Source organism: Hyla sarda, chromosome 5 (assembly GCF_029499605.1).
Source record: "Hyla sarda isolate aHylSar1 chromosome 5, aHylSar1.hap1, whole genome shotgun sequence".
Taxonomy (NCBI): domain Eukaryota; kingdom Metazoa; phylum Chordata; class Amphibia; order Anura; family Hylidae; genus Hyla; species Hyla sarda.
In genome coordinates, this window is record NC_079193.1 from 335,199,278 (window position 1) to 335,271,366 (window position 72,089).

At 44.0% G+C, this 72,089-nt stretch overlaps 1 protein-coding gene across 4 annotated transcripts; it reads right to left on the bottom strand.

The window, feature by feature from the left end:
• Window positions 1-5,367: 5,367 nt before the first annotated feature.
• TP53INP1 (tumor protein p53 inducible nuclear protein 1) lies at window positions 5,368-33,264 on the bottom strand. Of its 4 annotated transcripts, none has more exons than XM_056522476.1 (5): window positions 33,092-33,264; window positions 27,368-27,489; window positions 18,578-18,840; window positions 10,830-11,175; window positions 5,368-6,557 (listed from the first exon to the last, which is right to left on the bottom strand). In XM_056522476.1, the coding sequence occupies exons 3-5, from the start codon at window positions 18,687-18,689 to the stop codon at window positions 6,302-6,304; spliced, it is 714 nt and encodes a 237-aa protein (XP_056378451.1). In that variant the 5' UTR covers window positions 18,690-18,840; window positions 27,368-27,489; window positions 33,092-33,264; the 3' UTR covers window positions 5,368-6,301. The 4 variants fall into 4 exon arrangements, with proteins under 4 accessions (XP_056378451.1, XP_056378453.1, XP_056378449.1 ...); XM_056522478.1 differs by lacking the exon at window positions 33,092-33,264 and adding an exon at window positions 32,693-33,043; XM_056522474.1 differs by lacking the exon at window positions 27,368-27,489.
• Between the last annotated feature and the right edge of the window lie 38,825 nt (window positions 33,265-72,089).

Below are 72,089 nucleotides of genomic sequence, written 5' to 3' on the forward strand. Positions count from 1 at the left end.
AGGATTAAAATTTTTTTATAGAAGTAATTTACAAATATCTTTAACTTTCTGACACCAGTTGATTTAAAAGAAAAAAGGTTTTCACCGGAGTACCCCTTTAACAAGTCTAAAAGGGCCTTATTACTTTAATTGGCCAAACTGGGAGGCATCACAGCGCCAAAAATCTGCCAAAGCACAAGCAAAACCTAGTTTATTGGGTTATATTGACCTGCCTGAAAACCAATGGTTTTTGGCCACACATCTTCCCATGTAATAGGGGATGTGCGACCAAAGGCCGATTGCTGCATGAACGATCTAGCGCCCAATGCTTGAGCCATCTGATAGGCTGTGTGAATGCGCGCCGAACTGAGATGGGCACTTGTTAACAAGGTGAAATACTGCCCTAAAACTAGGGGTTCATGCACACCAGTGCTTGTATTTTAACTTCAACATATGACACACACAACTGGAATTAGTGCTCCTAAAGCCTTGTTCACAAGGCGGAATTTTGTGGAAAAATTCAGCAGAGTACAATTGTTTTCAACGGGATTCTACTGCCCTGTGCACATGGAGGAATATCTGCTGCGGAAACTACAGCCGTGGAAATCCTGATTCCGGCCTTTGCAGAAAGAATCAACATGTCTATGGAGATGGCGCGTTTCCCAGCAGTCCTTGTGCCGGCATGCTCTGCTGACGCCCACTGGTTGTGGAATATCTGCAGGAAATTTTTTTGGCAGCCATCTGCAAAAAATCCACCATGTGAACATGGCAAAAGCAGACTATTTTGACTGGGTGGCAAGCAATGCAGCTGAGATACATTAACACCGAAGGCCGAAGACTGGGATCACACATACACCACAGTTGCACTACCGTTGTGCGCCACAGTGGCCTGATGTGCGCAAGGATAGTAAATGAGAATGTGAAATGTTACATTTTATATAGGCAACTATAGAACAGTTTACATAACCCACTGGCTAGTGTGCCTAAAAGGTGGCTATACACCTAGCTGTGGGCCAAATACTCGTTTGGCTGACCGTTATCCCTCACATGTCCCCCCCACCCCAAAAAAATAAAAATAAAAATATTTTAATATACACACACACACGCACACACACACGCACACACACACACACACACACACACACACACACACACACACACACACATGTGCACTTATGCTTAAAGGGGTACTCTGGTGGTAAACATTTTCTCCTGCTCTGGACAGTTCCTGATACGGGCATCAGGTGTCAGCAGAGAGCACTGTGGACAAGACAAAAAAGAAAAGCATTTCCTCCGTGGCATACAGCTGCTAAAAAGTACTGGAAGGGTAAAGATTTTTTTTTTAATAGAATAGAAGTCATTTACAAATCTTTATCACAAATCACCTTAGGGTATTTACCGATGCTGGCGTCACTGACAGGTGTGGTCTGAGGACGAAGCTCGCATGCGCGGGTGAAACAGCTGTCACACCCGAGACGTTTTGCAGCGTCCTGCACATACTCCCTAAACTACACTGCAATGGGTTAAAGTTACCTGCAATAAGACGTGGTGAGTGCATCTTTATTCTTTCTGGACATACTCATTTACAAGGCAGGGAGGGTTCACACTACGTTTTGTAACTACGGTTCCCGTATACGGCTGGGAGGAGGGGGGGGGGCTTAATCGCGGCACCCGCACTTAGCCGTATAGGGGAACCATATTTAATGCATGTCTATGAGCCGACCGGAGTGATCCGCAGCCTCTGGCTGCTTTTTCGGCCGTATGCGGTTTCCGACAGCAGGCAAAAACGTGGTCAACCGCGTTTTTGCCTACGGTCGGTAAACCGCATATGGCCGAAAAAGCAGCCGACCGGAGGCTGCGGTTCACTCCGGTCAGCTCATAGACATGCATTAAATACGGTTCCCCTATACGGCTGAGTGCGGGCGCCACAATTAAGCCCCGCCCCCCCTCCTCCCAGCTGTATACGGGAACCGTAGTTACAAAACGTAGTGTGATCCTAGCCTAACTTTCTGGCACCAGTTCATTTATAAAAAAAAATTTCACCAGAGTACCCCTTTAAACAGGAGAGTAGTATAAAGCCGATGCCAGACACCTCTGGTGGTGGACCAACTCTCTTGAAAGCAAAAAAAGGATAGGCCACGTTGAAATCAGTTCAGAACCCAACCCCCCCCATATCGGTCATCAGGGGAAAGTTGGGATGATCATTGGATGGCCACCTTGAAAGGAAACCTGTACCATTCCAACCTGCAGCCATGTTATAGAACAAGAGTAGCTGAACAGACTGATATAAAGTTTTGTGAGAAAAGTTTCAGAATAACTTGTCATTTATTCAAATAAATATCTGCTCATTCTGGGTTCACACTTCGGAATCTCCGGGCGGAATTTCCACTGGTGATCCCGTGGGCGGCGCTAGGAACGCACAGACTGCATTGCCGTCCCTACAGATGACATTGCATTTCTGAGCAGAACCGCCAAAAGATCTTATCAGAAATACATTGACTTCTATGGGGACGGCCCACAGGATCTCCAGCAGAAATTCTGCAGTGTGAACCAAGCCATAAGCCAGTCTTTCCCAACCAGGGTGCCTCCAGCTGTTGCAAAACTACAACTCCCAACATGCCCGGACAGCCGAAGGCTGTCCGGGCATGCTGGGAGTTGTAGTTTTGCAACAGCTGGAGGCACCCTGGTTGGGAAACACTGCCTTAAGCAGTCAAGTGGGCAGTCCTATTCAGTGAAGCTATCACTGGGTAGCTCCGCCTACTTGACTACTTCGCCCAGAATGAGATTTATATAAATAAAAGACAAGTTAACCTGGAACTTTTCCCACAAAACTATATTAATCTGCTCAGCACCTCCAACTCTATAACATGACACCCACAGATTGGACTTCATTTTTAACTTGACGGGTTCCCTTTAATATTTATAAAAACACACACACTCCAGACAGTGCCCTTATGTACAATTACCAACAAAGCAACACATATAAAATATAATGTTTAAATATTATGACGTTTTTAAACACAAAGATTGGGAAAGTAAAAGTATTACAAACATAGTGGGGGAGATTTATCAAGACCTGTCCAGAGGATAAGTTACTGTGTTGCCCATAGCAACCAATCAGATCGCTACTTTCACTTTCCAGAGGCCCTTTCAAAAATGAAAGAAGTGATCTGATTGGTTGCTATGGGCAACTCAGCAACTTTTCCTCTGGACAGGTTTTGATAAATCTCCCCCACTTGTAATTGTGTCGCGGCCAAAGACAACAGTAAAGGTTTAGTTCTGTATTTATGAAACACTGCAGATCGGAAGGCAGGTCAAGTAACAGAATGTGGGAGCAGGACAGTATATGTATATTATATATATATATATATATTCTCTATCTGTATGTGGCTCGTTCATCACTGTAGATCGAGAGGAAGAATAACACAATGTATTAACCATTTTATAACCAGTTGAGTTTCTCTTTGACAGGGAGAGAACATAGATTACCCCAAGTGAGATAAAACATTGTTGCAGTGTTTCCCAACTAGGGGGCCCTCCAGGTTTTGCATAACTACAACTCCCAGCATGCCCGGACACAGCCTTTGTTTGTCCAGGCATGCTAGGAGTTGGGGTATTGCATTAGCTGGAGGCACAAATTTATTTAGGATACAACTGGCAAGCTAAGAGCTGGCATGAATGCCACACAACATCTATTGGCAACTATAGTCGGACCATTACAAGGCTTGCACTGGATCGTACAAGGAATTAAAGGAGTAGCTCCCACCATGTATATAAATTTTTTTTTCCTGTCCCTACCTATTGCTAATATATCCCTAACCCCCCCGCCCTCCCTGCCTTAAAATTTTTTATTTTTTTTGCAACCTTCTAAACAGCTACTCTTATGCTGGTCACTCTTGCTGAGCAGGAAGCAGACATGACTTCCTCAGCAGGCGCCACGTCACTGATGCCTGCTGGGCACCGACTTCCGCCCTCATCTCATCTATGCTGTGCACCAGGGTCTCCTCCTCCCTGTTTAGCAGTTCATGTGCTACCCAGGGAGGAGTAGTATAGGAGCATCGCCAACCTGCCATGCAAGATATCCCTGCCAGGGGCTGGGACGGGCTGCGTGCGAGGCCAGAGAAACAATGCGCGCAGCCCCGGCATTCACAGCGCTCGCTCCCACCTGTCTGATTGACAGGCAGGGAGCGAGCGCAGGCTGACAATTCAGACCGATTGCCCGGCCGGGATCGGTCCGAATTCAGCTGTGACGTCACAGCAGGTTGCAGACGGCCACTAGGAGGGAGACCCCCTAGTGGCCGGATTTCAAATAGTAAATACAATATTTTAAACACAAAAAAAATTATTGATGTGTATTAGAGATATGTTGTAGTACATAAGTACTACAACATTTTGAAAAAATAAAAATAAAAAAAGTTCATGACCGTGCCCATATAAATGCATTGCGATGACAATGCTACGATTGCTAAAAGCTGCACTCCAAAAGAAGTCAGTGTGGATCCCATAAAACATTGACAGTGATATCTATTGAAGTGTGATTCCCTTATGGACTGGGTACTGTACTGTCCACAAGTAGCCATGGAGAATAGGTTGTGCACACAGTGTGCTTAACTAATCAATCTCCTTCCACTTCTGGCAACTGACACTGTGTGTACTGTACAGGACCCTGAAGAAGCTCCTGTCCTCTACATAGACAGTGATTTACAGCCCCAGCAGATCTTTCTTACTTTTATATGTCACTTTCACACTGCCATTGCTCCCCATCGAGAAGGGTGGTCAAAGTAATTATTATTATTTTTATTTTTTTTCTGACTTAGACGACCGTTCTGGGGAGCAACGGAAAACAACGGGTCCCGTCAGCTCCCATTTACTATTATGGGGGCCGCTCCGGACCAGTTATAAATAGCGAGCGAAAAAGATGGCACATGCTGTAATTTTTCTCCCGCAATTCTGCAGCGGCCGTCACACTGCCGGGCACCAACAGCAATGTGAAAGGGGCTTAGTTATCTACTTATTTTTCTTTCTTTCTTTTTCCTATTTTTTGGATGACATTTTGGGGGCTTCAGAACCAATTACCAGGTTTCCATAGAGTTATGGTCTCAACATACAATGGACTCAACATACAAATGGTCGTCCTGAAACCAATTAATATTGTAACTTGAGGGATCACTATGCCAGTGTTTTCCAACCAGGGTGCAAAACTACTACTCCCAGCATGCCCGGACAGCCAACGGCTGTCCGGGAATGCTGGGAGTTGTAGTTTTGCAACAGCTGGAGGCACACTGGTTGGAAAACACCGATTTATGCAATGGATGGTGTATTGGTAAGACAATCACCTTTAGCTAGAATTTACTAAGTACTATACAATAGTTTCTTTCATTTACTCACATAGCTCGTGTTTTCAACAGTGTCATTGTTGTAAGTGTTACATGTAGTCATCACAAAACTGGTGCCCTTTGAACAGGAGCATGAAAAAACAAAAAATAAAAATAGCCCAACCAACAATCTATTTCAGAATACCATATACACACGTTGACTACATATGGATTCCTTTACAATGCCCAACAAGTAAAAAGTCTAGTCATTTAAAAGAAGGAAAAAAATGCCATGGTAGTTTGAAGATGACCTAACATCAAATAACAGTCTGGTCGTCAGCGGAAGATTGAATAAAAAAAAATTAAAATTAAATAAAAATAAAAGATTTGCTGGTATTTAGAACAATGGTTACATCTCAATAGTGGGAGGTGTAACACAGAATAAATCAGTTTTTTTTTTGCATATTTTTGGTTTCCAGCCAAGAGAACGATAGTAGCCCAAAAACATCTCTTCATGGACTAGGCTGTATAAACCGTGTAGTTGTGTAATGGACTTGTGAGTTGGACTCGCTCAAGTTTCGGTGGCAGTTTTGGCAGTAGGTCATTGGGCCCAGAGTACAGCTCAGAGAATAGGCGCTTACGAGCCGCATTGCACAGCGGAGAACATATTAAAAAGGTTTAAAGTGTTTAGTTGGGCCTAACCGTGCCAATGTGATGGTGCCGACTGCCACAGCACACCATGAGATACCATAAACCGTACTCAACCTGATGAGGTTTTTAGTAGTTGTAACTGTATCCTTCACAATGACTATCCGTAGTAATGACATCTTATTAATGCGAAATGTGCGACATTTCAGAAAGACGGAGAAATAGAACTATCTACACAAGAAGATGCACAGAGATCTGCATGTACTCACAAGAGCTCTGTACTCCCACACTACATAACATGGACTCCAAAAGGAGTGGAATCATTAGTGGGGAAAGGAAGGAAACGGTGAGACCTTTTCTTAATAATTGTAATGGCGCTGGCAAGGCTGGTGGACAATGACCCTGTTGTGCTTGACCTGGCGTGAATGGCATCCTCGAATGCGATTTTGGCGTTTAAGGCTCTTTCGGTTAAGAAGAGTTTTTTCCATTTGCTGCTTTGACAGTTTAGAGAATTGAATTGTCTTCTTTATCGGGTCCAGACGGGTTGTGCGGGCAGCAAGAGTAGCAACGTAACAGTGTACATGGGGAGTAACGCTTGTATGACCCGGATCCAACCTGAAAAACATAGAAAAATTAATAAATGATGGTAATATCCATTCAAAATAAACTACACAAAGTTGCCTCTTAAAGGGGTACTCCGCTGCTCAGCGTTTGGAGCAAACTGTTCGGAACGCTGGAGCCGGGAGCTCGTGATGGCATAGCCCCGCCACCTCATGATGTCATGCCCTGCCCCCTAAATGCAAGTCTATGGGAGGGGGCGTGATGTTTGTCACGCCCCCTCCCATAGACTTGCATTGAGGGGGGGGGGGTGACGTTGTGAGGGGGCGGGGCTATGATGTCACAAGCTCCCAGCGCCAGCTCCAGCGTTCGGAACAGTTTTCCAAACGCTGAGCAGCGGAGTACCCCTTTAAGGTTTATCCTCTGCAGAGAATTGTTTTCTGTAGGAGAGTCAGGACCATGATCTGAGCATGCCCACTGGAGCAGCATGTGACCTCTCCACCAAGATCTTTTGCAGCTTTGCTCACTTCCCTGCCTGATGTCTGTTTAGTACTATCCTGATGACATGGCTATGGGGCAACCTGAAGCAAATCACTGGCCTCCGTAGTAGACAGCGCGAGACCACTGAGGCCAGTGACTGGCTGCAATGTGGTCAGAACAGAGAGAACCAGAGAGGCGGCACTTTAAAGGAGTAGTCAAGTGGTGACCTAGTGGTGAAAAACTTATCCCCTATCCTAAGGATAGGGAATAAGTTTGAGATCGCGGGGGGTCCGACCGCTGGGGCCCCCTGCAATCTCCTCTACGGAGCCCCGACAGCCCGTGGGAAGGGGGCGTTTCGACCTCGCCGACATGCCCCCTCAATACAACTCTATGGCAGAGCCGAAGCGCTGCCTTCGTCAATCTCCGGCTCTGCCATAGAGATGTATTGAAGGGGGCGTGTCGGCCGCACTTCGTGCGGGGGTCGACACCCGCTATCTGGCCGGAGAGCCTGGCCCCCGTACAGAGAGATCGCAGGGGGCCCCAGCGGTCGGACCCCCCGCGATCTCAAACTTATCCCCTATCCTTAGGATAGGGGATAAGTTTTTCACCACTGGACTACCCCTTTAAGTTTATTTTAAATAACTTTAAAGGGATTCTCCAATAAATCTTTTGCAAACAGCTATAAAAAATAAATAGACTCACCTTACTAATGCCCTGCTGCTCCTGTGTAGATTTTACTGGTCCCCACCATTCCCTTTTTTGATACAGTCCCAGAAAAGTTGTGTCCCCCTCAACATGCAGGGGTATTGACACGTCACTTCTACAGCATGCGATTGGCTGCAGCGGTCACGTGCCAACAGACCATGTCATCACTGCTGAATGGTTAACAGAAACCAGCCCCTGCTGAAAGCAAGGACGTATTGGCTCAGGTGTGTCACAGGATACCATTATCAGCTATTTTAAATAGATTTCTTAGGACTGGAAAATCCCTTTAAACTCTCTGAACTGAGTAATTAATGTCTTATTAGTATTGAAGCAACACACGTTGAGCAAACCAGTTTTTGTTCACTAAGCGGCAGTGTCAGACTAAGGTGCCAAGGGCCTAATAAAGGAATGGATTATGGGAGCTCACCCCAGAGTTACTGTACATGAAAATATATTTTCAGTTTCATGTACAGAGCTGGGCGGTATGAGCAAAAACGTGTATCACAGTATTTTTGTAAGTGATGGCGGTTCCACGGTATTTAACGGTATTCCCCCCGCCCCCCCCCCCCCATGTGTCCTGGGCGCTGCTTCTCTTCCAACACCCCCTCCTCAATGAATTATCAGCTGCGCTGTCCCCACATCATGTCACCTGCAAGCACTCCTCTGCTCATCCTCCTGAGTTGCGGGCCGCCAGCGCTAGAAATCTGTACTGTACTATAACATTTCCCAGGCTGCAAAAAAAAAAAAAAAAAAAAACAAACTTTAACTAACCTGCCTACGTTCCCCTGTTGCTCTGGTACCGTCTTCACTGTACTGCGCTGCAGTCCTCTTGCTTTTTCCTTGGGACGGGAAAATCATCGCTGCGGCCGGTGATAGGCTGAGCGCACTGTCATGTATGAAGCCGGCCTGCTCCTGCGCCTGCTACATGACAGTGGGCTCAGCCTATCAGCAGCCGAGGTGGGACATTGCTGCGGCTGGTGATAGGCTGACGGCTCTGTGACGTTCCCATCCCAAGGACCGCAGCGGAGGACCGTAAGGCCGGTAACGGGGGAAAGTCGGAAGGTGAGTTAAAGTTTATTTTGTTTATTTTTGTAGCCCGGGCAACGTTATTTGTAGTACAGTACAGATTTCTAGCACCGGCGGCCTGTTACTCATAGGAGGATGAGCAGAGGAGCGCTTGCGGGTGACATGATGTGGAGACCGATGTGGGGACAGCACAGCTGATAATTCATTGGGGGGGCGGAAGTAAAGCAGAACAGCGCTCGCGGGTCATGTTACATAGTTAGTATGGTTGAAAAAAGACATACGTCCATCAAGTCCAACCAGGGAATTGAAGGGAAGGGTGTAAGGGGATAAGGGAAAGGGATGTAGTTTTATAATTCTGCAAAAGCATTAATGTTATTTTGTTCCAGGAATGTATCTAACCCTGTTTTAAAGCTGTTAATTGTTCCTGCTGTGACCAGTTCCTGAGGTAGACTGTTCCATAAATTCACAGTCCTCACGGTAAAGAAGGCGTGTCGCCCCTTGAGACTAAACTTTTTTCTTCTCCAGATGGAGGGAGTGCCCCCTCGTCCTTTGGGGGGTTTAACCTGGAACAGTTTTTCTCCATATTTTTTGTATGGGCCATTTATATACTTATATACGTTTATCATATCCCCCCTTAAACGTCTCTTCTCAAGACTAAACAATTGTAACTCCTTTAATCGCTCCTCATAGCTAAGATGTTCCATGCCCCATATTAGTTTAGTCGCGCGTTTCTGCACCCTTTCCAACTCCGCAGTGTCCCTTTCATGAACAGGCGACCAAAACTGTACAGCATATTCCAGGTGAGGCCGTACCAATGCTTTATAAAGGGGGAGTATTATGTCCCTGTCCCTTGAGTCCATGCCTCTTTTTATACATGACAATATCCTGCCGGCTTTGGAAGCAGCAGCCTGACATTGCATGCTAGGGGTCACATATGATTAGGTCCCCAATATGGGGACAGCGCACTGCGGTGGATAATTCACTAATTCGAGGGGGGGAGGGGCCCAACCGGTATTCCGTATGGGCAAAATTAATATCGTGCAGGAACAAAAAAAAAAATCTGTATTCGGTATGAACCTGTATACTGCCCAGCACTATTCATGTACATAGAGGCACAGTGGCAATGACCATGTAATCGCCATAATGTAATAGTAAGTTATGATGTGCTTGTTCTCTAGGGCCCTTGTGGCACTGTTATATATGTTTTCTTCCTTCTAGGGGCATTTCTGTATTATTTTTCTATCAACAGAGCCATTTGGGGGGGGGGGGGGGTTGTTTTTTCGGTGGATCAGTTGTACTTTATATGGTATAATGAACAATGCCATTCAAAGTTATGGAGGTATGTTTGGGTAAGGAAAGCAAGAAGCTGCATGTGATAGGTTAAGTACAGTGCGTATGGCGTCAGGAGGGGCCAGGGGAGAAAGATTGTGGGTCTTTCTTCTACAGTGACACAGGACACAAGTGGCAAGATGACATCACATGATCTTGCCACTTACACTGCCAGTCACATAGACACAATGAGCCCACTGGAAGATTCACCTGCTCCCCTGTGGGTCAGACTGAGCCTGTCAAGCTGTATCCAACCTCAGGGACCCCCTGCAATCTTTACAACAGGGACCCAAATCTCCCATGGTAATGGAGTGTCTGGTCACGTGTGTGTGAGAGAGCCAAGTACAGCACTCTACTACCTCCAGTGCTTCCACAGACAATGAACAGAGCAGCGCCATGCAAAGGCGAATTGACACCCTATTTAAAGAAGCAACACGTGCCCCCATTCTTGAGATTTTGAGGTGATAATCCTGTGGATAAATAATGTTTTTAATTGGAAAACCCCTTTAAGTTACAGTCCCCAACTGCAGTTGCCAAGAGTGGACTAAACTGTGCACAGATGTAGTGGCCATTGTGGTCATGGAGATAAAATAAGGGTATTACCTCCAACATTGTGTGACCATTGAACACTCACATTTGTGCGTTCAACTGTACCCTTAAAGTCTCTGAACTTGTAACCTCTCAACTGATATCAAAAGATATTAAGAACTGTTTTGGGGAGCAACAGACCCCAAAAAAGGAGTTTCTGTGAAAAAACAAACAAAAAAAAAAAAACAGAAAACAACTTACCGTGAAGAACTTGAGTTGTGGATATTGGAGTCACATGTCCTTGTCTGCTTGCTGCAAAGATTGTTCACAGCATAGACAGACATGCTTGGGTGTTCAATGAGAAGGTTCTCCAGTGGGCTGGTCTCCACCTCTATTGAGGTCAACTCTCCAGCCGTAAAACAAGGCGGTGGAGTAACAAACCAACTCTCCTCCAAAGGGCATGGATCGAAATGGACGTAGTAAGAGTGACTTATATCTTCAAACTGTTCAAAGGCACCTGGTGCGTAATTCAAGATGGGCTCTTCAGTTGCATAATCGATTTCTTCAAAGGTTGAGGCTTCTTCTGGTGTTTTAGTGCATTTATTAACTTTAACGGAAAAGAAAGGAGATTAAAATAAAATAAAAATTACTCTAGAGCAGTGTTTCCCAAGCCCAGTCCTCCAGTGCCCATATCAGGTCAGGATTCCCTCAGTGCATTAGGCATTACCACAAGTGTTCTCTGTATGGGATATCCCCAAATCATGACCTGCTGGGGTTACTTGAGGACTGCACTTAGGAAACACTGCTCTAGGATACAAAAAGTACAAATATTCTCGAAATATTTGTTGACTAAGGGCTTGTTCTACAATTAAATATAACATTGTAATGAAAATGATTAAAAAAACAAAATAATCTGTCTATATTTTAGGTACTATGGCGCCCCCTAGTGTTCTTTTCATTCCTTTCAGTATATCCACCTAATGAAATGTTTTCCAACCAGTGTGCCTCCAACTGTTGGGCAGCTAAAACTACAACTCCCAGCATCTTCGGACAGCCTCCAGCTGTTGTAGTTTTTCAACAATGGTTGGGAAATATTGACCTAAGGTGTCCAGTGCTGATGAGAATAAGCTGCTTACAATGCACCGATTATTATTATCAATTGCCGGAATCTCTCTGCCAGCAATGTACAAGAGGATCTGGGAAGTGAAACTGAGCTACTGAGCATGTGTGACCAGCAGGGGGCCCCATAACAAGTATGTAAATGCAATATCTAGGCCAGTGTTTTCAAACCAGTGTTCCTCCAGCTGTTGCAAAACTAAGATTCCCAGCAAGCCCGGACAGTTGAGAGTTGTAGTTTTGCAACAGCTGGAGGCACAGTGGTTAGGAAACATTCTTATTTGTGTGATCTAAAACAATAAAAATTAAAAAGGATTCATGCAGCAACTCCAGACATGTCAAAAGTTGACAAGTTGGGAAGTTATAAGCTGTAAAGTCCACCACAGCGCCCTCGACTCCCAGGCCGGCCAGCAAATCTGACCTTTTCTTTGCTTCATAGAGTTCTGTAACTAAAAGGTCGGATTTAATTGACAGAGGGAAAGTGAGGCGAGCATTGCAATGCACAAACCCAATTTATAACGGGCAATCGAAACAGGACTCAGCAGCGAGACCCGGTGCGATCTAAACTTTTGACATGTCTGAAACTGCTCCATGAAAATGTTTTACTTTAACCTTTTAGATCACACATAACAGAACAGTTTTATTTTTCCCTCAACAAAGCCATATGAGGGCTTGTTTCTTGCAGGACAAGTTGTACTTTCATAAGTCACTATTTTGAGGTTCATATATTTTATTGGTTAATATTTTTTTTTGCTGGTCAAATGGAAAAAATACAATCTTGTTATTCATTTTTAGTTTTTTACATTAATGCCGTTCACCATACATTAAAGAGTACCTGTCATCAACAAAAACTTTTAATATGTTGTTCATAATCATTAATGAAGACATATTGCAATATATCTTCATTAAAAAATATTAATATTTATACCAGTTTTTTCATTTTATACTTTTGGCCACTAGGGGTCTCTTTTCCATGCCTGGTCTGCAGGCAGCTTCCTATGCTTTTCATAGTAAGTGTACAGCTTTTAGGACTAATGCTGAAAGGGCTCTGGTCCTTCCACAGGAAGTTCAGTACTCTCAGCTCAGGACTCGCTCCCAGCCTGGAGCAGCACTGTGAGCTACAAGCCTGCACATGCCTCTCATATAACAGAGGCCAGTCACCTCCCCCTCCCCTGTGTTCTCCCTGCCCCTCACCACACGTTATCTTATACATTGTATTATCTCACTGCACTCCCTGCTCTGTGCCCCCCCCCCCCCCCCCCCCGACATTCATCTTAATTACTGCCTCTGTAATTGCTCCCACCGCCCCTGGTTCTCAGCATTGACTTTTTAGTGCAGAGAGAGAGAGAGACACAGAGGCTGCCGTCCCTCCCCTGTACTTAGTCTGTATGCACTGCACACTGTGTGTGCTATTGGCTGTCTGGGCATGCTGGGAGTTGTAGTTTTGCAACAGCTGGAGGTACCCTGGTTGGGAAACACTGCTGCAGAGGGAGAGCAGCATACAGGAAGACTGGCAGAAGCAGAGTCCCGGCCAGGCTTCATGTGACATTATGCCTGCCGGGACCCGCCTCCTTCCACCCCTCAGAAAGACAGTGCTCCTGAGCTAATGAAGAGGGATTATAAAAAAAATAAAAAATAAAATAAAAAAAAACAGGTATTTCCACAGCGTTTTAAACCTCAATAAACACAGGGATAGGCATGGTTAGAGTAAGGGACAGATTGGGAAGGGGATCAGGGAAAGTTTAGTTGATGACAGGTACTCTTTAAAGAAAAAAACAATATAGCTTTATTCTGTGGGTGAGTACGATTACAGTGACAACAAATTAATAAAAGGTTTTTTTTTGGGGGGGAGGGTTACTACACAGTAGAAGCATTTAAAAAAAAATCATAATAATAAGAGTAATAATAATAATAATAAGTGTCATCACAAGATCAATAAGATCAGTAGTGATGAGGTGGCAGTCACACATGCACAGTCTGCAATACTGCTGTTTTCAAGATCACTGTGGGCCCAACTGCTGGACATTCTACACATATCTTGTTTATAGGGGACTAGCTGAATACCCGGTATTGCCCGTATCCCGACCTCCTATCCCGACCCCTAATATGTGTACCAGTTATTGAAATATCTCCAGCCGTACAGAAGTTATGTGAGAATATACATTTCCCATTGATTTGCATGGGACTTTAAACAAAAACCCCAACACTCACAAATGGGGGTAGTTAAGGGTTAAATTAACTTTCCTATATTTTAAGTGGACATATAAGTAACGTGACCAAGTATTATCGAAATATCTCCAGCCGTTTGGAAGTTATGCAGTAACATATATTTCCCATTGACGTGTATGGGACTTTAAACATAAGCCCCGCCCCTGGCAAATGGGGGTGAGTAAGGGTTAAATCATCTATCCTATGTTTGTTGTTGACATATAAGTAACATGTGTGCCAAGTTTCATGTTAATATCTTTAGCCGTTTGGACACATACATTCACACACGCTGAGTTTTATATACCGGTATATATATATATATATATATATATATACATATATATACACACACCAGATACAGGCGCAGCACTCCAACAAAATAAGTGATTTAATATCTCATGTCAGCATGGCTCTCCTGGAGCCTTTTTCAAGCATAGTGATACATCTTTTATCTTGGATGGACTCTGATCAAGTCCTTTGGGACGCTGGCACCAATTTTTTGGTTGGACTGGATAAGTAGTGCTGCTTTATTTTGGGAATATATATTAGTAATGTTGGTGGCACAACCCTTATGGGACAAGCCACTGAGTCTGGGAAATCATGGAAGCAGCCACGCTATTGTCCACCTAGGGACCCCTCCATTATGCTTGGTGGGGTCCCCAGGTGTCAGATGCCCATAGGCCACACATTGGGGAAAAATATATAGACCTAAGGAAATCCAATATGAGACTAGGTTTGCATTTATTTGCTGTTCTGATTAATCTGTCATAATTGGCCTCTTCTATAAAATTACCAATCTCAATAGCCAGGAATATTGTTCTTAGTTGTAAACAAATAAAAAAAAAAAAAAAATAAATAAAAAAAAACAGGTTTTACGATGCTAGATGATGTCTTATGCCAAAGATATTATCTTTCTGACATAAAGGTTATCCCTATTTTAGATCCGAGATCCATTAAAAATAGTAATGCTGTTGTCTATGGAAAGTATTTGCTGCTGGCAGTGGGCAAAATCAGGATTAGGGTAGGTTCTCACCACACAGGTTCATTTATTTTATTATAGTGGAAAGTTTAACAGAAACACATGTGATACAGAGCTATATGGAGGGGAGATATATATATATATATATATATATATATATATATATATATATACACACACACACACACAATATATATGTCAGAATGGGTTGCCTCTCTTGCTGATAAAGGAGAGTCCCAGGCAGCGTACATCTCTCTAAGATATAGATATACCTTAAAGGGGTGCTCCGGTGGAATATTTTATTTTTAATTAAATGAACTGATGCCAGAAGGTTAAACAGATTTGTAAATTACTTCTATTAAAAAAAATCTTAATCCTTCCAATACTTACCGTATTTTTCGTCCTATAGGACGCACCGGCGTATAAGACGAACCCAATTTAGAGGTGCAAAATCTAAAAAAAATAAAGATTTTGAACCCAATAGTGGTCTTCAACCTGCGGACCTCCAGATGTTGCAAAACTACAACTCCCAGCATGCCCCGACAGCCGTTGGCTGGGAGTTGTAGTTTTGCAACATCTGGAGGTCCGCAGATTGAAGATCACTGCATAAGAGGTAATACTCACGTGTCCCCGCCGCTCCGGACCCGTCACCGCTGCCCTGGATGTCGCTCCATCGCTGTCGCCGTGTCCCCGTCGCTCCGGAACGTCTCTGCTGCCGGCCGGGTATCCTCGCTCTCCGTCGCCGTCATCAGGTCGTTACGCACGCCGACGCACGTACGCGACGACGTGATGACAAGGAAGGAGAGCGCCGGCCATACAGGGGATCCCTGAACGGAGAAGACACAGAGGAGGCAGGTAAGGTCCCTCCCGGTGTCCTGTAAGCACTAACCCAGCTATTCAGTCGGGCTGTTCGGGACCGCCGCGCTGAAATCGCCGCGGTGAGCCGAACATCCCGACTAAACAGCCGGGTTAGTGTCACTTTCCCTTCAGAAGCGGCAGTCAGCTTTGATCGCCGCGTCTGAAGGGTTAATACAGGGCATCACCGCGATCGGTGATGTCCTGTATTAGCCGCGGGTCCCGGCCATTGATGGCCGCAGGGACCTCCGCGATAGGTGTGTATTCGCTGTATAAGACGCACCGACTTTTTCCCCCCAGTTTTGGGGAAGAAAAAGTGCGTCTTATACGGCGAAAAAATACGGTATTAGCGGCTGAATACTACAGAGGAAATTATTTTCTTTAGGGATTTATTTTCTGTCTGACCACAGTGCTCTCTGCTGACACCTCCGTCCATTTTAGGAACAGTCCAGAGCAGGAGAGGTTTGCTATGAGGATTTTCTCCTTCTCTGGACAGTTCCTGACATGGACAAAGGTGTCAACAGAGAGCACTGTGGTCAGACAGAAAATAAATCCCAAAAGAAAAGAATTTCCTCTGTAGTATACAGCAGCTGATAAGTACTGGAAGGATTAAGCATTTTTAATAGAAGTCATTTACATATCAGTTTAACTTTCTGGCACCAGATGATTTAAAAAATAAATAAATTATAAAAATAACTTCCACCAGAGTACCCCTTTAACAGGACATATGGACAGGGAATAATCCTTTAACATGGTAAAATATGGTCTTTAGTGCAGTGTTTTTCAACCTTTTTGGTGCAAAGGCACACTTTTTTTATGAAAAAAAAAAAAAATCACGAGGCACACCACCATTAGAAAATGTTAATTTTTTTTTAACTCTGTGCCTATATCAGTATTTCCCAACCAGTGTGCCTCCAACTGTTGCAAAACTACAACTCCCAGTGTGCCCGGACAGCCTTTGGCTGTCCGGGCATGCTGGGAATTGTAGTTTTGCAACAGCTGGAGGCACATTGGCCTATATTGACTATATATAAAGTAATATACAAATAAAGTAATAAACAAATTCCTATGCACACTGCATATATCTTATCTTGCATATATCTTATTTTCCCCCACATTAGGTTGGCAGTATAGTTACCCCCACATTAGGTTGGCAGTATAGTTACCCCCACATTAGGTTGGCAGTATAGTTACCCCCACATTAGGTTGGCAGTATAGTTACCCCCACATTAGGTTGGCAGTATAGTCCCCCCACATTAGGTTGGCAGTATAGTCCCCCCACATTAGGTCCAGTATAGTCCCCCCACATTAGGCCCAGTATAGTCCCCCCACATTAAGTCCAGTATAGTCCCCCCACATTAGGTGCAGTATAGTTCCCCCACAGACATACAGCCTTCAGCCATACAGTGTATTACTGAAGGCTGTATGCCTGTATACTGCCCCACTTCGGTGTTCCGAGCACAGCTCCTCCGGTCCAGCTATAGCAGTAGGTCCCGGGACCGGAGAAGCGGTGCTCGGAACACCGAAGGAGACGCGCCGCTGGTAACACTTACCAAGTTCACAGCGCGAGTCCTCCTCGCTGCTCCTGTCCTCCGCGATTGTTGCTATGGGCGCACGCATGGGACGTCAGTGACGTCCCTGCATGCGCTACCTCCCGGCGGTCCCCGCGTTTTTAAAGTAAACGTTTACTTTTTAAAGTAAAGCAACTTTCGGAACACAGAGATGTCTTGCGGCAAAAACACCCGGCGGGTTTTTTTTCCCACGGCACACCTTACACTAGGTCACGGCACACCAGTGTGCCGCGGCACTGTGGTTGAAAAACACTGCTTTAGTGGATGTAAGCCTGTTCATAGAACATTATATAAATCCCAACAGGATCACTTACCAGTGGGTGGGTGAAAATGCATCAGTCGTTCCATTACAAAATCTGAGGGTCCTATTACACAAGTTCTGAGGTGCCCATACACATAGATTTTCTTAGAGACTGGAGAAGTACCTTAAAAGGGGTATGTGAGGGATATTCAAGGTTTTCTTTTTCTTAATCCTTTGAGTCCATGATGACAAGTTATAATACTGTGTAACATGCTTCTATTACCTCGGTCTGTCGCTTTATTCTGTTTTCATGCACAGGACCCACACCCGGAGGTGCTATAGAACTATATACACTATATTCTCTGACATTTCCCAGCATTTCATGCAGCCAGAGACAATGGGGCAGATTTATCAAAACCTGTGCAGAGGAAAAGTTGCCCATAGCAACCAATCAGATCGCTTCTTTCATTTTTAACAAGGCCTCTGCAAAATGAAAGAAGAGATCTGATTGGTTGCTATGGGCAACTTTTCCTCTGAACAGGTTTTGATAAATCTCCCCCAATATGTCATAAATCACATGGTCCACAGGGGACACGGCTATGCTGCAGTAAGTGGGTGGATAGCAGGGTGGAAAGGATTTACTGAAGTAATGCCATTTACTCACCCAGTGCAGCATAGCCATACTCCATGGGGACCATATTATGTCGTGTAATATATTGGCATCATGGGCAAAAAAGGCTGGAGAAAATAAATAAATAAATAAAAAAACACCTGGAATACACCTTTTATGGGTATCATGACTCTCCCACTGCACATGATTTTGAGGGTAAAATGGTATTTTGGATATCAATGTCTGATCCTTTTGTTCTAAAAAGAAATAAAAGGGCATCTGGCAGCAGCTTACTACCCTCTCGTCTTCTGAGAACACATGGACGCTCAGTCAAGTATGTATGTGCTCAGGGAAAACAGGAAGAATAGCTTTCAGCCAAAATAGTGTCAGCTACTAAAAGCCTATGGTTACCTTTATTCACATTCTTACCGATAAAGTCTACCACAATCCATTCATCATCCTCTTTTTCGCTGAGTTCCGGCTTCTGGTCTAAGACACTGCCGACATCTCCTAAAAACATGCTGTTGAGCTTTTGGAACATTTCAAGAAAAAAAGCAGGGTCTTCTCCTGCCAGTCCTTCAGAGGGCACAGTGATGGCTCAGGGTAAGCAGGGTGGCACAGGCAGTGATAAAGTGCATATATAAGGTCCCAGCTCCGAGGTTCACAGGAAAGGTCTCAGGGTTGTAGAACAGCTGAAATATATAAAATGGGAGATTAACAAATCACAAAACTTCTATTATTTAAAGATTCTACAAAACTCACTAAGAACCTCAAACAATCACTATATCCTGTTGGCAGCAGAGATAAAGGGTCCATTTCAGACTGTGCTATAGACCCCTAACCTCACGGGCTTGTTCTTTTGTCATTGAAGGAAGCAGCCTGCACACTTCTTGTGTTACGGCCCCTCACATGAAGTCATCACAAAGTGTATAGAGGAGCAGAATATTATTAAAGGAAGTGGCAGAAGAGACGAGTAAGGACATTTTTTTTAAAACTGATTCGTATGGAGGTTTACGAAAACATTTCTAGGACATAGTATATAGAAGACAAGTGGCACTCACCAAGAACGATAATTCTTTAAATCATCAATCAGGTGCATACACCATAAAACAGGGAGTAAGGCTGGGTTCACATCACGTTTTAGGCAATACAGGACCGCATACGGCTGGGGGAGCTAAAACCGGGCGCTCCCGTATCCCTGCCGTATGTGGCTCGTATGTAATGTATTTCAATGAGCCGATCGAAGTGAAACGCTGACTCCAGTCGGCTCATTTTTACCCTGTATGTGGTTTTCCCACTGGACCTAAAACTGTGGTAAAGTACCCCTTTAATCTTGGGATAGCCGCTTTAAGGGTAGGGTCACACGTAATGGATCTGCAGCGTATTTTACACTGCAGATCTGCCGGTGACCCATCACATTTTGTGCCGCCAGCGGTTGCCACCCCTATTCCCCCGCCTCGCTCCACCCCTGGCCTGCTCGCAGCTGCAATCCGCCGCTACAAGCAGCCACACATGGGGCCTGCGAGTCGGAGAGTGCACTCTGACATCGCGGTGCAGTGTACTCAGACATCGCGGCTGCTCCGCAATGTCAGAGTGCACTGGCCAACTCGCAGGCTCTCTGTGTGGCTGCTCATAGCAGCAGATTGGCCAGGGGCGGAGCGAGGCGGGGGAATAGGGGTGGCAACAGCTGGAGGCACAAAATGGGTCAGGTCACAGGCAGATTTGCAGTGTAAAATACGCTACGGATCTGTTACATGTGACCCTACCCTAAGGGTGTTTTCAAATGTACAGTATCCTGTGCATATTTCAAGCTGCATATTTTATGCTTTGTTTAATCATTTAGTTTAATCTGCAGCTTCAATTCCGAAAGTAAACTATCTGCCTGGAGTGCAGATTGCACAAGTATAGACTGAATAGAGTCCCGACATCTCTTTATTTCACAATAGTTGGCACATATAAAACAAAACAAAAAAATTTAAGAGAATATCCGGGAATATAAAAACAAACATAATTTCCTCCAAAAACAGCACCAACCCTGTCCTCGGGCTGTGTGCAGTACGACAACTTAGAGTTGGGGTGGAGTTGTAATACCAAACACAACCAGAGGACAGGTGTGGTGCTGTTTTTTGGAAGAAATTAGCTCTGTTTCTTATATTCATGGATAACTTACCTGGCATACGTCATAAAAGCAATGCTGCATAAGTGCCGCAGCATTACTTGCCGCTTTCTGATTGATTGATATAAAGCACACTGAGCCCTGTCTCTAAATCCCACACCATACAGCAGCACTTGAAGGGGTATTCCTATCTCCTTAATCATGTCTCTATATATATATAGAACATGGCTGCATAAACAGGTTTGCCATTGGCTTTGTTTAGCAAACTTGCCTGGTTCTGTAGATATCTCTCTTGTTGACAACTGGTTGCCTTGGATCTCATCCACCAGCTCTGCTTTAGACCAAGTGACGTCACTACCTGTGGCCAAAGCTCTGGAGCGCGTACATCAGGCTCCCTGCTCTGGCTTATCTCAGCCCATTCATGTTGTCTGATAGCTGCGGGCATAGTACTTTAGCTTGCGAGCTGTTGGACACAAACGCAAAGGACCTGCCTCTGACCACAGCCCATCCACCAGCAATCCAAGAAGTGAGAGAGGGACAGCAGTAGCAGGGAGAGGTAATAAGCCAGATGAGAGGATCCCTATAAGAAGCTTGGTTACGCCAAGGTTATTGCAAACCCATCAACACTAGCAAACGTATGTTTGATATGTTTATCCTGTCACTTAGCTGACTATGTTTGCAGCTCATATCATAAGTACGAGCCGACAGATTCCCTTTAAATCAATGTAGTTCTGAATACAATGCAAGGTTATCCATTAATCCCAGTGCCCACTGCATTAGAATACTCAGAATCAGAAGTCATACGACAAGACATAACAGTGTACACACCACCACAGTTATCACAAGCCAAGGTCCATCCCTTCTAGAACACCTTGTTCCCTTCAATGCAAGAACATTACTAGAACAATGACTGAGCAGGAGGATTAAATTGGCCGTGGAGATCAACCTCCTATTCTGGCAACTTTTCCAGCTGCTATTGTGTATGTAACTGGGACCTGTATGTAATAGGGCTGCCAGAATAATGAGTAGCTATCTGATGCAGATTACTCAAACAGAAAAAGGGGAAGCCAAGTTACTTATGGTACCCATACACCTTCAATAGGTTTTTGCTAGGGCTGCATGATTTGGGGGAAAAGGTGCGATTGCGATTATAGAAGTAAATATTGCGATTTCAGGTGCGATTGCGATTATAGAAGTAAATATTGCGATATAATAAGTTGTCAAAATCCCCAATTTCATGTCCAATCTTCCCTATTTCTATCCATCCCTCAATTTTACGTTTACCCCCCCCCCCTCATTTCACATTCCCCCTTCATTTCACGTCCACACACTCCCATTTCATGTCAATCCCCCCAATGTCACATTCCCCCCCCCCCCAAATTAATATTGTGCCAGGGCACAGGAAAAAAACAGAACCAAAAATTTTTTTACCTAGCCCCGGTTCCCCCGTAGGTCTGCCACAGATCCCGTTCTCCTCCATGCAGTGTGGTGTCTTATGGGACTTACAGGACCTTTTTGCTCAGCCAATCACTGGCCTGACACATGACACCACTGCGGGCACCAACTGGCTGAGCGGGAAAGGTCCTGGAACCACCTGCTTGTCGGGAGCACAGAGAAGATAACGGGACCGTACAGGGGAGAACAGGATCTGTGGCCGACCTACAGGGACCAGGGCTAGGTGAGCATCAGGTTTCTTTATGTTTTCCCCACACCCCTATTATAATTTAGGACAGTGTTTACCAACCAGAGGCCCTCCAGCTGTTGCAAAACTACAACTCCCAGCATGCTGGGAGTTGTAGTTTTGCAACAGCTAAATGCATCCTAGTTGGGAAGCACTGACTTAGCATTTGAATTTTGGCAGTGGCCCAGCCCCAGACCTGCTATGGTACCGACCTGCAGGTAATCACAAATTTTCTCGGGGTGTCCATTACGAAAATATCACAATTGGTGTATACGGGGCAGTCAACCAGAACAAGTCAGATGTTCACATACAACGTTCCTTATAAATGCTTGACTAGAGGCAAACAAGGACATTGCTACTACCTGGAAGGTGGACATTGGTTTTCAGGAAACTCCTGCCCTGAAACGTTTCTGTAGAGTTATATTAGGATCATGGCCACAGCCATAAATAGAACGGTATAAACAGGTTAAAAATAAGTCTACTCAACGTATGAAAAAGATTTATAAAGCCACAAAAACATACAAAATACAGGAACAGAGAAACAAAGACAGAACAAACATTCGAAAAAGTCTAAGGCTGGGTTCACATCACGTTATTCCCCATACGGGAGCGCACACGGCAGGGGGGAGCTAAAAGCTTGCGCTCCCGTGTCCCTGCCGTTTGTCATTCATTTCAATGAGCCGACCAGAGTGAACCGGTCGGCTCATTTTTCCCCCGTATATGGTTTTCTACCGGACCTAAAACCGTGGTCAATCCCGCATACGGGGAAAAATGAGCCAACCGGTTCACTCCGGTCAGCTCATTGAAATTAATTTTATACGGGACCGCATACGCAGGGATACGGGAGCGCAAGTTTTTTGCTCCCCCCCCAGCCATATGCGCTCCCGTATGGGGAAAAACGTGATGTGAACCCAGCCTAACTTAGCATATACAATCCACTTATCTCTAATCTTATAATAAGACAGCGTGCCCCAGGCTGCTATGAATTTACCCTTTAGGACACTTTTGTTCACATGGCAGAATTTCCACGTGGAATTCTGCAGGAATATTCCACTCCGAAATTCCGCTGCAGCAGAGTCCCATTGATTTCAATGAGATTCTGCTGCACCGTGCACACAGCGGAAATCCTGATTCAATGTTTCTGCGGATTCCGCTCGAAAACGCATTGCTGTCTATGAAGACTGTGCATTTCCAATCGTTCCTAGTGCCTCCGAATCAAGCAAATGTGAAGAAAGTCCGCCTGTTCTCCGGGCAGACAGTCTGCACATTATGGGCCGTGGGACCATAGTCCTAAAGGATTACTAGAATTTAAAGGGGCACTCCCGTGGAAAACTTTTTTGTGTTTTAATATCAACTGGTGCCAGAAAGTTAAACAGAATTGTAAATTACTTCTATTAAAAAATCTTAATCTTTCCAGTCCTTATTAGCTGCTGAATCCTACAGAGGAAATTATTTTCTTTTTGGAACACAGAGCTCTCTGCTGACATCATGACCACAGTGCTCTCTGCTGACATCTTTGTCCATTTTAAGAACTGTCCAGAGTAGGAGAAAATCCCCATAGCAAACATATGCTGCTCTGGACAGTTCCTAAAATGGACAGAGATGTCAGCAGAGAGCACTGTGCTCGTGATGTCAGCAGAGAGCTCTGTGTTCCAAAAAGAAAACCATTTCCTCTGTAGTATTCAGCAGCTAATAAGTACTGGAAAGATTAAGATTTTTTAATAGAAGTAATTTACATATCTGTTTAACTTTCTGGCACCAGTTGATTTAAAAAAAATATATATATATATTATTTTAAACCGATTTTGGCCTCAAGGACACCGAGACCGCAGGGAGGATAACAGGATCTATGGTTGACCTACAGGGACCAGGGCTGGGTGAGCATCAGGTTTCTTATGTTTTCCCCAGGCCCTTGTTATAATTTAGGAAGGTGTTTTCCAACCAGGGTGCCACCAGCTGTTGCAAAACTACTACTCCCAGCATGCCCGGACAGCAGAAGGCTGTCCGGGCATGCTGGGAGTTGTAGTTTTGCAAGAGCTGAATGCAACCTGGTTGGGAAGCACTGACTTAGCATTTGAATTTCAGCAGCGGCCCAGCGTGACCATCACCCTAAAGGATTACTAGTATTTAAAGGGGTACTCCGGTGAAAACTTTTTCTTCTTTTAAATCAACTGGTGGCAGAAAGTTATACATATTTGTAAATTACTTCTATTAAAAAATCTTTATCCTTCCTGTACTTACTAGCTGCTGAATACTACAGAGGAAATTCTTTTCTTTTTGGAATGCTCTGATGACATCACGAGCACAGTTCTCACTGCTTATAATAATATTAACACTTTATTTATTGTTGTCCTTAGTGGGATTTGAACCCAAGCCCCCAGCACTGCAAGGCAGCAGTGCTAACCACTGAGCCACCATGCTGCCCTTAGCATACATCTGCTATGCATGGTTGCTAAAATGGACAGAGATGTCAGCAGAGAGCACTGTGCTCGTGATGTCATCAGTGTTCCAAAAAGAAAGGAATTTCCTCTGTAGCATTCGGCAGCTAATAAGTACTGGAAGGATTAAGATTTTTTAATAGAAGTAATTTACAAATATGTTTAACTTTCTGCCACCAGTTGATTTAAAAGAAAAAAGGTTTTCACCGGAGTACCCCTTTAAACAGATTTTGGCCTCAAGGACACAGGGAGATTTATCAAAACCTGTCCAGAGGAAAAGTTGCCCATAGCAACCAATCGGATTGCTTCTTTCATTTTTAACAAGGGCTCTGAAAAATTAAAGAAGTGATCTGATTTGCTGCTATGCGCAACTGGGCAACTTTTCCTTTGCACAGGATTTGATAAATCTCCCCCGGGCACTGTGTTTCCTCCTCCTCGCCTTACCTCTTATTTTTCCATTCACAGACCCATATGGAACTTGTATTTTGCCACGATCAATTGTACTTTGTATGTATGGCAAAACCTAAAAAATATTATTTATGGGGGGAAAAAATTGAAAATTGAAAAGCAATTCTGACATTTTATAAAAAAATGTTTTTTTTTTGGGGGGGGGGGCACATCTATGAGGGATGACAACATCCGCGCAGTCTTAGCACCAACTGATTCTGTCAGTACTTGGAAGCTCCCTGAGTGTGAACCTAGCCTAAGGATCTGAGTGAGGTTGGGTACACACCACATTTTTGCAATACAGTTCCCGTATACGTTTTCAAATAAAAAAATCGTATGGAACCGCACTGAAAACCGTATGCCAAACGATGCATCAGGTTGTGTCCGTTTTGCACCCTGTACAGTTTTGTCAGTTTTTTTCCTGTACCCAAAACCGTAGCCTACCACGGTTTTTGGTCCAGGTGAAAAACCATATTAAAAACGTATTTTTTTAACATGGGAGTCAATGGGAACTGTACAGAACTGTATGTGCGTACGGTTCCATACGGTTTTGGACATTGCACTATTCTTTTTCTTGGAATTTCAATCAAACAAGTGAAACTTTATTCATAATGGAGCGAAAAGTTAATAACTTTATCTTAAAAAAAACGGATGCGACCGGACATCATTCTTCGAACCATATAAGGATTCAAATCTGTACAAACGTTTTAATACAGTTTAGTCAGGTTTTGAGGAATTTTTTTTATTTTATTTTTTTATATTAAAAACCTGATACGGGAACTGTATTGCAAAAACATGGTGTGAACCCGGCCTGACTTTGACAAGGGTGAGTTGGTATGGCTAGAGGACAAGGACAGAGCATCTCTAATACATTGGTTAGTGGCTTACACATTGATGGGGTTACGGGTCCCCCAAGGCTCATTGCTGCACGTGACTAGCATGCCAAGTGCAAGATTACAGATCTTTCAATGGGATTCTGCTGCAGCATGCACACTGTGGAAATCCCGATTTCGGCATCCGCAGAAAAAATGATCAGGTTCACTGTCTCTGCGGATTCCGCTAGGAAATGCATTGCCGTCTACTGAGACAGCGCATTTCAGAGCAGTCCTAGTGCCGGCGAAACATGCACTCCGCATGCACTCCGCACTTAGGCAATCAATCCAAAAGAAATGCACTCGTGCAACAGTATACATGTTCTCAATTCCAATATTTTACTTCATCCGCATGTTCTCATACAAAAACTTTAAATACGGGAACAGTATCAGCAGAAAATGTTGTATTCACCCAAGTGTTCATCGCTGATCAGGGTTACGGCATTGAATACAAGTCTTTCGCTCCAGCCGGAGCTTTCATGCATGTCGTTCACCCAGCTTTCCTTCCGGAAAACGTTATGCATGAAAGCTCTGGCTGGAGTAAATTACTTCTATTAAAAAATCTTAATCCTTCCTGTACTTATTAGCTGCTGAATACTACAGTGTAAATTATTTTCCTTTGAAACACAGAGCTGTCTGCTGAATCACGACCACAGTGCTCTCTGCTGACATCTCTGTCCATTTTTTAGGAACTGTCCAGGGTAAAAGGAAATCCCCATAGCAAACATATGCTGTTCTGGACAGTTCATAAAATGGACAGAGATGTCAGCAGAGAGCACTGCGCTCGTGATGTCAGCAGAGAGCTCTGTGTTTCAAAAAGAAAATAATTTCCGCTGTAGTATTCAGCAGCTAATAAGTACAGGAAGGATTAAGATTTTTTAATAGAAGTAATTTACAAATCTGTTTAACTTTCTGGCAACTGTTGATAAAAAAAAAATAAAAAAATAAAAAAGTTTTTCACCGGAGTACCCCTTTAAACGCCGAAGCCCCGCCCGTGCCAGTTACATGAAGATTTCAAGAGATAATAAAACTACAATTGCAGGAGAACGGCGGCGCAGATCCGGACAAGGTAGGGCTCATTTTAATCAGCGTCTCCCACACTATCCACCAGTACCTGTGGATAGTGCGGGAGAAAACAAGCAACAGTTTACCTTTAAAGGGGTAGTCCAGTGGTGAACAACTTATCCCCTATCCTAAGGATAGGGGATCTCCTGTACGGAGCCCCGACAGCCCGCGGGAAGGGGGCGTGTCGACCTACGCACGAAGCGGCAGCCAACACGCCCCCTCAATACAACTCTATGGCAGAGCCGAAGCGCTGCCTTCGGCAATCTCCGGCTCTGCCATTGAGATGTATTGAGGGGGTGTGTCGGCCGCCGCTTCGTGCGGAGGTCGACACCCGCTATCTGGCCAGAGAGCCTGGGCCCCATACAGAGAGATCGCAGGGGGCCCCAGCGGTCGGACCCCCGCGATCTCAAACTTATCCCCTATCCTTAGCATAGGGGATAAGTTTTTCACCACTGGACTACCCCTTTAACTTTCTGGAGCCAATTGATTTATATATATATATATATATATATATATATTATATATATATATATAAAAAACATTTTTTTTTCCAGGATAACCCCCTTAGAAAGGAAGACAAAAAACGCAGTGTAAACCCACCCTAACAAAACAATGCTGTGGTTGACTGGTGTCAAACATGAACTTGCTCATATATCCCATGTAGATTATAACTGGGCCCTTGAGTGCTGATATTGGGGGCCAAGGCTTGCAAAGAGGAGAGACTGTAAAAAAAGATTGTAAAAATGCAGCATAAACAGATTGGGGATGTACATAGTTACATATGTGTCTTACATACGTCTAAATGTATACTGGGGCTAGGTAGAGCATTCACTTATGGCCCTCAGGGCATGCTGGGAGTTGTAGTTATGCAACAGCTGGAGAGACACAGGTTGGGGATCACTGACATTCAGACTCAAATATTAAAAAGGAGGAAAGACAGAGCTGCAAGCTACGTCACAAGAAGTACAAACATTTGTCAGTGACAATAACAACCTGCTTCTCTGTCACCAAGAACAAGCTGTTCACCTATGTGTCACAGCGAGTACAAGGAAAATGGATCGAGCAAAAAAAAAAAAAAAAAACTGTGGACCTCAAGCTGTTGCAAAACTACAACTCCCAGCATGCCCGGACAGCCAACGGCTGTCCGGGCATGCTGGAAGTTGTAGTTTTGCAACAGCTGGAGGCCCACAGTTTGGAGACCACTGTCCTAAAATGAAGACACAATACAAAAAACTTTAAACCACTGTAAAAAGTCAGGTGAAATCTAACTTTTATTCTTATCAATAAATAAATGTATAAATAAACATAAAAGAAATTAAAATAAAAAAATTTGTCACAAATCTTTAAAGGTGGAAAACATATTTTTATTATTTAGTTTTTTTTTGTTTTGTTTTTGTTTTTTTTAATCAACTGGTGCCAGAAAGTTAAACAGATTTGTAAATTACTTCTATTTAAAAATCTTAATCCTTCCAGTACTTATCAGCTGCTGTAAACCACAGAGGAAGAAGTTCTTTTCTTTTTGAGTTTCCTTTCTGTCTGACCACAGTGCTCTTTGCTGACACCTCTGTTTCCACTGTAGTACCCCTTTAAAGCGCAATTTTCACGAGTTTTAAAGGACATCTATAGTGCAAAATAACTTATCCCCTATCCAAAGGGGGGGGGTCCGAGCGCTGGGTCCCCCCGCGATCTTCGGTACTGGGCCGCGACAATATACAGGAAAGGGGGTGTTCCATCCCCGCATGACGCGGCGGCCGACACGCCCCCTCCATGAATCCCATAGAGATACATGGAGGAGGAGTGTCTGCCGTGGCTTTCTGCTAGGGACGAAACTTCACTTCCGGCAGACTACCGCGCCCCCGTCCAGGAGATCCCGGGGGGCCCCAGTGCTCAGACTGCCCGCGATCTATAACTTATCCCCTATCCTTTGGATAGGGGATAAGTTATTTTGCGCTGGAGTACTCCTTTAACCCCCCCATACACCAGCCTCAGCTTGACAAAGTTGTTATAAATACCAGTTAAATCAAACCTTTTGCTGCTTTCTAATGATGCTAAAAAATGTTTTTAACGATAGTCAGCAACAGTCGCATAGGTGTGGATATGCCCGCAGCCGCCACGTCTATCCCCTGTATGTCAGTGCTGGGGACGCTGTGTGATTGGTCCACAGTACAGATGAGCGAACTTACAGTAAATTCGATTCCTCACGAACTTCTCGGCTCGGCAGTTGATGACTTATCCTGCATAAATTAGTTCAGCTTTCAGGTGCTCCGGTGGGCTGGAAAAGGTGGATACATTCCTAGGAAAGAGTCTCCTAGGACTGTATCCACCTTTTCCAGCCCACCGGAGCACCTGAAAGCTGAACTAATTTATGCAGGATAAAGTCATCAACTGCCGAGCCGAGAAGTTTGTGACGAATCGAATTTACTGTAAGTTCGCTCATCTCTAGTCCACAGATCCCAGCACTGAGAGCCCTTATTACTGTACTGTAGAAGAATAAACGGCGCCCGTTCATCTATATACTCCGGTGATGCGGGCAGCCAGCACTTACAGCCAGCACTAGGTCTCTTTCTGCTAGTACTTTCTCCCTATAGCCCAATGCGCGGTGTAATGCTGTAGCGGAATGATCTGGCCGCCCGGTCTCATCTACTGCTGTGATGCAATGCGGACGGCCAGATCATTCCGCTACAGCATTACACCGCGCATTGGGCTATAGGGAGAAAGTACTAGCAGAAAGAGAGCTTGTGCTGGCTGCCCGCATCACCGGAGTATATAGATGAACGGGCGCCGTTTATTCTTCTACAGTACAGTAATAAGGGCTCTCAGTGCTGGGACCTGTGGATCAATCACACAGCGTCCCCAGCACTGACATACAGGGGATAGACGTGGCGGCTGCGGGCATATCCACGCCTATCCGACTGTTGCTGACTATCATTAAAAACATTTTTTAGCATCATTAAAGCTGCTAGAAAGCAGCAAAAGGTAAAGGTTATTTCTAACAATTTTGTCAAGCTGAGGCTGGTGTATGGGGGTTAAAACTCGTGACAGTTGCGCTTTAAGCAATCACTTTTTTGTGCGCAAAAAAATAAAAAAAAAAGTGTTCTCTTTTGTGCAAAAGAAAAAAAAACAATTTAAAGCCTTACAACTTATTTTAATTTTTTTTTAATGTATTTAAAATGTATTATTTTTTTTTAACCCCTTAACGACCACGGACGTATATTTACTTCTGTGGCCGGCTCCCGATCTGTGAAGCGCGCTCAGAAGCTGAAGTGGATTGCGGCATCTAAAATGGGAGAAATCAATACCGGCTAGCTCAGCGGAACTGTTCGGGACCGCCGTGGTGAGTCCCGAACAGTTGAGGACAGCGGGAGGCTCCTATGGGGCTATAACATTGCAAAAAAAAAAAAAAAAGTTCATAAATGTCATTTAGCCCCTTCCCTAATAGAAGTTTGAATCACCCCCCATTTCCCATTTAAAAAATAAAAAAAAAACTGTAAAAACAAACATATGTGGTATCGCCGCGTGCCAAAATGTCTGAACTATAAAAATATATTGTAAATTAAACCACACGGTCAATGGCGTACACTTAAGAAAATTCCAACGTCCAAAATAGCGTATTTTGGTTCACTTTTTATACCATAAAAAACATTTTTTTTTAAATGAAAAAGCGATCAAAAAGTCTGATCAAAACAAAAGTGGAGCAGATAAAAACTTCAGATCACGGCGCAAAATAAGAGCCCTCATACCGCCCCATACGCAGAAAAAAAAAAAAAAAAAGTTATAGGGGTCAGAGAAGGACAATATTAAACGTGTACATTTTCCTGCATGTAGTTATGATTTTTTCCAGAAGTACAACAAAATCAAACCGATGCAAGTAGGGTATCATTTTAACTAGAGATGAGCGAACTTACAGTAAATTCGATTCGTCACGAACTTCTCGGCTCGGCAGTTGATTACTTTACCTGCATAAATTAGTTCAGCTTTCCGGTGGGCTGGAAAAGGTGGATACAGTCCTAGGAAAGAGTCTCAATGGTCTGTATCCACCTTTTCCAGCCCACCGGAGCACCTGAAAGCTGAACTAATTTATGCAGGAAAAGTCAGCAACCGCTGAGTCGAGAAGTTCGTGACGAATCGAATTTACTGTAAGTTCGCTCATCTCTAATATCAACCGTATGGACCTACAGCATAAAGATAAGGTGTAATTTTTACCTAAAAGTGTACTGCGTAGAAATGGAGGCCCCCAAAAATTACAAAATGGCGTTTTTTCTTCAATTTTGTCGCACAATTATTTTTTTCCCCGTTTAGCCGTAGATTTTTGGGTAAAATGACTGACGTCATTACAAAGTAGAATTGGTGGCGCAAAAAATAAGCCATAATATGGATTTTTAGGAGCAAAAATGAAAGGGTCTTGGCATTTTGACAAAAATAAATAAATGTTTATTTAGGTAACTTGTGGTTAACCTGCCTGAGTACATTTAGTGTTTTCTCCCAGTTTTTCCAGGAACAAAGCCAAAAGAATCCATCAGCCCAGTGCCAAGAAAACAAGTGCTTCCAGCATTTTAACATTTTCTCTGTAAATAGGCAAAGTACTTACGACTGTAATACAATCCCCACTACCTGCTTCTGGACTACAAGGTCCAGCAGGTCATCGTCTTTAGGAAGCAGACCAAGACAGGACAAAACTGATAATTGTGCGGTGGCGCCCAGGTTTTTGGCAGCCCTTTCCAATAAGGTTTGACCATTTTTGAAAATAAATAAATAAATCAGTTTTCCTTACCTCCGCCTCCTGCCCTGATCCCCTGTTCTGCCTGCGGTCAGCGCTCCAGTCTTACACGAGCAGCGGACCTCAGGTGACCGCCTCAGTCAGTCAGCAGAGTCCACGGTGACGCTCTGCACTCAAGAGTACGGAGCATCAGCACTGAGGCCGCTGATTGGCTGCAGCAATCATGTGACATCCGATGCTGAACACCGGAGGCAAAACAGGGGATCAATGGGGTACGGAGGCAAGTCTAACATTTATTTAAAGATGAGAGGACACTTATGACTGTGACACACAGGGGAGTGAGGGTACGGTAATGACTGTGGCACACAGGGGGTGGGGAGAGGAGGGAACAGTAATGACTGTGATATACATGGGGCAGAGAAGGGGACAGTAATGACTGACACACAGGAAAAATGAGAGGAATATAATGACTGACACACAGGGAGAAGGGGACAGCAATGACTGACAGAGGGAGGAGATGAAGGGACAGTAATGACAGACAGGAAGGAGATGAGGGGACAGTAATGACTGTGACACAGAGGGGAGATGAGGGGACAGTAATGACTGACACAGAGGGGAGATGAGGGGACAGTAATCACTGACACAGAGGGGAGAGGAGGGGACAGTAATGACTGTGACACACAGTGAGGAGATGAGGGGACAGTAATGACCGACACAGAGGGGAGATGAGGGGACAGTAATGACTGACAGTCTCAGGAGAGGAGGGGACAGTAATGAATGTGACACAGAGGGGAGATGAGGGGACAGTAATGAATGTGACACAGAGGGGAGATGAGGGGACAGTAATGACTGACAGTCTCAGGAGAGGAGGGGACAGTAATGACTGACAGTGAGGAGACAGTAATGACTGAGTGAGGAGATGAGGGGACAGTAATGACTGACACACAGAGGGGAGATGAGGGGACAGTTGTGACAAACACAGACAAGGGAGATTAAGAAAAAGTAGAGACAGACACACATAAGGGGAAATGAGGGGACAATAATAACTGACACACAGGTGGGAGATGAAGGGACAGAAATCATTGACCATATGACGTCACATTACGTGCATTACTCTGGCTCCTAGACTCCAGTCCTGGACTAGGACCCCATGGCTTACAGATCATCAGTAAGAACTGCAGAATAGATAACACAGAAGATCCTCGAACCTGTTGTCACCTACAGAACTGCACCAGGGGTCAAATTTTGGCAGACGAGGCTTAGGCGTGGACGTCACTGCTGAGAACACATGACGTCACCAGTTAAAGGACGCACCATAGGCAGGAGGCTGCAGTAGGGGGCGGAGCCCTGGTATAAACCACTCAATCCCAAAACGACATGGACGTCACACAAAGGAAAGGGGCCGCTACCAGCGGAGAGAAAACAACAGCGAGGGCGAGCGTTATCCGCACCGGCGTATATTACATAAAACGCTCAAACGTCGCTAACGTTCTAAAACGTAAACGTTCCATAACGCTCCGGCCAACGTTCCATCCCGAGTTCTCTGTCACAACACCGGAGAAAGTTTTTTTTGTTTTTTTTTCCAGCGCGCGCCGGTATTTACTTACTCGTTACCGCGTCCAGTGACGTTACTGAGGTAGTTGTGGGCACCTGTCAGCGGTTTGTCAGCGGCTTCAGGTGTGTACAGGGACACAGCTATGTGCGCTTCTCTTCCGTTTGCTTTCTGCCTCCCAACTGAAGCTTTTGTTGTTGTACAACTCAGTTTGCAAACAGCTGATCGGGCCGTGACGTCACTGGGGAGGAGGGCGGGGAGAAAGGGCTTTTGGCCAATCGGAGGCCGCGGGCGGGCTGTCGTTAACGCACGTGACTTGTGCGGCCAGTTTTTATACACAAGAGGGGCTGTCAATCACTGTGAAGCGGAGAGGGCAAGTCCGGGCAGAGGACGGAGAGTAGGTCAGCGGGGTAATCCCGGGGCACAGACTGTGGAGGATTATGGATGCCCACTGAGCAGTGTTTCACAACTTGTGTGCCTCCAGCTGTTCGGGCTTGCTGGGAGTTGTAGTTTTGCAACAGCTGGAGGCACACAGCTGTCTAAGCATGCTGGGAGTTGTGGTTTTGAAACAGTCAGAGGCGGAGTACTTTTGTAATGACGTCACTCATTTTACCACATAATCTACAGCGAAGCCCCCCCCCCCCCAAAAAAAAACAGCAACATTTTGCAACTTTTTTTTGTGTGAAAATAACAGGCTATCTTTATGCTGTAGGTCTATACGATAATTAACCCCTTAAGGACCCGGGGTTTTCCGTTTTTTGCACTTTCGTTTTTTCCTCCTTACCTTTAAAAAATCATAACTCTTTCAATTTTGCACCTAAAAATCCATATTATGGCTTATTTTTTTTTGCGCCACCAATTCTACTTTGTAATGACATCAGTCATTTTACTCAAAATTCTACGGCGAAACGGAAAAAAAAATCATTGTGCGACAAAATTGAAGAAAAAACACAATTTTGCAGCTTTTGGGGGCTTCCGTTTCTACACAGTAAATTTTTGGGTAAAAATGACACCTCTTTATTCTGTAGGTCCTTACGGTTACAATGATACCCTACTTATATACGGTAGGTTTTGATTTTGTTTTACTTCTGGAAAAAATCATAACTACATGCAGGAAAATGTATACGTTTAAAAATGTCATCTTCTGACCCCTATAACTTTTAAATTTTTCTGCCTATGGGGCGGTATGAGGGCTAATTTTTTGCACCTTTATCTGAATTTTATAGCAGTACAACTTTTATATTGATCTGACTTTTTGATCGCTTTTTATGAATTTTTTCATGATATAAAAAGTGACCAAAAATACGCTATTTTGGACTTTGGAATTTTTTTGCACGTTCGCCATTGACCGTGCGGTTTAATTAACAATATATTTTTATAATCCCGACATTTCCGCACGCGGCGATATCACATATGTTTATTTTTATTTACACGTTTTTTTTAAATGGGAAAAGGGGGGTGATTGAAAATGTTATTAGGGAAGGGGTTAAATGATCTTTATTAACTTTTTTTTCCCTTTTTTTTTGCAGTGTTATAGCTCCCATAGAGACCTATAACACTGCACACACTGATCTTTTACATTGATCAATGGTTTCTCATAGGAAACCATTGATCAATGATTCTGCCTCTTGACTGCTCATGCCTGGATCTCAGGCACTGAGCAGTCATTCGGCGATCGGACACCAGGAGGCAAGGTAAGGGACCCTCCTGCTGTGTCACAGCTGTTCGGGATGCCGCGATTTCACCACGGCCATCCCGAACAGCCCCCTGAGCTAACCGGCATTGTTTTACTTCCACTTTAGCCGTTCAACTTTGAAGCTGCGTCTAAAGGGTTAATAGCGCGCGGCTTCGCGATGAGTGCCGTGCACTATTAGCCAAGGGTCCGACCCGCGTTATAGAAAGGGAAAGGACTCAGGACGTACCGGTACGTCCTTGGTCCTTAAGGGGTTAAGAGAGCCATATTTATATAGGCTTTTTGTTTTATTTTACCTCTTAAAAACAAATTCTAACTTTTTCTAAGAGAATGAGTATGCTTAAAATTGTCCTCTTCTGACACCAATAACCCTTTTATTTTTTTCTGTATAAGGGGCTGTATAGGGGCTCGTTTAAAAAATAATTATTATTTATTTCACATATTTTTTTAAGTGACCATGACATAACTACCATTCTCTGCGATTTGGCCAAATCTCTACTCTAAGGGTACGGTCCTACGTAGCACTTACACAGTATATTTCATGCTGTGCAAAATCTGCTGCGTAGCAGGAAATACGGTGCATATTCTCCAATGAACATACACATAGGGCTTCCCTGCCGCAGCCCTGTGACTCATTCCTAGGAAAGAGTTTCCTAGGACTGTATCCACCTTTTCCAGCCCACCGGGGCACGGGAAAGCTGAACTAATTTATGCAGGAAAAGTCATCAACTGCCGAGCCGAGAAGTTTGTGACGAATCGAATTTACTGTAAGTTCGCTCATCTCTAGTTGCTACATAAGACACCTTATATACAGACTAATATTCTCCCTTATAGTGACCATATAGCAGCAGATACCAGCAGTGACTCGCTCATCATGTCTACTTAGAGTTGTTCTCTTTTATCTTTTCCAAACCGTCATGATGACTTCTTGTGACTCTTTTCTGTAGAGTGTGCCATAAAAACATACTTAACCCCTTAAAGGGTAGCTCCCACCAACCCTCTTTTTTTTTTTTTTTTCTGTCCCTGCCTATTGCCCTTCTATCCCTAACCCCCTCCCTGTCTTTATTTTTATATTTATTGACTAATAAATGGCATTTTGTCTGCCTGGTAGTGTGCTCACTACCGGGCAGACTTCCCCAGCAGGCACCACGTCACTGATGCCTGCTGGGGGGGACTTCCGCCCTTAGTTCTAACAGGGTGCCTCCAGCTGTTTCACAACTACAACTCCCAGCATGTCCTGACATCTATTGGCTTACAGGGCATGCTGGGAGTTGTAGTGGGGAAACAACTGGAGGCACCCATTCATAACAACCTCCCGCCCCCCACCCCCCTCCCCTCACCTCCGGTGGCTCAGATGGATAGAAGAAGCCGGGACAGCGAACTCTGCGCTGCGCGGCAAGCTGCAGAGAAACGGGGAATCCAATTCAGTTACCGGAGTCTGCAGAGAGAGTGCAGACTCCAACTGGGCTGAGGTACAGGCTGCGTGCATGGTGCGGCCAGGGCGGCTGCTCCTGAACTTTACTGCGCTGGCTTCCTGCCTGTTTGATTGACAGACAGGAAGCCAGCGCGCAGTGAATGAATTTCGACTCATTTGCCCGGCTGAAATGAGTCGAAATTCTGTAGTGACGTCACTGCAGAATGCATTCGGCCACTAGGAGGGCGACCCCTAGTGGCCGAATTTAAAAGTGATTTTAAACTGTTTTAAAATCACATTTTTAAATTAAACTATATTAGAGATATGTTGTAGTACTTAAGTACTACAACATATCAATTTTTTGTTTTCATGACAGTGCCCATTTAAGGACTGAGCCCTTTTTCACCTTAAGGACTCGGCCATTTTTTGCAATTCTGACCACTGTCACTTTAAACATTAATAACTCTGGAATGCTTTTAGTTATCATTCTGATTCCGAGACTGTTTTTTTGTGACATATTCTACTTTAACTTAGTGGTAAAATTTTTTGGTAACTTGCATCCTTTCTTGGGGAAAAATCTCAAAATTTGATGAAAAATTTGAAAATTTTGCATTTTTCTAACTTTGAAGCTCTCTGCTTGTAAGGAAAATGGATATTCCAAATATTATTTTTTTTATTCACATATACAATATGTCTACTTTATGTCTGCATCATAAAATTGATGAGTTTTTACTTTTGGAAGACACAAGAGGGCTTCAAAGTTCCGCAGCAATTTTCCAATTTTTCACAAAATTTTTAAACTCGCTTTTTTTCAGGGACCAGTTCAGGTTTGAAGTGGATTTGAAGGGTCTTCATATTAGAAATACCCCACAAAAGACCCCATTATAAAAATTGCACCCCCCAAAGTATTCAAAATGACATTCAGTAAGCGTTTTAACCCTTTACGGGTTTCACAAGAATAGCAGCAAAGTGAAGGAGAAAATTCACAATCTTCATTTTTTACACTCGCATGTTCTTGTAGACCCAATTTTTGAATTTTTGCAAGGGGTAAAAAGGAGAAAATTTTTACTTGTATTTGAAACCCAATTTCTCTCGAGTAAGCACATACCTCATATGTCTATGTAAAGTGTTCGGCGGGGGCAGTAGAGGGCTCAGAATGGAAGGAGCGACAAATGGTTTTTGGGGGGCATGTCACCTTTAGGAAGCCCCTATGGTGCCAGAACAGCAAAAAACCCCACATGGCATACCATTTTGGAAACTAGACCCCTCGGGGAACGTAACAAGGGGTAATGTGAACGTTAATACCCCACAGGTGATTCACGACTTTTGCATATGTAAAAAAAAAAAAAAAAAATACCTAAAATGCTTGGTTTCCCTAAAGTTTTACATTTTTAAAAAGGGTAATAGCAGAAAATACCCCCCAAAATTTGAAGCCCAATTTCTCCCGATTCAGAAAACACCCCATATGGGGGTGAAAAGTGCTCTGCTGGTGCACTACAGGTCTCAGAAGAGAAGGAGTCACATTTGGCTTTTTTGAAGGAAATTTTGCTCTGGGGGCATGCCGCATTTAGGAAGCCCCTATGGTGCCAGAACAGCAAAAAAAAACCCACATGGCATACCATTTTGGAAACTAGACCCCTTGGGGAACGTAACAAGGGGTAAAGTGAACCTTAATACCCCACAGGCGTTTCACGACTATTGCATATGTAAAAAAAAAAAAAATTTTTTACCTAAAATGCTTCTTTTCCCAAAAACTTTACATTTTTAAAAAGGGTAAAAGCAGAAAATACCCCCCAAAATTTGAAGCCCAATTTATCCAGAGTACGGCGATACCCCATATGTGACCCTTAACTGTTGCCTTGAAATACGACAGGGCTCCAAAGTGAGAGCGCCATGCGCATTTGAGGCCTTAATTAGGGATTGCATAAGGGTGGACATAGGGGTATTCTACGCCAGTGATTCCCAAACAGGGTGCCTCCAGCTGTTGCAAAACTCCCAGCATGCCTGGACAGTCTACGGCTGTCCGACAATACTGGGAGTTGTTGTTTTGCAACAGCTGGAGGCTCCGTTTTGGAAACCGTGGCGTACCAGACGCTTTCATTTTTATTGGGGAGGGGGGCTGTGTAGGGGTATGTGTATATGTAGTGTTTTTTACTTTTTATTTTATTTTTTGTGTTAGTGTAGTGATTTATTTTTAGGGTACAGTCGCACGGGCGGGGGTTCACAGTAGTTTCTCGCTGGCAGTTTGAGCTGTTGCAGAAAATTTGCTGCAGCTCAAACTTGCAGCCCGATACTTACTGTAAGCCTCCGCCCATGTGAGTGTATCCTGTACATTCACATTGGGGGGGACATCCAGCTGTTGCAAAACTACAACTCCCAGCATGCGCTGACAGACTGTACATGCTGAGAGTTTTAGTTTTGCAACAGCTGTAGGCACACTGGTTATGTATCACGGAGTTTGTGACCTTACTCAGTGTTTCAAAACCAGTGTGCCTCCAGCTGTTGCAAAACTACAACTCCCAGCATGTACGGTGCATGGTGTACGGTGACTGCTGGGAGTTGTAGTTTGCAACAGCTGGAGGCACACCGGTCGTGAAACACTGAGTTAGGTAAAAAAAAAAAACTCTAAGTTTCAAATCCAGTGTGCCTTCAGCTGTTGCAAAACTACAACTCTCAGCAGTCACCGACAGCCAACGGGCATGCTGGGAGTTGTAGTTATGCAACCAGCAGATGCACCACTACAACTCCCAGCATGCACTTTAGTTGTTTGTGCAAGCTGGGAGTTGTAGTTATACAACAGCTGAAGGTACACTTTTCCATAGAAAAAATGTGCCTCCAGCTGTTGCAAAACCATAAGTCCCAGCATGCCCATAAGGGAATGCTGGGAGTTGTGGTGGTCTGCCTCCTGCTGTTGCATAACTACAGCTCCCAGCATGCCCTTTTTGCATGCTGGGAGCTGTTGCTAAGCAACAGCAGGAGGCTGTAACTCACCTCCTGCTGCTGCTTCATCGCAGGAAAGTCCCTCACCGCCGCCGTTGCTCCTGGGGCCCCGATCCCAACATGGACGCCGGGGATCAGGGTCCCCAGCACCCGGGGTCGTCTTCCCGCTCACGCCCTCCGGAAGAGGGGCGGAGCGGGTGCGGGAGTGACACCAGCAGCAGGCGCCCTGATTGGTCGGCCGGTAATCCGGCCGACGAATCAGGGCGATCGTGAGGTGGCACCAGTGCCACCTCACCCCTGCAGGCTCCGGCTGTTCGGGGCCGTCAGAGACGGCCCCGAACAGCCAGTAATTCCGGGTCACCGGGTCACTGGAGACCCGATTGACCCGGAATCGCCGTAGATCGCTGGACTGAATTGTCCAGCGATCTGCAGCGATCGCCGACATGGGGGGGCATAATGACCCCCCTGGGCGATATGCCGGGATGCCTGCTGAACGATTTCAGCAGGCATCCGGCTCCGGTCCCCAACCGGCTAGCGGTGGGGACCGGAATTCCCACGGGCGTATGGATACGCCCTGCGTCCTTAAGGACTCGGAATGCAGGGCGTATCCAATACGCCCTGCGTCCTTAAGAGGTTAAAGGGGTATTCCAGGAAAAAAACTTTTTTTATTTATATCAACTGGCTCCAGAAAGTTAAACAGATTTGTAAATTACTTCTATTAAAAAATCTTAATTCTTTCAGTACTTATGAGCTTCTGAAGTTAAGGTTGTTCTTTTCTGTCTAAGTGCTCTCTGATGACACGTGTCATCAGAGAGCACTTAGACAGAAAAGAACAACCTTAACTCCAGAAGCTCATAAGTACTGAAAGGATTAAGATTTTTTAACAGAAGTAATTTACAAATCTAAAACGTACGTCGATAGACTTGTGGACTGCTGAGGATACCATAGTGAAGTCACTCACAACACACTCAGTCGGAACCTTAACCTGATCGTAGCGTGCGTGCAAGTTGGTAGAGGCGCCACCGACCGGGGCGCGCTCCCACTGCAATCCACTCTCCTTCTTAGAGACCGGACCCTTCATGAAGTAACACCCTGGGAAACAACATTAAAAGAAGTAACCCGCTACATCCGGCAGTCAATTCAGCAAGAACCACTTGCAACCTCTGGAACACGACTTCAGGGAGCCCACGTATCTGCAGAGCGGCACCTCCTTCACTGCTATACACAGCATTGCTGTGGGATCATTACACTTACACCGCAACCACCGAATTTTATCAGCAACCGTACTATCTACAGGTCAGTTTGTAACGTGTGTATAGTACAGCGCTTACTATTCAATAATTTTTCAGTAATTTACAAATCTGTTTAACTTTCTGGAGCCAGTTGATATATAAAAAAAAGTTTTTTCCTGGAATACCCCTTTAAAGAAGAAGTCTCATGCCCGACATTACTTCTCTCCTATCCGCAGGATAGGGGATACGTTTTAGATCGCAGGGGGTCCGAGCGCTGTGGCTCCCCACGATCGCCTGTACGGTGCCCCGGCTTTCCCATAGAGTGGCGCATCACGACCCTCGCCCGAAGCAGGGGCCGCCAAGCCCCCTCCATATATCTCTATGGGAGAACTGAAGATTGCCAAAAGGCTCTCCCATAGAGACGCGCTGCAGATTGGGGATAAGTTTTTCTGTAATGTCGGGAATAAGACTTGTCCTTTAACCTGTTGGGGACCAAGGGCGCACAGGTACGCCCCTTTGTCCTGGTACTTAAATGGGCACTGTCAGATACAAAAACTTTTGATATGTTGTAAAGCATGTATAACCAATAGGTTTTGCAATTGCTTTCATTAGAAAATTTTCAGCATTTCATACTAATAAAGCCCGTCAAACAACTGCCCCCCCCCCCCCCGCCGCCTGCTTGGACACATACTAGTCCTGCTGTGTCCATGCATCATCACCTATGTCATGGACACATTTCCTTGATTGACAGCTGTGAGCCCAGGACTCACAGCTGGAGGAAAAATCCTCCCACTGTCAGCTTGTGTCCCGCTACTGTCAGTGAGAGGAGATGTGAGCAGACAGTATACTGAGGGAGGGGGCGGAGACCTGCACAGTGAGGCCACGCCCCCTGCCTTTGAGAGGAATTCAGACTAGTGAGCTAAATGAAAAGTGTAATAAAAAATAAATAAAGGTGCTGTACATTAGATGTACATGGTCAGGATTAGGTACTGAGTAATATATTACATTTTTTTTCCCGTCTGATCTAAAGGGTACGCTTTAAGGACCAAGGGCGTACCTGTACGCCCCTGGTGTTTCCGATCACCGCCACGCAGGAGGGCCACAGCTTTGAAGTCATTGTGCAGTGGTATCTAAACTGTGGCCCTCCAGATCTCGCAAAACTACAACTTCCATCATGCCCAGACATGCTGGGATTTGTAGTTTTGCTATATCTGGAGGGCCACAGTTTGGAAATCACTGTGCAGTGGTCTCAGAGCTGTGGCCTTCCACATCTTGAAAAACTACAAATTTAATTGTTTACACTAACATGCTGGTGTTGCCCCATACTTTTCATTTTCACAAGAGGTAAAAGGAAAAAAAGACCCCAAAATTTGTAACGCAAATTCTCTTGAGTACGGAAATACCCTATATGTGGGCGTAAAATGCTCTGCGTGTGCACAACAGGGCTCAGGAGTGAGAGTGCACTATGTACATTTGAGGCCTAAACTGGTGATTTGCACAGGGGTGGCTGATAGTTACAGCAGTTCTGACATAATGGCAAAAAAAAAAAAAAGGAAAAACACACATGTGACCCCATTTTGGAAACTACACCCTCAAGGAATGTAAGAAGGGATGAAGTAAGCCTTAAAGGGGTACTCCGGTGAAAAACTTTTTTTTATTTTATTTATTTTTTTTTAAATCAACTGGTGGCAGAAATTTAAACAGATTTCTAAATTACTTCTATTAAAAAATATTAATCCTTCCTGTACTTATTAGCTTCTGAATACTACAGTGGAAATTCTTTTCCGTTTGAAACACAGAGCTGTCTGCTGACATCACGAGCACAGTGCTCTCTGCTGACATCTGTCCATTTTAGGAACTGCCAAAGTAAAAGGAAATCCCCATAGCAAACATATGCTGTTCTGGGCAGTTCCTAAAATGGACAGAGATGTCAGCAGAAAGCTCTGTGCTCGTGATGTCAGCAGACAGCTCTGTGTTTCAAACGGAAAATAATTTCCGCTGTAGTATTCAGAAGCTAATAAGTACAGGAAGGATTAAGATTTTTTAATAGAAGTAATTTACAAATCTGTTTAACTTTCTGGCACCAGTTGATTTAAAAAAAAAAGTCTTTTTCACCAGAGTACCCCTTTAACACCCCATAGGTGTTTTGACGTATTTCCATTAAATTTGGACGTGACAATGAAAAACATTATTTTTTTTCACTAAAATGCTGGTGTTACCCCAAATTTTTCATTTGCACGAGGGGTAATAGGAGAAAAAGCCCCCCAAAACATGTAACCCCATTTCTTCTGAGTATGTAAATATCCCATATGTGGATGTAAAGTGCTCTGCGGGCGAACTACAGGGCTCAGAAGAGATGGAGCAAAAAAATTTTTGGGAGAGAGAATTTTGCTGGAATGGAAGGCTATGCTCATTAACAAAGCCCCCATGCTGCCAGAACAGTGGACCCCCCACATGTGACCCTATTTTGAAGACTACATTCCTCAAGGAACGTAATAAGGGGTGCAGTGAGTATTTACACCCCACAGGTGTCTGTTTTTTTGAACAGTGGTCTGTGAAAATGAAAAATAATTTTTTTATATACACAGCCCACTGTTCTAAAGGTCTGTCAAACGCCAGTAGGGTGTAAATGCTCATTGTACCCTTATTACATTCTGTGAGGGGTGTAATTTCCAAAATGGGGTCACATGTGGGGGGGATCCTCATGTTCTGGCAGCATGGGGGCTTTGTAAACGCACATGGCCCTCAACTTCTATTCTAACCAAATTCTCTCTCCAGAAGATCAATGGTTCTCCATGTCTTGCACCCGCAGAGTACTTTACATCCACATATGGGGTATTTTCTTACTCAGAATAAATGGTGTACACATTTTGGGGGGGCTTTTTCTCCTATTATCTCTTGTGAAAATGAAAAAGTTTGGGTAACACCAGCATTTTAGTGAAAAAAAATCTAAATTTTCATTTTCATGTCCCACGACATGCCCCCCAAAAACCATTTCAGAAACATTTGTTCTCCAAAAGCCCATTGTTGCTCCTTCCCTTCTGAGCCCTCTAGTGCACCCACAGAGCACTTTACATCCACATATAAGGTATTTACTTACTCGAGAGAAATTGGTTTACAAATTTTGGGGGATTTTTTACCTTTTACCCCTTGTAAAAATGAAAACAATGGAGCTACAATAACATGTTAGTGTACAAAAATTGAGATTTTGAATTTTCTCCTTCAATTTTCTGCTATTCCTGTGAAACACCTAAAGGGTTAAACTTTCTGAATGTAATTTTGAATACTTTGAGGGGTGCAGTTTTCATAATGGGGTCCATTATGGGGGATTTCTAACATAAAGACCCTCAAATTCAATTAAAAACTGAACTGGCCCCTGAAAAATTAAGATTTTGAAATTTTTTGTGAAAAATTGGAAAATTGTTACGATACTTTGAAGCCCTCTGATGTCTTCAAAAAGTAAAAACATGTCAACTTTATGATGCAAAAATTAAGTAGACATATTGTATGTGTGAATCAATATATAATTTATTTGGCATGTAAATTTCCATTACAGGCAGAGAGTTTCAAAGTTAGAAAAATGCTACATTTTTTAATTAAATTTTCATGAAATTTTAGAATTTTTCACCAAGAAATGATGCAATTATCGATGAAAATTTACCACTAACATAAAATAGAATATGTCATGAAAAAAACATTCTCGGAATCAAATTTATAAGTAAAAGCATCCCAGAGTTATTAATGCATAAAGTGACAGAGGTCAGATTTGCCAAAAATAGAAAAAGGAGTAGTACATACCTGAAAAACTTATCCCCTATCCTAAAAACAAGACAGAGGGGATATGGTTGAAACTTTATTACTTTACTGAGAGAGTAGTGGATGCATGGAATAGTCTTCCTGCAGAAGTGGTCACTGCAAATAAGAGTAAAGGAGTTTAAAGGGGTACTCCGGCGCTAAGACATCTTATCCCTTATCCAAAGGATAGGGGATAAGATGCCTGATCGCGGGGGTCCTGCCACTGGGGACCCCCATGATCTTGCATGCAGCCCCCCTGTTACAATCAGTCCCCCGGAGCATGTTCGCTCCGGGTCTGATTACTGGTGATCACGGGGCCGGAGCATTGTGACGTCACGGCTCCGCCCCGTTAATGCAAGCCTATGGGAGGGGGCGTGACAGCTGTCACGCCCCCCTCCCATAGAATTGCATTGAGGGGGGCGGAGTGTGACGTCACACGGGGGCAAAGCCATGACGTCACAATGCTTCGGCCCCGTGATCGCCAGTACAAGCGGAAAAGCTCCGGGGACTGATTGTAACGGGGTGCTGCGTGCAAGATCAAAGGGGTCCCCAGCGGCGGGACCCCCTCGATCAGGCATCTTATCCCCTATCCTTTGGATAGGGGATAAGATGTCTTAGCGCCGGAGTACCCCTTTAAGAATGCATGGGTATAAGATAGGGATAGTCATAAGGCTATCCTTCATATAAGATAGGGATAGGTATAAGGCTATCCTTCATATAAGACAGAGATGGGTATAAGGCTATTCTTCATATAAGATAGGGATAGGTATAAGGCTATCCTTCATATAAGATAGGGATAGGTATAAGGCTATCCTTCATATAAGATAGGGATAGGCATAAGACTATCCTTCATATAAGTTAGGGATAGGCATAAGGCTATCTTTCATATAAGATAGGGATAGGTATAAGTCTATCCTTCATATAAGATAGGGATAGGTATAAGGCTATCCTTCATATAAGACAGAGATGGGTAAAAGGCTATTCTTCATATAAGATAGAGATAGGTATAAGGCTATCCTTCATATAAGATAGGGATAGGTATAAGGCTATCCTTCATATAAGATAGGGATAGGTATAAGTCTATCCTTCATATAAGATAGGGATAGGTATAAGGCTATCCTTCATATAAGATAGGGATAGGTATAAGTCTATCCTTCATATAAGATAGGGATAGGTATAAGGCTATACTTCATATAAGATAGGGATAGGTATAAGGCTATCCTTCATATAAGATAGAGATAGGTATAAGGCTATACTTCATATAAGATAGGGATAGGTATAAGGCTATCCTTCATATAAGATAGGGATAGGCATAATACAGAGCCAGGGACTATTGATTATTGGGCAGACTAGATGGGCTGAATGGTTCTTATCTGCCAGCACATTCTATGTTTCCGCTCTGGCCAAAAGACGAGGACAGCTGGGGCAATCATTTAGACGTATATGATCTAAGAAAGTTCTGTAATTTTTTACCAACATGACAATAACTCTTCCATTTACTGTGGAGGTTAAGACGAATTTCCCTCAGGAGGTAACCTGATACACTATGTTAGTTGAGGGTTAATATTCTGTGTTAGTGGATTCTGTGCTCCTAACTGCATTTGGTTATGTTCCCCTGCGGACAATAGCAGGTGCTAATTTCTGAGTGATACAGAGAATACATATGGCCTTTGTGTGTCTGGGCCCCTCCTTTTTTCATTTGCAGTTTTTCTTTGCAGTCAGTAGCAGCTGTGATGTAGGATCATTCCCAGGAGACCAGCACAAGGGGACATGCAAGTCTGAATGCAAATTCTATTTTCTAGTAATGTCCATAGGTTTGGTGGAATACATTACAGGTAAATTTGGTAGCCTGTACAATGCAGCATGCAATGCAATGGCCTAAAGTGATGGGTAAACAAGACCAAGTTCTTGTTCACACTACGAAAGTTTTGCTCAGAATTCTGCATATATCAGCATCCCATTGATCTCAATGGGAGGTTGGTGCTCAGTTTACATATAGAAAGTTCCGTAGTGGAACTTCGTATAAGGCATTGGATTCCGCTAATAGACGGTACATGTTAATTTTTTCGGTGGAATCTGTGCGGAAATGCTCATTAGCTAAAACGACTTTTGATGAAAAATTAGTGCTAAATAAACAGTGAATCGGGGTGGTGCAGATCTACTAAGGAAATTCAGCAAGCAAGCCTAAAGGGGGTTTCTCATGACAGACAGCTCCTTTTATAAAGCCATTACTCCTGGTAGATTTTGCCAATGAAGTTGCCATCACCTGTTCATTTACCCTGAACCTGTAGATACAGTGTAAATATAGTATTTCTGGTATTACTTGTGTATAGTAAAGTCGAAAGGCAAACTAAAATTGTATCAAAAGATTCCTAGTGCTAATGACAGTGGCATAGTATGAAGTTTTTACCACCTTCCTATGATTCAGGTTAAAGGGGTACTCCCCTGGAAAACATTTATTTTATTTTTTAAATCAACTGGTTCCAGAAAGTTAAACAGATTTGTAAATTATTTCTAATTAAAAATCTTGGGGGGTTTGTCATGCCGTGAGGATGTGTCTTGTGGGCTCCTCCTCGTCATGCCGTGAGGACGTGTCTTGCGGGCTCCTCCTTGTCATGCCGCGAGGACGTGTCTTGCGGGCTCCTCCTCGTCATGCTGTGAGAACGTGTCTTGCGGGCTCCTCCTCGTCATGCCGTGAGGACGTGTCTTGCGGGCTCCTCCTCGTCATGCCGTAAGGACGTGTCTTGCGGGCTCCTCCTCGTCATGCCGTGAGGATGTGTCTTGTGGGCTCCTCCTTGTCATGCCGTGAGGACGTGTCTTGCGTGCTCCTCCTCGTCATGCTGTGAGAACGTGTCTTGCAGGCTCCTCCTCGTCATGCCGTTAAGGACGTGTCTTGCGGGCTCCTCTTCCCCCCCTTACCTCCCCCTGGATGGCTGAACTCCTGACCTCCTTACCAGCTGAATGGCCATGAGATCTCACTGGGATCTCTAGATTGAACGGATCGGGACTAGAGTGCCGCCAGTAGATGAAGCTGGAGGTGCGACGTGGATGCTGGGGAGTAAGGTGCTCCGGCCTGGCAGTCATTGAGCAGGGCGGCGGATGTTGATTTGCCCGACCCCTACCCCCCCATCCCCCCGCAGGAAGAGAGGAATGGTACGACCCTACGCTGAAAGGCCGGCAGGGTCAAATGAGTATGCTGGAGAAGGTCACGTGGGGATCAGAGGAGCGCACAGCATAGCGTGTAGTAGCTGCGGCTCCTCACGGAGAAGCGGGGGACACTGGCACCTGCCAAAAACTTAATGGGACTTGAAGTAAGTGCTTTTACTATAATGAGAAAGGGCCAAATATGGATTATGGGGGAAGCCAGTACTGGTGTGAGCTGGGGGACTAAAATAGGTGAGCAGAGACAGAGTGGCGGGCTGTGCCTGCATCAAAGCACCCCCCTAGGCATAAAGCGGAGAAAGGAAGTGTGGGGCTTCTTTGGTGGCCTGGACAATATATTAGTGTCCTACTTGCTGGTGGAAAGTAAAAGATCTGGGATGTATAAATACTAAATGAATGCATGGACCCAGCATTGAGAAGTGGAGAGGGGCTGCCTACCCCTCAGACACAGGAGGGTTAAACCCGTTCATTTTGCTTTTATATTGTGTCTAACTGGTTTGGCTCCCCATGCAGTACTATGAGTGACTGTTTTGTACCTTTCCACAGGATTGTAAAGTGTCGATATTGGGATAATAGATCTACAGACTGTGAGTAATTACTCTGAGAAAAAAGATGAACTTCTGCCCAGGTAATGAATCTTTTACATAATTACAGGCCCTCCAGCTACTTTGCTGATGACTATAATCCAGAATGGCACCGAAAAATAACCCAAGAAGATCAAACTCCCCCAAAAATGCAGCAAATTGAAAATTTTTTTAAAACGATGCCTACAGCTTCAAAAACCCACAGTAATAAAAGGTCTAATTCCACCCGGAATCTCTGTGGCGACTAGTTCCCGATTTGATGTGCTTCAGGAATTGTGAGATGGAGAGGTGGGGGAGGGGTTGCATGAAAATCCTATAATGTTGTACACTATATTGAAGGAAATCCAGCAATGTAATGCTTCATTGGGAAACCTTATTTCTCAAGTTGGCTCACTCTCCACTGAGGTCATGTTTATGCCAGATGAAATCACGAAAATTCGTGATAAAACAACACATATGGAGAGAGATATCCCTGAACTTAAACAGAAGTTAGTAAATGTAAATGTGGAGGGGTGGAGAAAAGAAATGGAGGAAATGAAAAATAAAATCATAGACCTTGAAGACCGGTCGAGAAGGAATAATATAAGATTCATTGGTTTTCCTGAGGAGACAGGATCAGGAGATGCCAGGCGAAGTGGAAAGTAGATCTATTTGGGGCACAATCCTTCTCTCCATCATTCCTTATTGGATGCACCCATCAGGTCCCAGTTGGCAGGGCCCCTCCAGGCTCCTCTCCGAGAACTATCTTGGCAAAGATCATGTGTTCTTCTGATCAGGACATTTTATTGAGAAAAGCATGGGGATATTTTTTATAATGGGCAGAGAGTAGCCTTGTACCCGGATTTTTCTAGGGCCACTTAGGTAAAAAAAAAGTGACCTTTAAAGAAATGAAAAAGAGGTTTACGACACAGAAAATACCATATTCATTGATATTCCCAGAAAATTGAGAGTGGTGTATAAAGACAGAGGGGGAAATTTATCAAAACCTGTCCAGAGGAAAAGTTGCAGAGTTGCCCATAGCAACCAATCAGATCGCTTCTTTCATTTTTCAGAGGGGCTTTTGAAAAATGAAAGTAGTGATCTGATTGGTTGCTATGGGCAACTCTGCAACTTTTCCTCTGGACAGGTTTTGATAAATCTCCCCCAAAGTGTTTTTTTTTTTTTTTTTAGAGATGCATCTGAAGCCAGAGAATGGTTAAATAGAGAGGGGTTATGAATCCTTATTAAAATCAGGGGGAGGGGAGACAGAGGGGGAAGAGTTAAGTGATGTGGTAAAGGGTTCTGTATGATATCAGCAAGCAGAATAATTGGAGGGGGGGGGGGGGGATTAATCCTGCATGGGACAGGATATATATATTTTTGTCTTTCTGAATGAAAATTAATATTGTATCGTGGAATCTGAGAGGGATGGGGACAGAGTTAAAAGGATGGCAATATTTAATCGAATACAGTATTTCCTCCCAGCAATTGTATGCATTGTGGAGTCACATGTGACAATAGAAAATAAAAATTAGTTACAGAGAAAATGGGCAAAATTGATATTACATTCACATTTTTCAAAATATTCTTCAGGGGTCTAATAAAGTGCATAATTCAATAGGGTTTACATTAATGGCAAAGAGATATTTTTGTCCATTGTAAGTTGAAAAAATCAAGAAGTAGGAATGGCTTTCTTTTATATCCCTCCCCCATTTGCCCTACAGCCTCTTTTGCCATTGATACGTTTTATAAGAAACAAAGAGTCACTCCCTTTGTTCATATGGGGAGATATGAACTGTGTAATGGATGATAGTAGAGATAGGAAAATAGTGGCTACACAAAAAAACGTAGGGCAATTTCATTCTACCCCTCTGGGAAAGCTGGCTGCGTAGATAAATTGCTGCGACGCATGGTGGTAACTTATAGGGGTACTCCGGTGAAAAACTTTTTTTTTAAATCAACTGGTGCCAGAAAGTTAAACAGATTTGTAAATTACTTCTATTAAAAAATCTTAATCCTTCCTGTACTTATTAGCTGCTGAATACTACAGCTGAAATTCTTTTCTTTTTGAAACACAGAGCTGTCTGCTGACATCACGAGCACAGTGCTCTCTGTTGACATCTCTGTCCATTTTAGGAACTGCCCAGAACAGCATATGTTTGCTATGGGTATTTCCTTTTACTCTGAACACTTCCTAAAATGGACAGAGATGTCAGCAGAGAGCACTGTGCTCATGATGTCAGCAGACAGCTCTGTGTTTCAAACAGAAAATAATTTCCACTGTAGTATTCTGCAGCTAATAAGTACAGGAAGGATTAATATTTTTTAATAGAAGAAAATTTACAAATCTTAAGCCACTAGAGAAGGAGAGAGCACACCGTATAGCTTAAGCATGCAGATATACGATACCACTGGTAAACACTGGCAGCCTCCGGACCCGATATATAACATACGCAGCACCTGCGGGGTGCACACACTAGATAAAGTATCAAACAATACAATGGAAAAGTGTATCGTGCACTCACCGTGGGTAAACAGCTGCAGGCCCGAGGTCCGGGATCACCACGGCATAGACGAGGACGGTAAGGGGCGCTCAGAGGCTACGCCGGCAGTTTCGGACGTAGGAACGGAGGCGGGAAGAAGGACGTTTCTACGTCCGAAACTGCCGGCGTAGCCTCTGAGCGCCCCTTACCGTCCTCGTCTATGCCGTGGTGATCCCAGACCTGCAGCTGTTTACCCCCGGTAGGTACACGCTACCCTTTTCCATTGTATTATTTACAAATCTGTTTAACTTTCTGGCACCAGTTGTTTTAAAAAAAAAAAAAAAAAAAAGTTTTTCACCGGAGTACCCCTTTAATCCAGATTGAGATGTTTTCTCTTGTTGTTCTGCGTCGCACCAATCGGCTTCAAGAATAGATTAGGCACTATGCAACCAGAGGGGACTTAGAATGATTAGAGATGTTACATATCATCCTAAATCAATCTCGGACCACTACCTCTTGACCACCATTTTAGATCTTGAAAAGGGCTCACTGGGTAGACGCTGTGGTCTTTCAATTAATACTCACTGGTTGTCGTTGTTGAAGAAGGAGGCTATGAAAGCCCAATTAGAAGAATTTGGGGATATTTATTATCAATCAGCTAGTATACAAATGTGTGGGATAGTTTTAAGGCCTTTTTGAGGGGGCTATTAGTTAGAGAAATTAATCAAAAGAAGAAACAATTTCGAATAAAAGAAAATAAGTTAAAGGGTACCTCTCATCAAATAAACTTTTGATATATTTTAGATTAATGAATGTTGAATAACTTTCCAATAGCATGATAATGAAAAATATGCTTCTTTCTATTGTATTTTTCCCGATCAGTCCTGTCAGCAAGCATTTCTGACTCATGCTGGAGTCCTAAACACTCAGAGCTGCCAGCCTGCTTTGTTCACAGCCAAACAGGCTGTGAACAAAGCAGGCTGGCAGCTCTGAGTGTTCTCCTTTGTGAACAAAGCAGACTGGCAGCTTGTAGTGTTTAGGACTCCAGCATGAGTCTGAAATGCTTGCTGCCAGGACTGGTAGGGAGACCCCTAGTGGTCATTTTTTCAAAGTGGAAAATTAAATAGAAAGAAGCATATTTTTTAATAACATGCAATTGTGAAGTTATTCTGCATACATTAATCTATAATATATCAAAAGTTTTTTTGATGAGCGGTACCCTTTAACCCCTTAAGGACCAAGGACGTACCGGTTCGTCCTTGGTCCTGCTCTTCTGATATAACGCGGAGTTACACAGTAACCCCGCGTCATATCACGGCGGGCCCGGCGTCATAGTGAAGCCGGGACCCGCCTCTAATAGCGCGCAGCGCCGATCGCGGCGCTGCGCGCTATTAACCCTTTAGCCGCGCGCTCAGAGCTGAGCCGCGCGGCTAAAAGTGAAAGTGAAAGTTCCCGACTAGCTCAGTCGAGCTGTTCGGGATAGCCGCGGCTAATCGCGGCATCCCGAACAGCTGACAGGACAGCGGGAGGGCCCCTTCCTGCCTCCTCGCTGTCCGATCGCCGAATGACTGCTCAGTGCCTGAGATCCAGGCATGAGCAGTAATGCGGCAGAATCGTTGATCACTGGTTTCTTATGAGAAACCAGTGATCAACATAGAAGATCAGTGTGTGCAGTGTTATAGGTCCCTATGGGATAACAATGATCAGTATAAGAGATCAGTGTGTGCAGTGTTATAGGTCCCTATGGGACCTATAACACTGCAAAAAAAAAGTGGAAAAAAAAAGTGAATAAAGATCATTTAACTCCTCCCCTATTAAAAGTTTGAATCACCCCCCTTTTCCAATAAAAAAAAACACAGTGTAAATAAACATATATGGTATCACCGCGTGCGGAAATGTCCGAATTATAAAAATATATCATTAATTAAACCGCTCGGTCAATGGCGTGCGCGCAAAAAAATTCCAAAGTCCAAAATAGTGCATTTTTGGTCACTTTTTATATCATTTAAAAATGAATAAAAAGTGATCAATAAGTCCTATCAATGCAAAAATGGTACCGTTAAAAACTTCAGATCACGGCGCAAAAAATTAGCCCTCATACCGCCCCATACACGGAAAAATAAAAAAGTTATAGGGGTCAGAAGATGACAATTTTAAACGTATTAATTTTCCTGCATGTAGTTATGATTTTTTCCAGAAGTCCGACAAAATCAAACCTATATAAGTAGGGTATCATTTTAATCGTATGGACCTACAGAATACATATCAGGTGTCATTTTTACCGAAAAATGTACTACGTAGAAACGGAAGCCCCCAAAAGTTACAAAACAGCGTTTTTTTTTTCAATTTTGTCGCACAATGATTTTTTTTCCCGCTTCACCATAGATTTTTGGGAAAAATGAATGATGTCATTACAAAGTAGAATTGGTGGCGCAAAAAATAAGCCATCATATGGATTTTTAGGTGTAAATTTGAAAGAGTTATGATTTTTTAAAGGCAATGAGCAAAAAACGAAAATGCAAAAACGGAAAACCCCCCGGTCCTTAAGGGGTTAAGGGAAGGGGTGGAGGAAAATGAGAATCAATTTTCAATTGATTGTACATCAGAAAATTATATTAGGCTGAAAAACTTTCGGGCAGAGTATGCTGAATAGGAACAGGAAAAAGCTCAACAAAAACTCTATTTTGCAGGCCAGAGAAATTTCCAGGAGGGAAATAAACCAGGTAGTCTGTTGGCTGACATTATTAGAAATGGGAGAACTTGTGAGGAGATAAGTATTGCTATGCCAAATGGGGAAACATCTTCTTGTCCCTTAGAATATGGGACTCTATTACTTCCTTTTATAAAAATTTGTATAAATCAGAAATTAATTGTACAGAGGAAAAGTATAGGGGTTTTATGGGTAAAATTGAATTACCAAGAATTTCTCAAATACAAAAAGAAGCCCTAGATAGGCTTATCACCTTGGAAGAATTAAGGAAGGCCTTATAGGGGTTCTCCGCCCCTACACATCTTATCCCCTATCCATTGGTCATTGGATGCAATAAAGGCCTTTGACAGGGTGGTATGGGGATTTTTATGGAGGGTGTTAGAGAAATGTAATTTTGTTCTATAGGAAGCCTAAAGCAAGTATTATTAATGGAAGGGTGACATACACATTTTTATTATGTAGGGGAACTAGGCAGGGCTGCCCCCTGTCCTGAATTTTGTATGTCCAATACAGTGATCCCTCAACTTACAATGGCCTCAACATACAATAGTTTCAACATACAATGGTCTTTTCTGGACCATTGTAAGTTGAAACCAGACTCATCATACAATGTACAGACAGTCCGGATTTGCGAAACATGTCAATGGCTGGAAGAACCGACCAATCAGAATGGGCAATTTACTGGTAAAACACCTGTATTACTGAAGCGTATGCACTGACTGGTGTCTGGTAGCACCCCCTATAGTACAGGGAGGTATTACATGTTTTGTACTCTTTACCTGTACCAGGGTTACCTGCTCCTTTGAACACCAGGTAAGGGCGACTCCATGTTACTTTTTTAGGACATTGTGTACTGTACAGGACCCCGAAGAAGCTCCTGTCCTCTACACAGACCAGTGTTTCTCAAGCAGGGTGCCCCCAGCTGTTGCAAAACTGCAACTCCCAGCATGCCCGGACAGCCTTTGGCTGTCCGGGCATGCTGGGAGTTGTAGTTTTGCAACAGCTGGAGGCACCCTGGTTGGGAAACACTGACATAGACAGTGATTTACAGCTCCAGCAGATCTTTCTTACTTTTATATGTAAGGATTTGCTTTATCTATATTAATGATCTACTTATTTTTCTTTAATTCTCCCTTTTTCCTATTTTCGGATGACATTTTGGGGCTTTAGAACCAATTACCAGGTTTCCATAGAGTTCTGGTCTCAACATACAATGGTTTCAACATACAATGGTCGTCCCAGAACCAATTAATATTGTAACTTGAGGGACCACTGTATATAGAATGCACATATAAGGGGGGTTCGGGATGAATGGTGATAGAGGTAAGATACTTCTGTACACAGATGATAAGCTGCTATTTTTGAGTAATCCAGAAAACATGTTACAGAAGGTGATCAATATGGTGAGAGATTTTGAGAATATAGCAGGGCTAAAAATAAACCGGTCAAAATCCTCCGGTAGTTGAAGGAAATATTCCCAAGGTTAAGGATATAAAAATATTAAAGAGAGGGGAAACATTAAAATATTTAGGAATAGAGATCTCTGCAAAAAAAAGAACTCATTCGTGAACACGAATTTGAAACCCTTAGTGTCAAAAATTAAACAAAAAGTCTAAATATGGAATAGGATCCTGTTAAATCAAAGTGAAAGAGTTGTAGATAAGTTGTAAAAATCGTTTTATTGCCACAGATATTGTATATTATCAGCCTCTCCCATGTGGATCCCTAAAAAATGGTTTAAAGGACTGGAATTACAGTAGAATAGACTAATTTGGGGTCGTAGGAGAGTTCGGTTAAAATATAAATATCTAACCAAACCAGAAGGAGAGGGAGGGTGGGGATTGCCCCACTTTAAAAATTCTTTTCCAGTGGCAAAAGGGCAGGATATAAAAAAAAATAATCAAAATCATATCCTAACATACATGTTGGGAACATTTGATGGGAAATTAAGCATGTATGAGAAATGTTGGAAGCAGGTTCAACAGTGCACTTGTTTTATATTTATATGTTTATATATTTTTATAATTTATACTATAAGGGTTGGGAAGATATTAAGAAAATCTGTAAAATGTAAAATAGTTTGACATTCACCCCCGTATGGGGAAATGCACAGCTTAATAGGGGGATTGATGAGAAATTTTGGGTACAACAAGGAATAAGATATGTTGATCAAATTAGTAGTAATGGAGAATTAATCACTTTTGATACACTTGTAAAGGAACACTATATTGAAAGTAATAAAAAACCTTTTGTATTTACAGCTTAGAGAAGCTTATAGGGGCACGACTGATAAAAATGTATTTAAAATCACTATCTAACCTCATATATACTGTAATAGAACCACAGGGAAAAAAAAAAACATTAAGTATTATCTATAGGGGACTAATTAGAGAGGGTGTAGAGGAATTTCACATACGAGTCAGACAAAAATGGGTTAATGTACGCTGCTCAAAAAAATAAAGGGAACACTTAAACAACACAATGTAACTCCAAGTCAATGACACTTCTGTGAAATCCCACTGTCCACTCAGGAAGCAACACTGATTGACAATCAATTTCACATGCTGTTGTGCAAATGGAACAGACAACAGGTGGAAATTAACTTTTTATTTTTCCGCATACGGGGCAGTATGAGGGCTATTTTTTTGCGCCGTGATCCCACTCGTTACCATTTTTGTTTTGACCGGACTTTTTGATCGCTTTTCATTATTTTGATCATTTTTTTATGGTATAAAAAGTGACCAAAAATACGATATTTTGGACTTTGGAATTTTTTGCGCGTACGCCATTGACCGTGCGGTTTAATTAACAATATCTTTTTATAGTTCAGACATTTACGCACGCAGCAATACAACATATGTTTATATTTATTTTTAGTTACACAGTTTTTTTTTTTGGGGGGGGAAGGGGGTGATTCAAACTTTTATTAGGGAAGGGGTTAAATCATCTTTATTAACTTTTTTTTGTTTCACTTTTTTTGCAATGTTATAGTCCCCCATAGGGGACTATAACATGCATTACACTGATTGCCATCACTGATCAATGTTATGCCATAGCATCGCATTGATCAGTGTTGTCGGTGCTCGACTGCTCCTGTCTGGATGTATGGCATGGAGCAGTACTTTGGCAATCGTACAATGAGGAGGCAGGTAGAACTGCCAGTAACGCTTTTATTTTCACTTTAGATGCGGCGATCAACTTTGATCGCCGCGTCTGAAGGGTTAATACCGGGCATCACCACAATCGGTGATGTCCGGTATTAGCCGCGGGTCCCGGCCATTGATAGCGACCCGATCGGAACGACCCGATATGACGCGGGAGCCAGCGCAGGATGTTAATATATGTCCTGCGTTGTTAAGAGGCTAACTCTGCCACACACTGTGCCTCTGAATATAACCCTGCCAGACATTGTACTCTCTGAATAAAATTCTTCCACACCGTATCCCATGAATATAATACTGCCACACATTGTGCCCATGAATATAATCCTTCCAAACACTATGCTGTACCCAATGTACCCAGTCTTAGGGGAGGTTTATAACTACAATGCATCCTGATCCCATAGAGAAAGAAGCATCAGTATACAGATGGGCGGGGTGGGAGAGGAAAGGGGTCTGTGAGCAGCCAGAAAAGATCTGATAGGTAATGATTTCAAAATGTACTTCACAGGACGGACCACTTCCTCTGTCATGTGATGAGATGTATGGATGCAGCTGTGCTGGAATAAAACAGATGGTGCTGTTGGAATAGTGATGGCAAGTGTGAAAATGTTACACACTTATTGTGAAGCTGCTGTCACCATGCTGTGGCCCTGGCAGCTCACTATGTTGTAGATTTGTGATTGATTTCACCACTTTCTGTGTATAGGGATGAGATTCATGGTGAATCTGCCACAAATCCATAAATGGCATATGTTCTTGTTGCATATTTGTTAAAGATCTGCATGAAAGAAATCTGACATATTTGGAATGACCCTAATGTATTTAGTCCAAGTGTCTAGGGCACCATGAGCTGTAAATATGGCTCTGCCTCAATGGTTTTGCCACCTGCAAAGTCAAAGTGTGGAATTTAGGGTTATGGCAAGATTAAAACTCATCAACTATCCATCAGATAGGGGATCAACAGCTGATTGGAATGTGTTTAACTGCTGAGACCCCAACTGATTAATGGAACGGAGGTCAATTGTCCCCTGAGTAAAATGGCAGCTCACATGATGAGCTGCTCCATTCATTCTCTATGGGATTTATAAGCTGTGCCAAGTACTGAACATGGCTTTGTGTGGGGGCCCCATAGACAGTGAATGGAGGGGTTACCAAGCATATACTCTGCCATCTTTTTTCACTAAGGGTACAATTGACCTTTGTTCTGGTGATTGGTCAGGGTCCCAACAGTCAGACCCCCACCAATCGGCTAGTTATTTCCTATTATGTTAATAAGAGATAACTATTTAAAGGGGTTATCCAGGAAAAAACTTTTTTTTTTTATATATCAACTGGCTCCAGAAAGTTAAACAGATTTGTAAATTACTTCTATTAAAAAATCTTAATCCTTTCAGTACTTATGAGCTTCTGAAGTTTAGGTTGTTCTTTTCTGTCTAAGTAATCTCTGATGACACGTGTCTCGGGAAACGCCCAGTTTAGAAGAGGTTTGCTATGGGAATTTGCTTCTAAACTGGGCGTTTCCCGAGACACGTGTCATCAGAGATTACTTAGACAGAAAAGAACAACCTTAACTTCAGAAGCTCATAAGTACTGAAAGGATTAAGATTTTTTAATAGAATTAATTTACAAATCTGTTTAACTTTCTGGAGCCAGTTGATATATATATATAAAAAAAAGTTTTTTCCTGGAATACCCCTGGATTTTCACCTAGATTTTGTTACACTGATTAAATTAAAACATGTTTTTTTTTTTGTTTTTTTTTTAAATCTGTTTCTGTTTTCTGATTGTGGTGTTTTTTGGTACAGTATTCTGGTGGCTGCCATCTTTCCTTAGCGGTTTTTAACAGAATTTAGAGATATGCTTTATAGCAAGCCCCATGGTCATAGGCAACACTAGACAGGAGCTGTCCCATTCACAAGAATGGGAAACATTACTGGGCATGCTCTGTGACTTTTGCAAAGGTAATTTTACAGGGAGGAGGTGGCTGAGCAGTGAGCTTCATCCACTGTCTCCTTCCACTGAAATGCTGTACTGATCTCTCTCAAAGAGCCTTCCCCTTATCATCAATGACAGACCAGGACATCTCAGCTTAGTTTTAGGCCTATTGGCTACACTGAAAACTGGTAGATTTTAGGATTATTTTATAATTTAGATAGTGGAACATGTTTAACCCTTTCCCAACTCATGATGTATTGGTATGTCATGGGTCGGGTAAGGGGAATATGGCGCGAGCCCGCAGGTCGGGTCTACATCATAACCGGCGGGTTCACATAATAACCAGCTATCAGCAGCTGACATCTGCCTGTAATGACGGAAATAGGAACTGGCTCCAATGTTTGTCAGTCAAATGGTTAAATGCTGTGATCAATAGCGTTCACGGCATTTAAACCTCAAATACTGGTAATCCCGACTTAATCGTGTGTTGCTGATGGGTTGCTGTGGAAGATCGTAGACTTACCTATCCTTCCCGGCGTTTGGTGGATCGGTGATTGCTGAAGGCTGCCTTTGACATGTTTGGTATCGCTGTGTGTGTAATTGTCTGAACTATTAAATTATGATGTTGCATGGTCAACGGCGTAAACGCGAAAAAAAAAATTCCAAACCCCAAAATTGATTTTTGGTCACATCACATCCCAGAATTTTTTTTATAAAAAGCGATCAAAGTCACAAATAAGCAAATGTGGAACCATTAAAAACTACATCTCTTGGTATGCAAAAAAATAAACCAAGCCCTGTAAGTGAAAAAATAAAAAAATTATAGGGGCCAAGAACATTACAGTGAATACTTTTTTTCTTTTTCAAGCTTTCTAATTTTTTTTTACCATAAAACAAAACAAAAATGATCAAGTTTGCTTGTCAGATTTACTGTCTTGTGAACCCTGAAGAAGTAATTGCCTCACAAAATTACACAATTCCATATTTTCTTTTAAATTTTGCCTAACATATATCTTTTTTCTGGCTCCGTAATATATTATATGATTAAATAAAATGTGCCAATTAACAACTTGTCCTGCAAACAAGAAACCCTAATACAACTTTGTCAGTGAAAAATTTAAAAGGTAATGGATCTTGGAATGTGAGGAGGAAAAGAACATGAGCCCAAAAAAAAAAAAATGCTGGATCATGAAGGGGTTAACATAAAAACCTGATTTAACCCCTTAAGGTCTGAGCCCTTTTTCACCTAAAGGACTCAGCCATTTTTTGCAATTCTGACCACTGTCACTTTAAACAATAATAACTCTGGAATGCTTTTAGTTATCAATCTGATTCCGAGATTGTTTTTTCGTGACATATTCTACTTTAACTTAGTGGTAAAATTTTGTGGTAACTTGCATCCTTTCTTGGTGAAAAATCCCAAAATTTGATGAAAAATTTGAAAATTTTGCATTTTTCTAACTTTAAAGCTCTCTGCTTGTAAGGAAAATGGATATTCCAAATATATTTTTTTTATTCACATATACAATATGTCTACTTTATGTTTGCATCATAAAATTGACAAGTGTTTACTTTTGGAAGACACCAGAGGGCTTCAAAGTTCCGCAGCAATTTTCCAATTTTTCACAAAATTTTGTAACTCGCTTTTTTTCAGGGACCAGTTCAGGTTTGAAGTGGATTTGAAGGGCCTTCATATTAGAAATACCCCATAAATGACCCCATTATAAAAACTGCACCCCCCAAAGTATTCAAAATGACATTCAGTCAGCGTTTTAACCCTTTAGGTGTTTCACAGGAATAGCAGCAAAGTGAAGGAGAAAATTCACAATCTTCATTTTTTACACTCGCATGTTTTTGTAGACCCAATTTTTGAATTTGTGCAAGGGGTAAAAAGGAGAAAATTTTTGCTTGTATTTGAAACCCAATTTCTCTCGAGTAAGCACATACCTCATATGTCTATGTTAATTGTTCGGCGGGCGCAGTAGAGGGCTCAGAAGGGAAGGAGCGACAAATGGTTTTTGGGGGGCATGTCACATTTAGGAAGCCCCTATGGTGCCAGAACAGCAAAAAAAAAACACATGGCATACCATTTTGGAAACTAGACCCCTCGGGGAACATAACAAGGGGTAAAGTAAACCTTAATACCCCACAGGTGATTCACAACTTTTGCATACGTAAAAAAAAAAAAAAAAAAATTCCCTAAAATGCTTGGTTTCCCAAAAGTTTTACATTTTTAAAAAAGGTAATAGCAGAAAATACCCCCCAAAATTTGAAGCCCAATTTCTCCCGATTCAGAAAACACCCCATATGGGGGTGAAAAGTGCTCTGCTGGCGCACTACAGGTCTCAGAAGAGAAGGAGTCACATTTGGCTTTTTTGAAGGAAATTTTGCTCTGGGGGCATGCCGCATTTAGGAAGCCCCTATGGTGCCAGGACAGCAAAAAAAAACAGATGGCATACCATTTTGTAAACTAGACCCCTTGGGGAACGTAAAAAGGGGTAAAGTGAACCTTAATACCCCAAAGGGGTTTCACAACTTTTGCATATGTAAAAAAAAAAAAAATTTACCTAAAATGCTTGGTTTCCCAAAAAATTTACATTTTTACAAAGGGTTAAAGCAGAAAATACCCCCCAAAATTTGAAGCCCAATTTCTCCCGATTCAGAAAACACCCCATATGGGGGTGAAAAGTGCTCTGCTGGCGCACTACAGGTCTCAGAAGAGAAGGAGTCACATTTGGCTTTTTTGAAGGAAATTTTGCTCTGGGGGCATGCCGCATTTAGGAAGCCCCTATGGTGCCAGGACAGCAAAAAACCCCACATGGCATACCATTTTGGAAACTAGACCCCTTGGGGAACGTAACAAGGGGTAAAGTGAACCTAAATACCCCACAGGGGTTTCACAACTTTTGCATATGTAAAAAAAAAAAAAAAGATTTACCTAAAATGCTTGGTTTCCCAAAAAATTTACATTTTTACAAAGGGTTAAAGCAGAAAATACCCCCCAAAATTTGAAGCCCAATTTCTCCCGATTCAGAAAACGCCCCATATGGGGGTGAAAAGTGCTCTGCTGGCGCACAACAGGTCTCAGAAGAGAAGGAGTCACATTTGGCTTTTTGAAAGCAAATTTTGCTCTGGGGGCATGCCGCATTTAGGAAGCCCCTATGGAGCCAGGACAGCAAAAAAAAAAAAAACATGGCATACCATTTTGGAAACTAGACCCCTCGGGGAACGTAACAAGGGGTTAAGTGAACCTTAATACCCCACAGGTGTTTTACGACTTTTGCATATGTAAAAAAAATATTTTTTTTTTTACCTAAAATGCCTCTTTTCCCAAAAATTTTACATTTTTAAAAAGGGTAAAAGCATAAAATACCCCCCAAAATTTGTAACACAATTTCTCCCGAGTACGGCGATACCCCATATGTGACCCTAAACTGTTGCCTTGAAATACGACAGGGCTCCAAAGTGAGAGCGCCATGCGCATTTGAGGCCTAAATTAGGGACTTGTATAGGGGAGGATATAGGGGTATTCTACGCCAGTGATTCCCAAACAGGGTGCCTCCAGCTGTTGTAAAACTCCCAGCATGCCTGGACAGTCAGTGGCTATCTGGCAATACTGGGAGTAGTTGTTTTGCAACAGCTGGAGGCTCCGTTTTGGAAACAGTGGCGTACCAGACGTTTTTCATTTTTATTGGGGAGGGGGGCTGTATAGGGGTATGTGTATTTGTAGTGATTTTAACTTTTTATTTTATTGTGTGTTAGTGTAGTGTAGTGTTTTTAGGGTACAGTCACATGGGCGGGGGTTCACAGTAGTTTCACACTGGCAGTTTGAGCCGCAGCTCAAACTTGCAGCCGGATACTTACTGTAATCCTCCGCCAATGTGAGTGTACCCTGTACGTTCACATTGGGGGGGGGGAACGTCCAGCTGTTGCAAAACTACAACTCCCAGCATGTACGGTCTATCAGTGCATGCTGGGAGTTGTAGTTTTGCAACCGCTGGAGGCTCCGTTTTGGAAACAGTGGCGTACCAGACGTTTTTCATTTTTATTGGGGAGGGGAGGGGGGTTGTATAGGGGTATGTGTATACGTAGTGTTTTTTACTTTTTATTGTGTGTTAGTGTAGTGTTTTTAGGGTATAGTCGCACGGGCGGGGGGTTCACAGTAGTTTCTCGCTGGCAGTTTGAGCTGCGACAGAAAATTTGCCGCAGCTCAAACTTGCAGCCGGATACTTGCTGTAATCCTCCGCCCATGAGAGTGTACCCTGTACGTTCACATTGGGGGGGGGGAACATCCAGCTGTTGCAAAACTACAACTCCCAGCATGTACGGTCTATCAGTGCATGCTGGGAGTTGTAGTTTTGCAACAGCTGGAGGCACACTGGTTGTGAAACACAGAGTTTGGTAACAAACTCAGTGTTTTGCAACCAGTGTGCCTTCAGCTGTTGCAAAAGCTACAACCCCCAGCATGTAAGGACAGCGGAAGGGCATGCTGGGTCTTGTAGTTATGCAACAGCTGGAGGCATACTACTTTGGCTGGGGATGCTGGGGACTGTAGTTATGCAACAGCTGGAGACACACTGGTTTGCTACATAACTCAGTGTGCCTTCAGCTGTTGCAAAACTACAACTCCCAGCAGTCACCGACAGCCAACGGGCATGCTGGGAGTTGTAGTTATGCAACCAGCAGATGCACTACTACAACTCCCAGCATGCACTTTAGCTGTTGGTGCAAGCTGGGAGTTGTAGTTACACAACAGCTGAAGGTACACTTTTCCATAGAAAAAATGTGCCTCCAGCTGTTGCAAAACTACAAGTCCCAGCATGCCCATAAGGGCATGCTGGGAGTTGTGGTGGTCTGCCTCCTGCTGTTGCATAACTACAGCTCCCAGCATGCCCTTTTTGCATGCTGGGAGCTGTTGCTAAGCAACAGCAGGAGGCTGTCACTCACCTCCAACGATCCTCGCCGCACAGGTCAGTCCCTCGTCGTCTCCGCCGCGGCCGTCGCTCCTGGGGCCCTGATCCCAACATTGACGCCGGGGATCGGGGTCCCCAGCACCCAGGGTGCACGTCCCGCACCCGCTCACGTCCTCCGGAAGAGGGGCGGAGCGGGTTGCGGGAGTGACACCCGCAGCAGGCGCCCTGATTGGTCGGCCGGTAATCCGGCCGACGAATCAGGGCGATCGTGAGGTGGCACCAGTGCCACCTCACCCCTGCAGGCTCTGGCTGTTCGGGGCCGTCGGAGACGGCCCCGAACAGCCTGTAATTCCGGGTCACCGGGTCACTGGAGACCCGATTGACCCGGAATCTGCCGCAGATCGCTGGACTGAATTGTCCAGCGATCTGCGGCCATCGCCGACATGGGGGGGCATAATGACCCCCCAGGGCGATATGCCCCGATGCCTGCTGAACGATTTCAGCAGGCATCGGGCACCGTCTCCCCTCCGGCTAGCGGCGGGGGGCCGGGATTTGACAGGACGTACTCAAGCGTCCTGAGTCCTTAAGGACTCGGAAAAGGGGACGTTTGAGTATGTCCTGCGTCCTTAAGGGGTTAAACAATAGGTCATTTTCTGATGACACATTCCCTTTAATATATGTGTGATGCTTGCGCCAACTTGAGGTTAGTGGAGGTTAGCAAGGCTTACGCCTCTTAATGAATTTGGCGTATCTTACTTTACCGCCTTTTCCATTAAGACTGATGTGTGAAATTTCCCTTATACTTATATTCAATAAATAAATAATAAATACATAAATAAATAATAAATAAATAAATACATAAAGGGAATCAACACGGTAAAGGAGGAGAGCATATTTAAAAGAAGAAAAACTACCACAAGAGAACATAATTTTAAATTAGAGGGGCGAAGGTTTAAAAGTAATATCAGGAAGTATTACTTTACTGAGAGAGTAGTGGATGCATGGAATAGCCTTCCTGCAGAAGTGGTCGCTGCAAATACAGTGAAGGAGTTTAAACATGCATGGGATGAGCATAAGGCTATTCTTAATATAAGATAGGGCCAGGGACTATTGATAGGATTCAGATTATTGGGCAGACTAGATGGACCAAATGGTTCTTATCTGCCGACACATTCTGTGTTTCTATGTTTCTATAATAATCAGGTTAAAATTTTAATTTCTAGCCGAAAACCAAAGAGAATGTCAGTTAAAATTTTTACCAGTTCAAGGGGTACTCTGCCCCTAGACATGTTAGGATCCAAAGGATAGGGGATAAGATGTCTGATCGTGGGGTCTGGTCTCTGGGACCCAACACAGCCCCCCAGGATAGCATGCAACTGGTGTTCTGAACATTCTGTTCAGAACGCTTGTGGCGGGAGGCCGTGGTTGTCATGCCAAGCCCCCTTGTGACGGCCATGCCTTCTCCCACATTAGGTTGTCAGCATAGTTCCCCCCACATTAGGGGATAAGTCTAGGGGCAGAGTACTGTATTTTCCGGCATATAAGACAACTTTTTAACCTCGTAAAATGTTCTCAAAAGTCAGGGGTCATCTTATATGCCGGGTGCGGCAGTCGGCCGGGACGCCCGGGGTATGGATTATCCATACGCCGGGTGTCCAGGCCAAGATTAACTTCCCCTGTCACAATCAGGACATCCCTGTGTCCCGAAAGATCTTTTCGAGACACAAGGATGTCCCGGTTACCTTTCTGTGGCTCCGCATTAACTTTAAAAAAGCAGTGGCTGCCGGGAGGTAGCGCACGCAGGAAAATCACGGACGTCCCATGCGTGTGCCCATAGCAACAGCAGAGTGGAGCGGAGCAGCGAGGACGTGTGGGCATGGTAAGTTACCATCACGTCATGTTCGGTACTCCGACCACCGCTCATCCAGGCCAGGGACCTACTGCTATGGCCTATAGGCCATTGCAGTAGATCATGACACCGGACTGGAGGAGCGGTGATCAGAGCACTGAAGTGGGGCAGTAAACAGACATACAGCCTCCAGCCATACACTGTATATGGCTGAAGGCTGTATGTCTGTGGGGGAACTATACTGCCAACCTAATGTGGGGGAACAGCAACCTAATGTGGGGGAACTATACTGCCAACCTAATGTGGGGGAACTACAACCTAATGTGGGGGAACTACAACCTAATGTGGGGGAACTATGCTGACAACCTAATGTGGGGGAACTATGCTGCCAACCTAATGTGGGAGAACTATGCTGCCAACCTAATGTGGGAGAACTATGCTGCCAACCTAATGTGGGGGGAACTATGCTGACAACATAATGTGGGGGAACTATGCTGACAATCTAATGTGGGGGGAACAATACTGCCAACCTAATTTGAGGGAACCATGCTGACAACCTAATGTGGGGGAACTATGCTGACAACCTAATGTGGGGGAACTATGCTGACAACCTAATGTGGGGGGAACTATGCTGCCTACCATGTGTGGGGGCACTATACTGACAACCTAGTGTGGGGGAACAATGGTAAGGTATCGCGGTAGAGGGGTACTTTTATACGGTGAGTATATCCCAAACTCTATATTTTAACTGTAAAAGTTGGGGGTCGTCTTATACGCCCAGTCGTCTTACATGCCGGAAAATATGGTACCCCTTTTAGTGCTCATGGAGTGCAATAGTGAGGGACTAGCCTTGTTGATTTCTGATTTATTGTCTTCTTATTATAATAATACATTTATTGTTCAACCATTTAAATGAAGCCTATCTGACAACACTTGCACATGATATGTCTCATTGTCTTATTGCACAATGTGAACATGTGACATGTTCAGAGAAGAAAAACAACAACAGACAAGTACCCTCCATCTGAATCATCTGCTGCATTCTCCAGTATCAACACCTTAAGGACACAAACACATTTTTTAAATATGATGTGTGACTATATGTATTAATAGCTTTGGGATGCTTTTACCTATCCTAGTGATTCTTTGATAATTTTTTTGTGACGTATTATACTTTATGTTAGTGGTAAATTTGCAGCGTTTCTTTGTGAAAAGCTCAAAAATTTCTTAAGAATAAAATCTAAAATTCTAAATTTAAAATTCTGTGCTCATAAGGAAGATGGTCATGACAAATAAATTACATATTGCTTCTCATGTCTACTTCATGTTGGCATCATTTGTTAAACAAGTTAAGCAGCAAAATGACTACCTATTTGTGATACATTGTAGGTGAATGCTATGCTTCGGTGTTGGTAAGTTTTTGATAGTTTTTTTGTTTTTTAAATGAATGCCTCTGTAGGCTGTGCAGTGCACTTTATTTCCTGTCACCATTCCATAAAACTTCTAAGTTTACTTCAGAGGCTCCTTTATACCGAAGCCCAGGTGACTAAAAACCTATGGTGTAGGTATTTGATGGTGGCCATCATATAATGTATACGACTGTATATGTATTTACTAATTACTGAACAATGCCGCTATAATGAGACAGTAGGCCTGAGGGAAGCACAGGCCTTGTTTTCCATGGCAACCAATCAAAATGCAGCTTTCATTTCAACAGTACAATATGCAAAATTAAAATTGTATGCCACAGAGTTCAATGTAAGGCTGGGTTCACATCACGTTTTTCTCCATACGGGAGCACATACGGATGGGGAGAGCTAAAAACTTGCACTCCCATATCCCTGCCGTATGGCGCCCGTATGTAATTAATTTCAATAAGACGACCGGAGTGAACCGGTCGGCTCATTTTTCACCATTTGCGATTTTCTACCGGACCTAAAACCGTGGTTGACTACGGTTTTAGGTCCGGTAGAAAACCGCATACGGGAAAAAATCATTGAAATGAATTACATACGGGCGCCATACGGCAGGGATACGGAAGTGCAAGTTTTTAGCTCCCCACAGCCGTATGCGCTCCCGTATGGGGAAAAATGTGATGTGAACCCAGCCTTAACTAAATGACTAAACACAGCTTTGAATATGCAGTATAAAATCCTGCGCAGGATTAAAGAACATCTGCAGTGAAAAAAACTTATCCCCTATCCACAGAATTGGGGATAAGAATCTGATTGCAGGGAGTCCAACCGCTGGGACCCCCAGCCATCTCCCGAACGGGGCCCCGTCATTGCCGTCCTGTGCGCCGGCTAATACCCGTAGCATCGAGCTCACTGAGCTCAACGGACATGCCCCCCTCCATTCAGCTTTATTGGAGAGGAGGGGAGGCATGAACGCTGTATCCCTGCCTCTCCCTGCCCTCCATGTATCTCTATGGGAGAGGCGGGGATGCAGCTTTCGTAGCTCCACGCCTTTCTCATATAGCTGTATGGAGGGGGTGTGTTTGTCGAGCTCAGTGAGCTCAACGCTACATGTATTAGCAGGCGCACAGCTCAGCAATGCCGGGGCCCCCTTCGGGAGATCTCAAGGAGGTCCCAGCGGTTGGACCCCCCGCGATCAGACACTTATCCCCTATCCTGTTGATAGGGGATTAGCTTTTTTCGCTGCGGATTTCCTTTAAAGACAATGGCTAACTTGGGTTTGAGTGATAACAATTCTTACAGATACTATCAACTAAAGCACGCATTGTGTTCAACACTAATTCAACAGAAAAGATGTCTAAACTTATTTTACACAGGTGTGTATAACTTACTCCTTCAAAGGAAACCAAAAACGTCATCATGCCACCGTTAAAGTGGTACTCCGCCCCTAGACATCTTATCCCCTATCCAAAGGATAGGGTGTAAGATGTCTGATTGCGGGGGTCCAGCCGCTGGGACCCCCCACGATCTCTGCTGCGGCACCCCAGTCTCTGGTGCACAGAACAAACTTCACTCCGTGCCTGATGACTAGTGACAGGGCGCCGTAGACTCGTGATGTCACAGCCACGCCCCTCCTCGTGAACTTGCATTGAGGGGGCGTGGCATGATGTTGTGAAAGGAGTGATCATGATGTCACTAAACGAACGCCGGGTGCTGCAGGAAGATTGCAGGGGTCCCAGCAGCGGGACCCCCACTATCAGACATCTTATGCCCTATCCTTTGGATAGGAGATAAGATGTCTAGGGGCGGAGTACCCCTTTAAGTGTGCCTAATTTTGTTTAAAAATAGCAAATCCTTATGTCACCAGGCTAACCATGGCACAATTGCCAAAAAAAAATTAAATAAACCCAAGATCTAAGAAAAGAGGAAAAATATCTGCTAGATTCAGCCAAAAGGTGGACAGTGCCCACACCTCTCCTACATTTATGTATTTATTTATTTATATAGCGCCTACAGATTCTGCAGCGCTTACAATTATGGGGTACAAACAAAGACAAGTATCAAAGATAAAATTACACACTAACTATTCAAACAAGAGGTATATGTTGGGGATATGTTGAGGATATGTTGGGGATATGTTGGGGATATGTTGGGGATATGTTGGGGATATGTTGAGGCCAATTAGAGACTGTTGTAGGCCTGTCTGAAGAGATGTGTTTTTAGGCCACGTTTGAAACTATGGATGTTGTTGTTGAGTCTGAGGGATTGAGGGATAGCATTCCAGAGAACCGGTGCAGCACGAGTGAAGTCTTGGAGACGGGAGTGAGTAGTTCGGATTATAGAAGATGTTAGTGTGAGATCATTAGCAGATCGGAGAGAACGTGTAGGATGGTAGACAGAGATGAGAGAGGAGATGTAGGGAGGTGCAGCATTGTGGAGAGCTTTGTGTGTGAGACTGAGGATTTTGTACTGTATTCTGGACTGAATTGGTAACCAGTGTAGTGACTGGCACAGGTAGGAGGCGTCGGTGTAGCGGCTGGAGAGGAAGATGAGTCTGGCTGTGGCATTAAGGATGGACTGGAGAGGAGAGAGTTTGGAGAAAGGAAGGCCTATTAGTAAAGAGTTACAGTAGTCGAGCCGGGAGTGAATCAAAGCAATAATGAGAGTTTTAGCAGTTTCAGTAGTGAGAAACGGGCAGATACTTGAAATGTTTTTGAGATGCAGGTGACAAGAACGTGAAAGAGACTGAATATGGGGAGTGAAAGACAGATTTGAGTCAAGTATAACTCTAAGACAGCGAGCCTGCTGCCCGGGAGTTATGGTAGTACCACATACCGAGATGGAAATGTCAGGGTTAGGTACAGTATCAGTTGATGGAGAAAAGACAAGAAGTTCTGTTTTCGAAAGATTTAGCTTCAGATATAAAGAGGACATGATGTCTGAGACGGCAGAGAGACAGTCACTGGTATTCTGTAGGAGTGCAGGGGTGATTTTGGCGGAGGAGGTATAGAGTTGGGTGTCATCAGCGTAGAGGTGGTACTGGAAACCAAATCTACTGATTGTTTTTCCAATGGGGGATGTGTAGAGGGAAAAGAGTAGAGGACCCAGGACCGATCCCTGGGGAACCCCGACAGCAAGGGGAAGAGGAGAAGAAGTAGAGCCAAAAAACGAGACACTAAAGAAGCGGCCAGAGAGATAGGAGGAAAACCAGGCGAGAGCAGAGTCCTTGAGACCGATGGAGCGGAGACTACTGAGGAGGAGTTAGTGATACACAGTGTCAAAAGCTGCAGACAGGTCCAAGAGAATCAGTAAAGAGAAACTGCCATTTGATTTGGCAGTCAGAAGATCATCAGTGACTTTGGTTAGGGCCGTTTCTGTGGAGTGAAGGGAGCGGAAACCAGACTGTAAGGGGTCAAGGAGAGAGTTCTCGGAGAGATAACGGATAAGGCGGGAGTGTCACGATTCGGCTGGCAGGAGGTGGATCCTCTGTGCCAGAGAGGGATTGGCGTGGACCGTGCTAGTGGACCGGTTCTAAGTTACTACTGGTATTCACCAGAGCCCGCCGCAAAGCGGGATGGTCTTGCAGCGGCGGTAGTAACCAGGTCGTATCCACTAGCAACGGCTCAACCTCTCTGACTGCTGAAGATAGGCGCGGTACAAGGGAGTAGACAAGAGCAAGGTCGGACGTAGCAGAAGGTCGGGGCAGGCAGCAAGGATCGTAGTCAGGGGCAACGGCAGGAGGTCTGGAACACAGGCTAGGAACACACTAGGAAACGCTTTCACTGGCACAATGGCAACAAGATCCGGCGAGGGAGTGCAGGGGAAGTGAGGTATACATAGGGAGTGCACAGGTGAACACACTAATTAGAACAACTGCGCCAATCAGTGGCGCAGTGGCCCTTTAAATCGCAGAGACCCGGCGCGCGCGCGCCCTAGGGAGCGAGGCCGCGCGCGCCGGGACAGGACCGACGGAGAGCGAGTCAGGTACGGGAGCCGGGGTGCGCATCGCGAGCGGGCGCCACCCGCATCGCGAATCGCATCCTGGCTGGAGGCGGTATCGCAGCGCACCCGGTCAGTGGATCTGACCAGGGCGCTGCAGTAGCGAGGATGTGGCGAGCGCTCCGGGGAGGAGCGGGGACCCGGAGCGCTCGGCGTAACAGTACCCCCCCCCCCTTGGGTCTCCCCCTCTTCTTGGAGCCTGAGAACCTGAGGACCAGACTTTTGTCTAGGATGTTGTCCTCAGGTTCCCAGGATCTCTCTTCAGGACCACAGCCCTCCCAATCGACCAAGAATTTTTTTTTTCCTCTGACCGTCTTGGAGGCCAGTATCTCCTTTACGGAGAAAATGTCAGAGGTACCGGAAACAGGAGTGGGAGAAACAAGTTTGGGAGAGAAACGGTTGATGATGAGTGGTTTAAGAAGAGAGACATGAAAGGCATTAGGAATACGAAGAGAAGGAGGAAGAAGAAGTTTGTAAGAGACAGGATTAATTTGGCACAAGATTTTGAAAGGACCAAGATAGCGTGGTCCCAGTTTGTAGCTGGGGACACGGAAGCGGACATATTTAGCGGAGAGCCATACCTTGTCTCCGGGAGAAAAAATGGGGGGAGCTCTTCTTTTCTTATCGGCAAACTTTTTCATGCGAGATGAAGCCTGTAAAAGAGAATTTTGGGTCTCTTTCCATATGGTGGAAAGATCACGAGTCACTTCATCCACAGCGGGCAGACCAGAGGGCAAGGGAGTAGGGAGGGGGGGAAGAGGGTGACGGCCGTACACCACGAAAAATGGGGATTTAGAAGAAGATTCAGAGACTCTGAAGTTGTACGAGAATTCGGCCCATGGTAGAAGATCTGCCCAGTCATCCTGGCGGCAGGAAACAAAATGCCGTAAATAGTCACCCAGGACCTGGTTAATTCTTTCTACTTGCCCATTGGATTGAGGATGATAAGCAGAAGAGAAGTTTAATTTAATCTTGAGTTGTTTACAGAGGGCCCTCCAGAATTTTGACACGAATTGGACGCCTCTATCCGAGACGATCTGCGTGGGCAAACCGTGAAGACGAAAAATGTGTACAAAAAATTGTTTTGCCAACTGAGGCGCTGAAGGAAGACCAGGAAGAGGAATAAAATGTGCCATCTTGGAAAATCGATCAACGACCACCCAAACAACAGTGTTGCCACGGGATGGGGGTAAGTCTGTAATAAAGTCCATACCAATCAGAGACCAAGGCTGTTCGGGGACAGGCAGAGGATGAAGGAGACCAGCAGGCTTCTGGCGAGGAGTCTTATCCCGGGCACAGACAGTACAGGCCCGCACAAAATCAACAACATCCGTCTCCAGAGTCGGCCACCAATAGAAGCGAGAGATGAGTTGCAAAGACTTTTTGATGCCCGCATGGCCAGCGAGGTGGGAGGAGTGACCCCATTTGAGAATCCCGAGACGTTGGCGTGGAGAAACGAAGGTCTTCCCTGGAGGAGTTTGCCTGATGGAGGCTGGAGAAGTGGAGATCAGACAGTCAGGAGGAATGATGTGTTGCGGAGAGACCTCTACTTCCGAAGCATCCGAGGAACGAGAGAGAGCATCGGCCCTAATGTTCTTGTCGGCAGGGCGAAAATGAATTTCAAAGTTAAAACGGGCAAAGAACAAAGACCACCTGGCCTGGCGAGGATTCAGCCGTTGGGCAGACTGGAGATAGGATAGATTCTTGTGGTCGGTGTAAATGATAACTGGAAATTTTGATCCCTCCAGCAGATGCCTCCATTCCTCAAGTGCCAATTTAATGGCCAGTA

What these genes read in the sequence shown, in the direction of transcription:
- TP53INP1 (XM_056522474.1), bottom strand. Translation starts at nt 18,689, where the DNA reads ATGTTCCAAAAGCTCAACAGCATGTTTTTAGGAGATGTCGGCAGTGTC. An exon ending in GATTGTGGTAGACTTTATCG is followed by an intron (nt 11,176 to 18,577) that starts GTAAGAATGTGA and finishes TTTCCGTTAAAG; the next exon opens with TTAATAAATGCACTAAAACA. An exon ending in CACAACTCAAGTTCTTCACG is followed by an intron (nt 6,558 to 10,829) that starts GTAAGTTGTTTT and finishes TATGTTTTTCAG; the next exon opens with GTTGGATCCGGGTCATACAA.